Raw genomic sequence first — 60948 nt, 5'->3', positions numbered from 1 at the left:
TCAAAAGGTGAGCCAAAGGAAGGGCCAAGGGGGCCAGGTGCAGTGTGAGCCAGGCGGTAGCTGGAGCGGGGGACCTTGAAGGTCCAGCCCTCGGCTGCAGAAGCTGGCTCTTGTCATGCACCCAATATTGTATTGATTGCCCCCCAACTCTACACCTGTACGTTGGGGTTCAACCCGTTGGACAAGAGGGTAGCCTCTCTCTGTCTTCAGGTGAGGGAACAGGTTTTTGACTGTTGTTTGCTGCTATGCACCCAGCAACAGTTGAGTTTACCCACCCTTCTTTGGGTCCCTAGTGGGGCTGCTAGAGAGCACGGCTACTGGGGACTCCCTTGTTCTACTGGGAGACGTCAATGCTCACATGGGCAACGACTGTACGACTTGGAAAGGCATGATTGGGAGAAACGACCCTCCTGATCTGAACCCGAGCGATGTTTTGTCACTGGACTTCTGCGCTCATTTCAGATTGTCCAGAACAAACACCATGTTCAGGCATAAAAGTGTCCATATGTGCAGTTGGCACCGACCCACCATTCTTCGATCGACCTTGTGGTCACACTCCAAACTCCACTATGGCCAAGACCACTGGTCCCTCTAAGCTGCGCGTTTGCGCACTGCTCCAGCGTTCTCTGCGCCGAGCAAATCTATGCTGTGCACGAAATGAAATCCAAGCTGAACTGTAAATAAGATAATAATGTGTAATTTATTTACAGTTCAGCTTTGTTGTGCACGGAGAACACTGGAGCAGTGCATGATTGCGCAAATGTGTGGCTTTGAGGGAACAGTGGCCAAGACCAAAGCTGTCAAAGGACAACAGAAACAAAACTGTAGACCTGCACCAGGCTGGGAAGACTGAATCTGCAATAGGTAAGCAACTTGGTGTGAAGAAATCAACTGTGGGAGCAATTATTAGAAAATGGAAGACACACAAGACCACTGATAATCTCCCTTGATCTGGAGCTCCACGCAAGATCTCACCCTGTGGTGTCAAAATGATCGCAAGAATGGTGAGCAAAAATCCCCGAACCACACGAGAGGACCTAGTGAATGACCTGCAGAGCATTTGAATGATCCAGAAGAGGATTGGGAGAATATCCTATGGTCAGATGAAACCAAAATAAAACTTTTTAGTAAAAACTCAACTTGTGTTTGGAGGAGAAAGAATGCTGAGTTGCATCTGAATAACACCATACCTACTGTGAGGAATGGCAGTGGAAACATCATGCTTTGGGCCTGTTTTTCTGCAAAGGGACCAGGACGACTGATGCGTGGAAAGGAAAGAATGAACAGGGCCATGTATCGTGAGATTTTGGGTGAAAACCTCCTCCCATCAGCAAGGGCACTGAAGATGAATCGTGGCTGGTCTTTCAGCATGACAATGATCCCAAACACATCGCCGGAGCTACAAAGGAGTGGCTTCATATGGAGCATTTCAAGGTCCTGGAGTGGCCTAGCCAGTTTCCAGATCTCAATCCCATAGAAAATCTTTGGATTTGTGTGAAAACCTTGTCAAGACCTACAGAAAACGTTTGACCTCTGCCAACAAAGGGGGTATATAACAAAGTATTGAGATGACTTTTTGTTATTGACCAAATACTTATTTTTCACCATAATTTTCAAATAAATTCTTTAACAATCAGACAATGTGATTTTCTAGATTTTTCACATTCTGTCTATCATAGTTAAAGTGTACCTATGATGAAAATTACAGGGCTCTTTCACCTTTTTTAGTGGGAGAACTTGCACAATCGGTGGCTGACTAAATACCTTTTTACCCCACTGTGTGTTGGTGGTGGAGGACTACTTTGTGAATCTGTATTCCCTCCCGAACCAGACAGCCCCATCAGTAGCACAGTGTTTTTTGATGATTATGTGCTGGTGCCTGGCGTTCCTGAAGGGGATCCACAGTGATCAGGGCCAGCAGTTTGAAGCTGAAATTGTGCAAAGACTGTCAGCTTCTGGGAATTCAGAAAACGCGCACTGCACCTTATAATCCCAAATCAGATGGAATGGTGGAATGTTTTAATCACACCCTCATTGCCCAGCTAGCTAAGTTGTTGATGCCTACAGTGATGAGTGGGACAGTTATCTGAAGCAGCTGGCTTTTGCGTACAACACACTTGTTCATGCCTGCACCAACTACACTCCGTACTTTCTAACCCACGGACGGGAGGCTCATGTACTGGTGGATGTGTTGGAACCATCTCAGCTGGTGCGTTCAGATTTACCTCTGTCTCATGCTGACTTTGTGGCCTCTATGGTGGCTAGACTGGGGACTGCTTTTGCTGCCATGAGACAGGGTGGTGCCGAGGCTCACGAAATGCAAAAACTTTACCATGATGGTGTGGTCCTCCATCAGCCATTTGCAGTAAGGGACCTGGTATAGCTGCGTAACCCGACGTAGGACTGTATGAAACTTGCTCCCCACTGGAAGGGACCCTACAGGGTTCTATCTGTGTTGGGAACCAGTGACTCTCCTATGATGTTACCAGCCCTTTGCACCTTGATGGACAGGGGCAGGTTGTTCACACTACCACTGCTTGGGGCTTCTTCAGATAACCTCCCAGCTTCTCCTATTTGTGCTCCCTTGCTGCTAGACCAGGGGTCACCAGAGGGGAACTGGGGGGCTGGGGAGCCACTGGCCACGGATGATTCAGGAAGTGTTCAGGTTTCAGGCACCAGTGAGCCACAACGAACTGGAAAGACTTTGACATATTTGGTTAGTTTGTGTGAAAAAAACAAACAAACAGGGCTGTTGGGGGTTACAGGAGAACTGATGTGTTTTCTTGCTGCGCTGGAGGACATGCATCAGGTTTTTTTTTTTTTTTTTTTTTGTGAGGTTACGGTTTTATAGTGTGTTTAGCAGTGCATGTTTTTGTTGTGTAGGGGTACAGGTTGATGATGTTAATGGCGGGCCTGGGTTGGCTGTCTCATTTGGGCATATTTTTCATCGGGGCCCTGGGGTTGTGAATTTTTTTCTTGCTCTGGTATAACGCGGGTGTTCATTTTTGGAGGAGGGGAGGTATGTGACATCTTTCTGGACTTATTCTTATTATAAGGTGTAACCACAGTAGATGCATTGTGCTTTTATTTTGAAGCATTAACGGAGAGCGGAAGTGTGGTATGTGTAGATATTGGGTGACGACGGTGTGAAGAGGTAGAAAAATAAAAAAGACGGGAAACTCGAGCCTCCATGTTTGTTATTTTTTACCTGTGCGCAGTATAGGCGACTTTTGCAACCTCTCGGTTACAATACCTTTAAATGGTGATTCATTTGACTCCATCTTATATCATGTATAAAAAAATATAAATTTATTTTTAGAATATGATTGCACATTTCTTATAATTTCTTAAGGTGTGATCGCAGTCCAATGTTCAAATGCTTCGAGCATGCGCACTGATGTACGCATTTTCCTGCTTTTATACTCCTTAAACATATTCGCTTTCACATCGTTTTTTGTTTTAATGCTTGTTTTCTCTGATTTTTGGTTGTGGTTTGGGGGTGCAATTATTAATATTTATTTATTTATTTATTTATTCAAACCTGGATTTTTTTAACCTCTTGAATTAAGTGGGAACAGTTTGTTATATTGCAGGCTTGTGTGTCGTGGCCATCAACAGCTATTGCTCATTAAACAGACATTTTACCGTCACCCGGGTGTTTCTTTGAACAAAATGCGACAATTTAAAACAAACCGGTGGTCTACAAAGTATGTGGCTGATCATAAAAAAAGAAAGACATTACATTACAAAATGTTATTTTTGACCTCTAAAGATTTAGGGGCATACATTTCAAAGTTCAAAGTTTTACGTCACGAAAATATATACTTTGAGGAGGACTTCCGGGTTGGTCTTGATTTGGTCACGTTGGTGCGCGGAGGTGTGGTTTAGGCAAACCCCTCAGGTGGGAGGGGGGCAACCTCGGCGAACATACCGTATCAGTAGTGCGCATGCGCTGCGGGGTATAATCTCTCACTCGTGAGTTAAACAACGTTTCAACACCTTTTAACAGCGACGTATTAACTGGACTGTGTTAGAGATAATTTTATCTTTGTGTTTACACCACACGGAAATTTGTTAAAATAAGGGATTAATCAGCATCTGTGACTTTTCGCTGGATTTGGTGGTCGGTGTAGCTGGTTCCGTCTGAAATTCTCCCCATGATGGACAGAAGCGACAAGTGTCATCGGTAATCGGGGTCAACAAGAGCACAGGAAACTTATTTTAGGATCTCTCCCGGAACATTGAAAAGGGGCCAAAAGAAAAGGTGAGGCATGAATACTCTTCCGTGTTGCCAGAAATCTATTGTGTAGAAATCTATCCATGTGTACAAGATAAAGGTTAGCCACCTGTTGCTCTAACAGTCAAGCTAACAGTCACGTACTAGCGCCGCGTCCTAAACCAAGAAACTAAACTCCGGTGTAAAACAATATTCATGAGAAAAGTCTACAACATGTCTCCTGTCAGCGAGTCTACTGTTTTACACTGTATCTTCATGACAAGACTTAAATGTTGGTAAACAACTGATATTTTGTTCGCGTGGGAACGTCATTATTAGTTGACGGTGCTCTAATAACTGAAAATATACGTCCGAATTACATTGCCTTGGCTTTGGTTTGCTTGACTCAGAGGGGAAATAGGCTTTAGTTATCAGTTATTTGTCCTCTCTCTCCCCGCATTCCTTTCTCAGGCCTGTTCACTTGTTCCAACAAGCACGCTGTGCTTTTAAAGACCTGAAATACCCGACAGGAGCGAACTTAATTCTCAAAGATGGAAGACAAAAGGAACTGCAGCTTTTTGTGTTTGTGCAAAAGTATTGTATTGTAATCAGGTCACTCACCTGATGTTTTGTGTGCAGAAATGAGGACGGTAGTAGTGTTGGGCTGGACATGTACGTATTAGACAATAATTATATTATTTTTACACTATAACTTGATATGCTTATACTGAATGAATCATAACAGTGTTAAATGATGAAAAGTAAACTTTTTCACTCATCAGTTATTTTTTTTATTCATCGGCTTTTATTCCATTTGGAATGATAATGAGACATGGCTCCATGAATAGGATACTTTACAGACCATAAGATAACAGTGACATTTAATATACACAACAAACTTATAGATAGTAGCTCCCATTTTTTTTTTTTCAGCAATGATGTATGAATTGGAATATTTCCACAGTTGTGTGACTCTTCTGAAATCTCAACCTCTATCTCAACTGCACTGATTGCTTGCAGACTGTCATCAACATAGTAATTTCAGTTATTGAGCAGCCCCCTATTTTCTATTATAATAATAATTTATCCTCCATCCTTTATTAGTCCCTGTGGGGAAATTCGTTCTCTGCATTTAATCCATCATGGATGAACCATGAGCAGTAAGCATGCCGTCCACCAGCGCCAGGGGAGCAGTTAGGGGTTCAGTGTCTGCTGCTCTGGCACTGGTGGACGCTTCTGTCCTAATAACCTCATTTATGATGTTCACTTTAATTCAAAAGCAGGGCTTTTATGTTAATCTTTGTGCTCTCATACCTGCTCTGACTATGAACTCTTGCTTGCTGCTGCTTCCTCTTTTATTTTCAGTTTATGCATTTTTAAATTGAGAGCAATTATGTTCGAGGGGAAGCTTGAATTCATATTGGGGGGATGCTTGACCCAAGAGTTAAATAATCAGTCTTATCTAAATTCCTGACAGATGTCACGGTAGTTAGAGCTTCCCCGTCACAGCAGGCAGGTCTCTGGTTCGATTCCAAGAGGGGGCCTTTTTCGTGTGGAGTTCAGAAGTTATATAAATGGGTTTCTTCCAGGTTCTCCAATTTTCCCAATCCAAAACATGCACTAGATCAGTTTGACACTCTGTATTGCCCTCATATTAATGGGACAGTGAATAGTTGCATTTATGTGACCCCATGACCCACCGCTCCGGGATTGCATGCTGGGATAGGCTCCAGTTTCACTGCAACCCTAAGCATCGGATGTGCGGTATAGATAATGAATGAATGAATAAAACCAGACACGTTTTAAAATGGGAAATAATTCTCTCTCTGGTCCATGCAGGATTGCAGGATGTTTATATAGTTTTATTTTGATCTGTTTTAACGCATTACTGAAGAAAGGAAAGAAGCGCTAGAGGTAGCAGAGATGAAGATATTGAGGTTCTCTTTGGGAGTGACAAGTATGGATAGGATCAGGAGTCCATCAGAGGGACAGCACATATGAGATGTTTTGGAAATGAAGTCTGCAGATGACAGCACCCATTTTTGTCGATGAGGAACAAAAGAAAAAGAAAAATATTAGGTGCCGGGATTTCTCAATCTTACCAGATTGGCTAGCTAAATGTTCGAGCTTGTTGTTGTTGCACTGAATCCATGCAGATTTTTATTTAAATAAAGGTACTGTTAGCCTTTTTATTTTTTTGACACAGGAATCAGCACAGAATCACAATTATATCAAGCGTAAATCTAAAATGTGGGCTCTGTACCAAAAAACGAGCGGAGTATAGAATTCCGTTATTGGGATTACATTGTTTATAGTCAATTTGGAGATCTGAAAAAGTCAAATACAAACAAGTTTGAATGAGAAAAAAACAAGACTTTATATCAGGAAGATGACAAACACACATATCAGAGAAGTGTTTTAAAGGTTCTGTGTATAAGCTTGGATTGTATTTGTCAGCTAGTGCAAGCTTTTCAAAGGCTTACTGAGGTCCACGCTGTTTGCGCCAAATGAAAGTCCAACTTCATTTAGCAACTGCCAAGTCCGCAGAATGAACTCGGCACAATGGCTGATTGTGCTGCTCTCAGCGAGCAGAGCTCTGCCTTTTATCTGCTGAACTGGGAGTTCTTCGTATTCTAAGTGGAAGGTTACACTGAGCAAACAGAAATTTATAAAAACGAAAAACAGAACAGGAACGTCAACTAGAACATTCCATTTCTTAATCTTGTATTATAACGCAATTCTTTTTTCCAAACTGAAAACATTACTTTTTCAGTTCCATTGTTCAGTCATATTTGTAATGAGCTTCTCTGACACCAGCAGGTGTTTTGATGTTTTAATTCAGAGATAGGCTTATAATACGCTTGTGTCCCTTGCAGAGCCTTGAAGGAAATCATTGAGTTCATGCAGTTTTGTAATGTGCGCTGTGTTATATTTGATCCTTGTGATGAGTAGATTATCAAGAGACCCAAAACCACTGTGTTTTGTTGAACCAGAACAAGGTTTGAATTGCTGAACATGGTCTCTGCATGTCGAATGTACCTCACATGATGCTTTCAAATGCTTTCAGCTAATATATTGGAATGTGTTTGTTTTTCAAGATGGATGTTAAAACATATACAGAGTTCAGCTCGCTGTACTTATCAGCTAACTCATGAATGGCCGTTATACTTTTACAAGAGGGCGATAGGTGTAATATGATGACCAAAAGACGTTGGCAACAAATGCACAAATTTTTAGTTTTTAAGAGGAAAACATGATTGTGATTTTGATATAGACATGTAATATACATCATATTTATTGTTACAGGGGCATATAACACCTAAGTGTATCTTAAGTTAGATTTGCATCTAATTTGGTCTTCCATGGTTCACTGGCAGAAATGAATGTGACAATATAATAACTAAGGAACAAATCATAATTAAATTGTTCAGCATCTGTATTTGTTTGTAAAGAAGATTAAATAACAGAAATCAATGAATTGTAACACTATGCCTTTGATTAGTATAAGTTATTTTGGAATAGAGGTGAAGAGAATACAAGCAAAATCATGATTAAGTAGGTCGCAATCATTTTCTGACCACAAAGTATTAATGATTTCATTATATCACTTCATAAACAATATAAACTTCCTGCTTAGCGCATTTCAAAAGGCTATTTTAAAGTTCCATTTTTTTGTGTGGGTCTTTTCATGTTGGTTTAAACATTGCTTATAGCATAGGAGTTAGGACATAATAATGGTGGTGTATGTTTGCACTCCTGTGAATGTACTGAAACACCGCTGACTCCTGTCACAAAACCTGAAAGTCTGGATGCCATTTTATCCAAGTTGTACTTTGGTTTGCTGGGATGGTCTTTGTGAGGCAAGTACACTGTAAACAAACTGGAGCCATGGTGTAAAAACAGCCATGACTTAATCAAGAGTCCACACAGGCTGTTTGAGCCTGTGACCAGACTTGTGCATACTTGTGTGTTTGCAGTGTGCATTTGATTGTGTTCCTGCAGGTGTATGCTCATGTTGCTGCCTCCAAGCCAGTGCTTGGGAGATGATATTTGAGAATACTGTTTGGCTGCAGTATCACTGAACTTGGTGTATTGAATTATTTGTGAGTCGAAGTGTATATCAACACATCCTTCGTCACTGTCAGGTTAAACATAGTAAGTAATCAATAATGGGGCTAATTTAATGATAAAATTGTAACTTTGTTACATACCATAAAGCCTGTGAGTAAATTGCAGTAATACTTGTTTCACAATTATAACTCAAATTCCACAATACGGTTGCACAACTTCATCTCACAGGCATGTTCTGGGGGATGTTATTGAAGAGACCAAGATTAAAGTTGCAGAAGAAACAGTGGCATCTTAAAAGACCGTTTCCTTCATAGTCCATACAGAAGATTTTGAAAATCACAATGTTAACCAAATATTGTTGCTCAACCTGTTTCTATGTATTTGAATTGAGACTGAACAAAATAATGTACAATACAAAAATGTGTGGATTGATTAGCGTGAATTGTAGACAGCAACTTAAGAGCAATAGCAGGTTTAAGACTGAAAGATAAGCAAAAAGAAATGAAACCTTGTGGTTAATTTTACAAATATTGTAGCTTCATTTTTTTACAAATGGTAATATTTGCACATTTGACAGATATTTTTTGTATTCTGTACCTAGAATGTTTCCTAGCTTTAATGTCATTTATCTAAATCATTTGTGGCTCATTAAACAAAAAAATATCCATTATCAATGATGGAATGTTATGTAAAATATATAATTGGTAATGACCTGGGACTCGCCCAAACCAGTTTAACTGAAACAGTGGACAAGCTAGACAATTGCCTGTTGTTGGAAAACATAAGCTTCTCAATTTTTAGGTTTTCTTATTTTTGTTTTAGTTTGCATTACCTCTATTGTATTAATAACCTTGTAACCCACTAACATCAATAGCTATAAAGATATCCTATCTTTAGGCTTTGGAAAACCATTTGCTTATTTCCAAGACCTTCAATGCTTTTTTTCAGAGTAATATAAATGTATGTAAGCTATTGCCTTTTGATAACTGTACGCCTGAGTTGTTTATTAAATTTCAACCTTATTTTTGCCCTTTTTTCCACATTTAATTCACTGAATTCAAAATAACATAATTTTTCTTTCATCCGTCCTTTAACTGTCCCGTGTGATACTTTTTAAACTTCCTTCCAGGTAGTTTGCAAATAGAGTAAACAACTATTAAATGATAGATGTTGCTTTATAATCCAATATCTAGTTTTCCAACTATTTGCATAGTCTTTGTCCTTCTTAACTTCAGAGCACAATTTGTTTCCTTTTTGTTTTATTTAAAATGTTGAAACAGTATTATTACTATTTTGTATTTTGGTCCAGCATATGCACTGCCCCCTTTTTGTTCTGTTTCCTTTGCTTGAATCCCCTGTCAGAGAATGCTCTACAGTACTGGGAACGTATCAGCCTTGCGCCTTAAACTGCAAACATTCAAATGATTGATTTTGGAAATGAATCAGTGTAAACACTGCTAAAGAAAAAGTACTCTGCTCATTTATGAAAACATTTGCTATTGTTACACCCAATCCCTCATATCTTTGACACATAAACATTTCTGTTAGGGAAGCAATCTACAGCTGCTTCCAAGAACAGCCCACAGACAGAGCGGGACGTTTCAATGATCAATAATCGCATTGTTGTACCTTAAGTGACCATCAGCAAAGTCTACTTACTCATCCACTGCAATCACTTACTCCTCCAGTTTATGTTTGTCGCTTTCATAATGTTTTGATACTGTTAGGTTTCAATCATCAACTTCCTCCTCTGTTAAACGGTGACTTTTGGTCCCCTGCAGTTGTTTTAATTGAATTGATCTGTACACAGACTTTGAAAAACTGTTTTCTGGCTGTTGAAGATGCTATGTATAAAAAGGTTTTGTCCAATCTGTTTTGGAAAATATACATGGGACATCATTGATACATTTCTGCTTTTTTTTTGTTTTTGCTTTTCCTGTTTTTCAAGTTTCTTACCCCCCAGCATTCTTGGGACCTTAAGAAAATGCTCTACGGTAGCTTGGGGTAGATAGCCTCAACAAATATCTCACCCGATCTCTAAAATATAATGTCACTGGAGTCTAGTTGACTCATCAGCTCCAAGCTGCAGTGGGAGAAGCACAAAGGCTTCTGAATTCATTGCACTAGTCATCCACAATTCATTCATCCACAAGATGATAATACCTTGAATAGCTTCCTCTGCTTCGTTGTTTTGCAGGCTGTCCAGTCAAGCAGAGAGCAGTTCAAAGTCCTGTGGTAAATCAAAGGCCCTTGCAGCTTGTGCTATGCTCCAGCTGGGCTGTTTAACCAGTAATATATAGGGGTATCTTTTCAAATCGTGATTGTGAAAAGCAGCAGCAGTGACTTCTTATCTGGCCTGTTTTTTTTTTTTATGAGAAATGAGCTCTCGTGTTACTACACAACTTCATGAATACTCAAAAAAAAAACCTACTGGTATATGCTTGAACTGCATGAATTCTCCATAGACGTTACCTGACAACTGTGTGAATACTTCACACGCATGACAACACAATAAAATTATATTTTCGGCTGCCCATGTATGAGTAGACATAATGAAACATATTACATGTTGCACTTTATTGGATCAGCAAAAACACAAACAATTCATCAGGAGATCACAGTACTCTCTCAGAGTTCTGTAGAGAGTTTACTCTGAGTTCATTATTCCATAATTAACCAGATTGCAGTATTTTATAATGGTTTGGATTAATAGAAATGTTTTGGGTCCATTTTGGTGTTCATAAAATGTCGAAAAACATGCCAGAATGATATGGAGCTATTTTTATATCACCATTGTAGCTTAAAGATAGAATCAAATATCACAGCGGTTTTAAAATCCGTAACAATGGATAAAAGGTAGAGAGAACAGTTGCACTAATTTGGCTTTTCTGCACAACTACAGGTGCACAGTGAGCAGGAATTAAGACTTGAGAAGACTGGAATTAAGACTGTAGAAGAAACATCTGCTTTCTAGTGACTTTGCACATAGTTTAATATGATATGAAAGATTGTTGATTAATTACTGCCCTTTGGAATGCAAAGTTCTCGCACCAAATTATCAAGTTTGTAGGGACATTTGTCTTCAAAACACAAACTATCCTAGTTTTGCAGCCGGTTAAAAAGTTGAAAGAATACTGGTATATATAGCTACCCCTTTACAGATGTTTTGCACAGCTATTATTATTATTATTATTGTTATTATTATTATTCATAATAATCACAAAATTATTTAGAATCCCTTTGTTTTCTCAGTTGAAAAGTAATGTTTGATGTGAAATTGTCTTCAGAGTGTGATATTAATAATAGTGTATTTTTTATATTTTACAACACGTATATTCAGCTAACACAAGAAAGGGAGAGCCTCTGTCATCCTCATGTATAACAAAAAACTAAAGTCTGTATCTACTAATGAATGCACATTTTTATTATTAACAGTCTAAATAGAATTATAAATGTATAATAATGTGTTTTATTTATGTCTTGCAGAAGCTGCTGATTTCGGAGTTTTAAAAATTGTGATGGAAAAGTCTGGTAAGAACAACATTTTCTTCAAAATAGACATTTCAGTTTATGACGTTGGACTCAAGTCTGTTGAAATATACCTTCACTCTAAAAATGACTGAATATTCGGTCGAGTAACAGGCAAAGATCAGATTTGACCATCACCAACCTATTTTATGTACTTCGTTTGAACAAAATGTATCCTATGACATTGCTTAAAGTGGAGACAAAAGTATTGCTGTTTGAAAGTGTGCAACTTATAAGGCTCATAGGTAGTCGGAGGTTTTTGGTTATTTAATTTTATTTTGGGGGGAAGGGAGGGGGTTACAATTCCTCTCCCTTCAGCCGCAGGGAATCTCAAAATCTTTGTACTTAAGACACTTTATAGCCTTGACTTGTTACTTGGACACTTTATAGTTTTATTTGTATTTCTTATTCTCTTATACTGTTTTTACAATTTCCTACTATTATTTATTATTGTTATGTTTTACTTGAAACTCTTGCATAACAATTTCCTTAGGGATAAATAAAGTTGTTCTTATTCTTATTCTTATGACAGACTAGAAAAAAATCCACTTGTGCTCATAATCAGATTTTTGTCTGCAGTGATATGTATAATTTCCCAGTTAACACTGGGTAATCAAAGTTACACCTGTAATTGTCATTTCATGTCATATATTTTACAGTTTTATAGAAAAAAATGTTTTAACTCTTTGACTATTAAAACATCTCCGGAACCTATTTAGGAGAATCACTTGAAATGCTCAGTGCTGTAAGAGCAGAAACAAGAAAACAGTACTTCCCTTGTATGCTACAAGATATACAATATGAATTACAAGTGCTGCTTAGTGAAACTGTCATCATGATACTCTGGAGTATCATGACAGAATGTGGTGAATCATCTAACACAGCAAAGGTAAAAGGTAAAAAAGCAAAGGTATCGCTTTTGTGACGCGTTTAAGTGTTGACACGGCAGTCATCTGATTCACTCTTACACTGAGGACACACCTATATTTTATTGCAGCTTGTTGTATCATCACCCAGTGTGCCTTCAATCAGCAAATGATTACATCCTAGTTGTATACATGTTGCTGCTTAGGTTGAACTGTAATCGTGTTTTTCAGAACTCTGTGTGTGTGTGTGTGGGGGGGGGGGGGGGGGTTACATAAATGTTGTGCCTCTTATGGGCCATCAGCACCAACAGGATCTTGTGGAATGTCTGCCCATACTTGCTTGGCCCTGTGGCCAAACAGCAGAATACCTCTCCCTCCCTTCTCCCTAAAATGAATTACAAACGTGAATAAAAAAGAAATGAATAAGTGAAAAAAAAAAAGAAATCAGATCATGGAACAGTTTAATTTCTCCTTATTTTATGGGCATCCATAACCAAATATAAATGGATATTTTCAAAGTCTTCACGAAATACCACAGAGACTTTGTATTCAAGACCCCTGATGCCCACACAGGTATTTCTTTAATCAATAAATGATAAATGGCCAACCTTGATTTACCAGTTTTGTCCCACATGGCAAAATGTGTTTCAGTGAGGAGAGGAAAATCATGTTTGAAGCTGCTTTGTCAAGTAAAGCCATGGAAGTTTATCAGCTGTGGTCAAGTTAACTAATATCACTTATCACTTGAAACCAAGTTGCTGAATAACATTTGCCCACCACTTTGCACACTTTAGTTTTTAAAGGACAGGATCTGAGGGGTTACCAGACACCTCCACTGTGTTACTTCCTTTGGTATCGTGCTTTACCTCATGGTTTACCTTCCACTTCTCAGGTTACCGCACACTAAAAAGTACAGCTCTCGCTCTTCCAAGACAAGTGTTGTCAAGTCCGTAAAATGGCACCTCGTTGGGACTGTCCTCTGTCTTGCAATTCTTTCAAGCCTTGATGGCTGGATTGATTAGTCCTCAAAGCTGGCTTCTTATGATTTTTGCCTTTGAAAAACAGCATCTAAAGTTGTTAGATTACCCTTTTGGTGTACCTTATTTATAAAGTTAGTTCTCCAAAACGGGAGGGACTAAGAAAGCCAGTGTGTTTCTGTTGAATGAAGGGAGGAGGAAGGGAGGGGGGAGAGTGAGTAAGCAAGCCAGCCAAGTCTGAGAGACGGGACTAAATGCACACGGGGTGTCGAGACAACTTGTACTTACAGGAGCTGCATGTTAAACTGAAAGATCAAGGTGGCTATATTTTCTTTCCTGCCGCGGCCCTGTGGAGAGGCAGGGCCTGGCAGGCCAGCGGAGGCAAAAGGCATAGCATGGGACACAGTGCTAGCATGGAGTCATTGGCACAGCAACCAACACAATGCAAGGGTGAGTCCACTGACTGAGACTCCATTTTTATTCACCTTAATTTGGTAATAGTTTTTGACTAGAATATTTACATTACCTGAGATTCGGAAGAAGACTATTTCGTTGAAGTGCAGGTGTTTTGAATCAAGAGAGCAACTGTGTGGCAGCAGGCGCAGACAGGTGGAGAGGAATGCATGTAGAAGGAATGTGGTGATTGTGAAATTCACCTCACACACAGCACTGCATCCCCTTGTGAAACTATTTCTCAACCTCAAGATCTGGAACCACATGGCACTACCTGACACCGGTTCTTTCACTGTGAATCCATTTTATGAATTTGACATGGAGTATTCATTTACATGTTTCAACAGTATCTAATTGCTCTCTTAAGCTTTAAACTGTATGGCAGAGATAATAACTATTCACATCCTCATAACCGGTTTTTGCTGTCAAAATTCGCAATTTTCATTGAAACCTGTTGTCAAGTCTTCCCATGTCAATCTGTAGTTTCTATGATTAGACATGACAGATCATGGCCAAAATGATGAAGATCAGAACAACAACAAAAAACAAAAACAGTGAAGGGGGGAGAGGACGAACGAGAAACTGGACGAAACAAATGGAAGGAAAAGCAGATAGCTTGCAAGCTGAGGCAATGCGAGCTGTCTATTGTTCATTTGTTTATCCTCTAAACTATTGCTGTATTGCCCAGTCCTCCAGTTTTATAAATGGTGAAATTGGTCGGGTACTCTGTACTTCAAGTCTTTCAAAAATTGGTAGTGACTTTGAAAGTTAGATAGTGTGTCCCCAGCTTTGATATGTCAAAGTGCAACCTTTCAATGATAACAGGAATGTTGTTCAAAACAAATTCTTTCCAATGATCCAATGCATTTCCAAACGTGACATTTTTAGCCTTAAAAATAGTTTTACATAAATATATATATATATAAAGCTTAAATCAAAAAATCAAAAAACCTTTATAAATAAGTTGTAAACAGTAATTCCAAATATAATCAGCATATGTACTACACCTTTGGCTCTGATAAAATCGTTGTTCCAGTAGTGCATTTGAATTTTTTTTTTTGGTACCTCCTAATAGGCCAGTTCTGATCTATATAATTACTTTATACATTGGACATTTTGTTTTACTAAACAGCAACATCCTGTTAATAATATATTTCTGGGTGAGTATTTGCTTGATAGGTTAGTGTCAGGTTTTTGTTCAAACACAGCACTGAAAAAAGTAAATTTAGAACATCCTCTTTGGTAACATGTTTACTCACTATGCAAAATTTTAACCTGTTAGATAACACAAGTCATTTTTTTAGACCAATCGCAGTATTTCTTCTACAGATCAGTCATTGTGTTGGTGATCAGTCGGAGGCTTGGAGGACTGTAGTTGTCTGTATTTTCTTCATTCTCCTCAGTTCTCTGCACTTTCTTTGAAAATAAGCCATTTCTGGTGGTCTTTTGTAGAAACATCTCAACACTCCGTGATTCAGTTAGAGCTAAGTCACTGCCATCTTACTCCTTGAAATTGTGGTATCCACTGATGTTTTGGCTGCGCCAGAACTACCTGTGAGGGTTAGAGTTCCCAGACCTGTGTGTGCTTGTGGGTCGGTATTTCACAAATACAGGCCACAGCTTGCTTTGTATCATACAATAGAAGACTGTCTTTAGTTATTACATCTCTGTGTCCAGAGGAAATACCTGTATTTTTTGCTAACATGGAAGGCCGTTAAAATTGCTTTGACTTTTAAACTTTCACATTTTTGATTTTATTAGTTTAGTATGTTCACATGTACCAGGGACCAAATATTGATGGAACTAAATACACAAGTTCATTGAAATACAGTGTACATGTCCTATATTTAAATGAATAAATAAATAGCCTGGACTTTGTATCACAGCACACATTGTGCAGGGCACAGTGACGTTCGGTGTATGAAGATGTAATGGTAAGGACTGCAATTTGTGTATGATACAGTGTATACTGTATTATGGGATTTATGTGTTCAACAGAGTGATGGCTTATGGGGAGAAACAAAACACAAATTAATCTTGTGTCTGTTGAAGCTGGCGTATAGTGTACTTTACCGCATTCCAGAGGGGAGAGGTACTGTTAGTATCCACAGAGTGATTAGTCTTTTCTTTGCAATATAAACCCCTGGATCTCCATACAAATAGCAAGGTGTGGCTAAAAATTAAGTAGTAAACTAATTACTTAAAGCATTTTCTTCAGTCATGCTGATGGTTGATGGTAATTTATTAGGCCCTAAAACATTCACATTAACCAGTGACTCTTCATTGATTAATGGCCTTTCCTTATCTAAAGCACTCGTGCAAAAATGTTTAAGTTGTCAAAACTACCAAACACCATTACATTCATGAAAACAAAAATTACAGTTATGCAAATGTTTAGAGCAAATTTCTGACTTCTGCACAAACAGTCCACTTTAAGTTTAAAAGAAGCCTAGGAGTGAGCTTTTGTACCGCTAAATCTATTATTTACAGATGACTGCTTGGTCAAACAATCCAAGCATATGTTTTGCTTACTAGAATGAGAAAACATTGAAGTGCTGCTGTCAACAAATCAGGTTATTTTTTCTGAGATTAGCTTAAACCACCGATCATTTTCATGATGAATGTATGTACGAGATCTGATAGTAATCTCATAGTAATGTTTTAACCGTTTCAATCCTTGGTATGTAAGGCAAGGTGTTCATTATTAGAAAACAAATTTTATGACAAGATGACAGATGACAAGTGTTAATGGCCATTCAAATGGATGTTTGGCATTTATAAATCTCAGAATCTAAATCTCCTCCTTTATTTATCAATTAGCTGCCAACAACAAACAAACAAACAAAAAAAATGCATCTTTGAGATTTCTTTTTTTACAACTCAATATATAGTCCTTATCTGTGTGGCTTTGCGTCATCTTAAGGTTAGTCCTACACTGATCTTGCTGGTGTCCTTGAGCAAGACATTGATACAACTTCTAACCGCCAGCATTAGAATATGAACATTATTGGGTGAACACAGACTGTAGGGAGTAAGTACGGCTTAGGCATTTGTCATACATTTTATGCGATAAGATTTTATGAGAGTAAAAGCCTGAATATAAATTTGACATTTGGAATGGAGTGTTTGTTTTGATGCCAACACAACTCTCATCACATGTATCACTCAGTTGCATTTGCATGTTTAACCTAAGTCAGATTGCAGTTTATATATAACCCCTATAAGCTTGTGAGCCACTATGGAAATTAGTGCCTCCATACTACCTGCTACACCCTTTTATTTGTTTGTTATATAAAGGCTGTTCTTAAAGTCACCTCATGGTCATCTGCCATGTCACTAGTATTGATATTTGATGTTAGTGTGGTATTGACACACAGCTCTATGGGCTCTCTGTGACAATAGCTCCGACCAACAATCATAATGTATGTGTGTGTGTGTGTGTGTGTGCAGGGCTGCTTTTGAAAGAGAGAGCTAAAACAGAGGTATCTAGACTGAAAACATTTTAACAAGATTTTTTGAATGCTGTCAGACAGCATTGATCTCAATTGGAAGTACAAGTTACATTCAATTCATGACTGATCAAACTTTGCTAGCGGAGCTTAACTGTCCTCCAGATTTGAATCTAGGACAGATCAATAATTAACTGGTTTCAGGTTTCATGTATATTTGTCATATACAGGTTAACCCAGTCGACAATGCAATGAAATGTTTTGGACAAGAAGAACCAGTCAAGTCACTATCCACAACACCAAAAAAAAAACAATAAATGCAAAATACGGTAAAATATAAACATTAAGATATGTTAAAATACACTTTGCCATATACATGTTCAAGGTCCGAAGCTAAAATTAAGAGTTTAAACATTTATAGTGTGTGAATGTATACATTTTTGCGTGACAATATGAGGTTAGTACGGTGCCTTAAACAGTTTATGATGCGTTAAGGAGCCTGACAGCCTGATCATAAAAGCTTTCAGTTATTTGGTGTGTATAGTCTCCTCTACCATCTACCAGATGGTAACAAGCAGAAAAGTTAATGTGCTGGATGGCTGTGGTTTTGATGAATGCTGTGCAGGCTATGGTAGATGTCTTGAAATATGGGAGTCGCTGATGATGTGCCGTGTCGTTTTTTTTCTGGCTGTGATTGGAGAAGGTGTACAATACTGTGGAGAGGCCAGCAATGCTCTATGGTCTGGAAGCAGTTACGATGACGAAAAGACAGGAGGCAGAGATGAAGATGCCAAAGTTCTCTTTGGGAGTGACCAGGATGGATAGGATCAGGAATGAGTCTATCAGAGGAACAGCACATGTTATATTTTTTGGAGAGGTCAGAGAAGCCAGACTGAGATTGTTCGGTCATACATGGAGGAGGGGTAGTGAATATATTGGTAGAGTCGGCACGAGGTCTCGAGGAAGACCAAAGAGAAGATATATGGACGATGTGAGAGAGGATAGGAAGGGAGTTTATGTGAGTGAGGATTCCAAGAATTGGGTTAGATGGAGAGGGTTGATTCGCTGTGGGGACCCCTGAAGGGAAAAGCCAAAAGGAGGAGAAGAAGAAGAAGAGACTGGAGAAGTTCCCACTGTGATACAGCCAGTCGACAGGCTCGCAATTGTGCACTTATAGAAGTTGCGGTACCTGTTGGTATTCATGCCAAACTTCCTCAACCTCTTTAAGAAATATTGTTTCTCATAAGCTTTCCTGAGCACAGTTTCTGTGTGTAGTGACCTTTAAATTCTTCTGAGATGTAGACTCAAAGGAATTTAAAGCGACTGACCCTTTTTAACTTGTCATTGCCAATGTGGTTGGTGAGGTGTTACCAATAGTCTGCTTTCATCTCATTTGTTTTACTGACATTCAGACACATGTTCTGCTTACACCAGCTAACCAATATTTTGGCCTCCTCTATAAAGGTGTTCTCATCATTGTATATGATGAGGCCCATGGTGGTTATGTTGCTAGAAAACTTAAAATATTGAATTTAAGCTCTGGCTAGGGGTATATCATGGGTAAGCAGGGAGTACAAGAGGGAGCTGAGGACACAGCCTTGTGGTTTCCCAGTGTTGAGGACCAAAGTGGAGGTGAAGTGGAAGCCAATTCTCTCCACCTGTGACCTATGGTCAGGAAGTCAAATATCCATCTGCAGATGGAGATATCCAGACCTAGATTAGTGAGCTTTTAGACCAGCTTGGAGTGAATGATTGTATTTAATACTGTGCTGAAGCAAATGAAAAGCATTCTTACAGATGTTTCCCCTGTAGAGGTGGTTTAGAGCAGTGTGTACCACCAGAGAAATGGCATCATCTGTAGGCCTGTTTGCTCTATCAGCAAACTGTATGGGTCCAGGTTATCAGGGAGGGAGGCTCAAATGTAGCCTTTGACTATGTGCTCAAACCACTTCATGATGACTGATGTCAGTACTACAGGGCAAAAGTTATTTAGACAGGATATGATGTGCGTGATGGATTTTCAAAGATCATATTTGATGCTTGGTAAGACTCAAGGTTCCCAAAGTTAAAGGCAGAGGTTTGCACTGTAAGTTTAACTTAAATGTCTGGCCCTATCCATGGTTTTTGATTTCAGTAAGTGCAGATGGAAGTATTGGGTTTAATGTCATCAATGCACTAACTGATATAACCTATAACAGAGACTCTGTACTCACTGATATTATCGTCAGCTTCTTCCTCAAAAATCTGCCAGTCAGATGCTGTGAAGCAGTCCTATAAGACCTCTTCAGCCCAGGGATCTGTTTTTTTTGTTTTTTTTTTTTTTTTTTTCTTTTCTTTTTGAGCCTTAATTTGTATATTGGCAGCGGCAGGTCGGCATGGGGATCTGCCTCTCCAAAAGCAGGGCAGGGTAGGGTTTTACAGTGGTCTTTGAATGGAGTGTAGCATTGATCTACCTGGTGGGATGGGAGATGTCCTAATGCTATTTTGACAGAAACCTCTTCGTATTAGCTCTGTTGAAGTCCCCAAAAATTATAAAAGTAGCATGTGGGTTTTTTTTCATTGCAATTGAAAATCCTAAACAGTTTATCCAGGGCTTGTGATTTCTCAACCTCTGGTGGTATATAGACCACTGAGAGGACTGTCATGGCATTCAGACAGGTCTGATGTTAATGCTGAGCAACTCCAGGGCTGATGTCTAGTAAATTGTTAAAATATGGATGTTTAAGGACCGTACAGAGTTAATCATAAAGCATATTCGCCTCCCTTTGACTTGCCTGAGTTCTTGGCTCTGTTGTGTTGAAATGCAAGGCTCCTGACACATGTAACATAAATGTAAAAAAGCGCAGTTCCTGATGTACTGCTGATACTTACACATGTGGATGGTACACATGTGGATGGTGGTACCCTTCTGTTAAGAAAACCCAATGACCACTGAAATAACTTGAAACTTACAAAAGAAATAGTAAATATTGACAGAAAATCATCTAATGGACAGACATTGCTTTTGAATTATGGTTCAAGAATGATTTGAAAAACAACCTGATAAAACTGAAAACTGACTTGGCCAAAAATGATTGTATGCTAAACTTAATATTTAGTTGCACAACCGATTTGGTAATCACTGCAATCGAGTGTTTTCTGTAACTCTAAATGATACTTCTGCACCTAGAGACGGCTATTTTGGCCTGCTTCGTATGCCTCCTATGGTTTTTTAACCCTAACCCAGTCCACTTGCAGTCCAGCAATTCCCCGCTCATCCCACAGTTTCTCAATAGGTTTTAATGTAAGGCCACTTCAGAACAGTCACTTAGTTCTTTCCATTCGTGAGTGATTTAGTTTTGTGTTTTGGGTTATTATCCCGTTGGTGGACCCATGGCGTGCAACTCAGACCAAACTTTTTGACACTGGGTTGCACCTTTCACTCCAGAATGCTTGGATAGTCTTGAGATTTAATTGTACACTGCACAGATTCAAGCCACCCTGTATCAGGCTGCATTAAAGTAGCCCAGAACATGACTACGCCTCCTCCATGTTGCACAAGTGGTACAGGCTTCTTTGTTTACGTCATCTTTTGGTTTGTAAAAATAGAGCTGATGCGGCCGGTCAAAAAGCTGCAGTTTTCTCATCTGTCCAGAAGCTTTGTGGCTTGTCAATATGTTTTTTGCCAAATTCTAGTCTTCCTTTTTCTATCAGAATCAGATTCAGAAATACTTTATTTGTCCCCGACGGGCAATTGTGGGGCACATGGGATAGCAGCATCAAAATTGTGAACATCAAGAATAAAATTGAAAAAAAGAATAATACATAATAAGAATAGAATACTATATATATATATATATATATATATATATATATATATATACACATAACATAACATAATATTATATATATAAATTACTATACAAAATTGTGCAAAATTTGAGTTATGCTTGCTCTGCATTTACTTAATAAATATATCATGAGCAGCATTAATTGCACTCAGTGAGGGGGGGGGTTGTTTTTTATATTTGACTGACATTGAAGCAGGAGAGAGGTCTGAGGGGTTGGCCAATAACTTTGGAGCAGACTAAGGCAGCTTTCAATAGAGGTGTCCTCTGAACATCTTCCTTTAAGTACACTTTTGCTCAACAGCAACAGATTGTGTGATTTGAAACTGGAGTTGGCCTCATCTCTTTAGAATTATAGATTCATTGATTAGTCTTTGTATTTGTGTGTCTTCAACCTGTCATTGCTGTTCCTCTTGTGGCCACGTACAAGTACGTGCAGTCACAAGGATCTTCACCTTTGGAAAAATAGCCTCGACTTTTTTATTTTCATGTTCTATAACTTTCTTTCTAAACTCATGTGACAACTCTCTCCTTGGCTTTCTATTGTTCATTTTCAGTCTGGTACACAACATGTTACCGAACAGTAAAGTGAAAACTTATTTCTTTGACCAGGCATCCACTGATTCAAGTTTGAAGATGTGATGCTAATTACATGACACTTATTTTAACATGTCCCATGGTCCTATTATTTTCAGTCTTTAAGGGGTACGATCATTTTTGTCAAGGCCAGTTAGATAATTTAGTTTTTTAATCATTCTATTGAACCACAGTTCAAAAGAAATGTCTAATTTTTTTTTTGTTAATTATCTGTACATTTTGATTACTTTTGTCAGTTTTAAGTTATTTCAGCGACCATTGTGTTTTTTCTTTCTTCGATGGAAGGGTACCAACTATTTTGTGCACATCTGTGAACTCTGCTCAGCACTTTGGCTCGCTTCCTTTTCCTTGTCTTTCATTTGCAGCGGGCAAATAACCAATCCAAACTTATGACAACATTGCTCCAAGTGTATGCTGATCATATTTGATGTCTGACCATGAAATTCAAGTGCAAAAAGTAATAACAAAAAGAAATGAAAACACAAGTTTGACGAGTTGTAAAGGAATTCTGGTCAGTGCAACCATAAAGAGGTGCATCTGTTAGCCCTGTTGTGGTTGACATTTAGCATTTTTCGCCATTTGCTCAAACGTTACATTTGCAAAATGATGGAGTAAATTTGATGCCCTCAACTTAGTCTCTTAGTCTTAATCTTTTTGTGTCAATATTGTATGTTTTATTGAATGTTTGAAAATTAAAGGTAGGAAAATGTAAAAAAAAAAAAAAAGTAGAAATAACAGCTTTGTTCTTCAATGTAATATGTAGGTGTTAAATCCTGAAAATTCTCTCATCTAGACCTATTGCTTTTCCCCTGCTCTGTTGCCCCCTTGGCTTACCCCACTCACTCACTTTCACACATCTACGTACACTCATTTGAAGCTGATCAGCAATTAGGGGCAGCAGTACAAAGATACCAGCCTGAGGCCCCGTTCACATGACAACATTTTTGGGCAAAAATGTAAAACTGTTGTTTCGTTTAGGTTGTTAGATCAATTAGGGAAGGGTGCCAGAGTGAAAATATTTGTCATTGCGTAGGCAGGAAAAATGCGACACTTTGAAAACACAATAATGTCGCAGTCACTGGACATTCCGTCACTGGACATGCTTGGATGGGGGAGACCATGACAACAATGGCAGACTCCAGAGTGCTGCTGGTGCTCCTCCCTATTGATTCTGTCAGTGCTTGTTTAGCAAAATTACTATTCTAATTACCAGTCTGCATTGGAGTTGAATTTCACTTGAAGCAATAATGCCACTTCATTACACTTCAGTAAGAATATTCAATTGCTTGTTATTGTTGACACAATGACACTGACATTGTTTACACTGTAGTACCTATGTTTTTATTGAGCTGAGACAGGAAGGGTCTCTATGCATGTGCATGTTAGCGTACATCACGAAATCACACTGCCAACCTCTGGCCCATCATATCTTTTTGTATCAGTTGCCTGTAACTCGAACCCCAAGGGCAGGACAGAACAGGGGTTGCAGAACTACGTTGCGAGTAAGTACGTTGCAAGAGCACGGGGCTCCTGAAGTACGGGGAGAGAGCTCGGGGACAGACAGGATAGCTTCCAGGAGGTCTCCCAGAAGAGAAAGACAAGCTAGCAAATAGCAGGATTTGAGTTTAGGCTTTTAGGCCCACACTAGTGGAGCTCACTGATGTGCAGTGCATTCTAAAATCATAGCTAAATTCATGGAGGTTTTGAGAGAATTGCCTCCAACCCTCCATGAGTGTTCCAGGATGTTCAGGGGGACCATGAGCTCTTTTGGATGCACACATATGTGCAACCATGAACTTTAATAAGTCCAAATACAGGTCAAAACTTACTGAAAATCATCGCCAAGATATACTGAGGATGTCAATGAATTCCTCCCCTCAGCCAAATGTGGCTTAGCTGTGCAAAAGAAATGGCTGCAAGGCCTCTAGTAGCAAGGAGTCGGAAAGACCAGTAGTAGAATTTAGTGGTTAAGCCTATGCTCTGACGAACTGTTATGTAAAGATTGAGAAGATTGGGCAATTGTAATGTTGTAATTTTTTTCTGAATACTTGAAACCCTTTTTTTGTGGAATACTCGATATGGCCCAACTTCATCCAGACTCTACCTGTAGCTTGGCCTAGCTAAATTTGAGCTTGAGACCCCTGGTGTATGTGGAAATATTTTCAAAATGATGCTGTCTGCATGTGGATTTTAAAAGCAGTAAATTAAAAAAAAAGAAACATTGCTGTGCTTTGTACAGCCGGTGAGTGTAATATATTGTGGATAATTTGCAAAATCCACCAATATAAAATCTTTTGGGGATCTGTATTGTTTTTTTCTGCAGATAATGAGATTGACCTTCAGAACAGCACGACAGGGGTTGAAGAACAAACATCTGGCGGGGGAACACCTCCAACAAAACGCAAAGGCAAGTTCTCTAAAATGGGAAGGATCTTCAAGCCCTGGAAATGGAGAAAGAAGAAGCCAAGTGAACAGTTCACTGAAACATCTATTGGTAAGTTAGGCAGATCTGACTTTATGCTTTTATTTAGAGCACACATGTCAAATTCAAGGCCCAAATCTGGCCCACGGTGGGACTATCTTTGGCCCGCAGGATAATATGTAATTACTCTTCGAGCTGGCCCGCCGATATGTTGCAAGCACCATTGATACTACAAGTCCCACAATGCACTGTGAGTGCCGTCAACCGAAAGCCCCACCCGTTCATCAGCTGGCCTTGCTGAGTCACCTTTTGTCAACTCTCAGCTACCCCTCTCCCCCAAAAATGGCTGAACGAAAGGTGGACTTTGAAAAATAGGTGGGAGCTAGAGTATATGTTCATGGAGAGAGCTGCGACACTTTTGATACCACGCAACTGGCAATTTTTTTTTTATCGGTGGCATGGCCTCAGATCTGTGCATAACCGAGGAACTTTTGGGATAAAGATCAATGCATGGCACAACTATGGGAAAGGATATCTGTGAAGCAGTGTGCGGATGCGTAAATGAAATGGACCTGCCTTGGGAAAACTTGTGGCACTGACAACAGATGGTGCGCCCACCAAAACAATGTTTGGTCAAAACAATGGACTGTAGGCAGGATCTGGGAGAAAATGGGCCAGGAATTACTCAGGAAAGCTGCTTATAGCAGCCAGTTCTCATCCCAATGTGTCAACCACCTGACAAATATCGAAGACGCATCACACACACCGAAGCCTTAGGAATCCAGTTCTTGTCACTTTCTGACAGACCTGGAGCATCATGTCTACATCAACACTTGTATTTCCCTCTAAACCTAATGAATATAAAAGCAGAGTTAGTATTTGTACATGTTCGTGTTCTAAAGGAGAAATTGTGTTCCTCCAATGACACGACACCCAATGAGAAAGGTGCGCCTAATGCGCTGGTATGAGACGCATAGGAATGTGGCATTGAAAAATTAGGAAAAAAAATTAGACGCTTATCCAGGTTTGTCGAAAAATGCTGAAAAGGGTGCGCCTCATGCACTAATGTTATTTTTATAGCCAAGAACTTATAAGCTTTGTCAGTTCAAGGTTCAAGGTTCTTGCTTAGACTAGAGAAACTCAGAGGGCAGAAAACCAAGCCGTAATAAGTTTCCTTTTTGTACTTTTTTCTTGCTACCACAAGGCATGTTGGATATTTATTTAGAGAGTATTCTTTTTGGCTGTGGAGAAATACTTTCAGTAGAAATGACCCTGGAAATGCTGCAGCACCGCCATAAGAAATTGTTGCAACTGATTTGTAATTTATTACATGTTTAATGTTGTTTTAATAGGCAATAATTTAAAAGCTTTGTTGGTTTCATGGTCAAGTTCATTTCAAGTTCAATAAGATTTCCATAAACATTGAACAACTCTTGTACCAATTCTTAAATTTTGGCCGACTGTATATTTGAGTTTGACACGCCTGATTTAGAGTATACATTTTTACAGTTGTTTTTTCTGTCTTTTTGTTTCGTTTTCTTCTTAGCTTTGGAAAGAAAGATATCTGTTAGAAAAAGTCGCCAACAGCTGATAGCAAGAGGTATTCTAAAGGAAATCCCAGAAAATGGTGGGTATATGCTTGTAATGTGATCTCCAAAAATATAAGCGCATACTTGCTGTTTTTCAGTTTTATTTCTGATGTCTTGACAGTTTCTGTCTTCATTATACAGAGAACTACAATACAAGCCGCTCAAAAACTCCTCCAGTAAAGAATGGCCACACATTGCCAATGGATGTCGACAGGGTGTCTGAAGCAGGAGTACGTGTCTCTCGGGGGGAGTCTGACAGTAGGGTGAATCCTGCGAGGGTTCTCCAGGGGGATGAGCGCCGAAGCAGAGCACCATCTGATGCCTCCAGAAGCAGTCGGGCACCACTGGATGTGGACTCTCATGCTAGGCTTTCAATGGATGTTGAAAGACGAAGCCGTCAACCGTCTGATTTTGATCCGAGAGGAGGGTCTTTACCCAGAGGTCAGCTACAGGATGACAGATACCACGACAGAGACGATAGAGACGAAAGAGGAAGGAGGGTTCGGGAAGGCATTGAAAGAAGGGAATGGCGAGAAGACCGGGAAAGGGGGGAAGGGGTCGACCGGAGGGATGACAGAGATCTCAGGGAAAAGCGAGAATGGAAAGATGAAAGGGTGGAGAGAGACAGGAGAGATCGGGATGAGAGGGAAAGGAGGGATCGGGATGAGAGAGAAAGGAGGGATCGCAATGACAGAGAAAGAAGGGATCGGGATGAGAGGGACAGGAGAGATCGGGACGAGAGGGAGAGGAGAGATCGGGACGAGAGGGAGAGGAGAGATCGGGACGAGAGGGAGAGGAGAGATCGGGACGAGAGGGAGAGGAGAGATCGGGACGAGAGGGAGAGGAGAGATCGGGACGAGAGGGAGAGGAGAGATCGGGACGAGAAGGACAGGAGAGATCGGGAAGAGAGGGAGAAGAAGGAGCGAAGGGATTGGGACGAGAGAGAGAGGAGGGATCAGGACCGGGAGGAGAGGGAGAGAAGGGATAGGGATGAAAGGGAGAGGAGGGATCGGGAAAGGAAAGAGAATCGAGAAGATCGAGAAAGAGACACCAAAGACAGGAAATATGCCAGAGTAGAGAAAGATAGGAGAGAAGACGGAGAGAGGAGAGATGCCAAGGACAAATGGGAGGACTTGGAGAAGAAGGATGAAAAACCAAGAAGGGATGAACAAGACAAGCAGGAGGCTGAGGAAAAGACTGAAAAACCTAAGCAAGCAGTTGACCAATCGCGGCCTATTGTTAGGCCCATCTCTGAGATGGACCTGCGCCCCCCTCTACAGAAGAGCTCCTCAGAGAGCAGCAAGAGCACTACGCTTCCCAGGTACAACCCATCTGCAGAGTTCCGTCAGCGTTCAGGTAAGAATTCTACCATTTGTTGTTTCGCTTGCCAGTTTGTATTGGGTAACAGCAAAATGACCGTCAGTGTAAAGTTGACAGTTGTATATTATCCTTGAACAGAGGTCACTATACAGTCTTTACATGATCTTTGCACATGTTTTAGTAATGCTTGGATCAGACAAAATTAAGAACTTCAAAGTGAATTGAATGTTAAGTAATGTTTTTTTAACACCTATTTTAGTATAGCATTCATGAAATCAGCTTTTGTTGTACTTTGCTGTGTTTTTAACAATGTAGTTTGACATACCCATGGAAGACTGTGTGACTGATTTGTCTTGGTGTTAAATACTAGTGAGTAGCCTATTAAGTATGCTTTCATTCAAAAATGTGTCTTCCATTGTAAAAAAAAATGTTTGTAATGGATAGACTGAAATGAGTCTGATCACCATTTGTCACTCGAGCATTTTCTAGTCGTTCTCTAAAGTTGACAAATGCTCCTCCATGGCATTGGGCTTTGAAAATACCCTGGGTTACTGGGACAAATAGCTGATCTGAAAGCCAGTCACTCTGTCTCCACAACAGACTTATCAACACTGGTTTTGCACTGCCCAACTGTATTTGGTCCTTGCTGTTTTTTTAAGTCTCAGAGGGAGCATGATCCTCCACTGAATTTGGAAGCTACATTGTTTAAATACTGAGAGATTATTGGCTCCACAGTGCTCCATAAGAATTTACATGAGAGGTTCGGAAGTCCTGCAGTGTTTGGCTTGGAGCTAACTGTTAACCTAATAGAGTCAACAGCTAACATTTAGATAAAATAATACTGCTACAAAAAGTAGCAGTGGTGAGTGAATCCATGACTTTTCAACAAAGAGATACCAAATATGTTATTGGACATCTATTGATTTTTTTTTTTTTTGTATTTTATCTGAAGGGACCTTTAACTGCTTTGTGGAGTTTCGACATCCGTTGTTGTTTAGCAGTTGTTGAAATTCTGGTGATGCTATCTTAAACGACTTAGCATATTAACTTCTTCCTCTCACCAACTGATGACCGAAGCGCTGTACGGCTCATCTTCTCTTGAAATTGAAGCTATGATTTTTTTTTCGCCTCAATTTGTGGAGCGTGAGTGGGCTTGCATTTTTTTTTATGATGATAGTGTCTTATTCACATACGGGTGAGACAGTGGGTCAGTGAACCAATACGCTTTAGCGCTTTTGTGTACCGTGAGGGTGGACATGCTTTGTTTTTTTCACACAAACCACAATGCCATAAAGGGGAATTTTGTGACAATTATGATTTGCATCTTTCCCATTGCTGAATGAGTGAATTTTTTTTTTTTTGTCAACACTCACCCTGACATTAGATCCCATGTTTATGTTGTCTTTCTGTAGAGTCTGCCTGCGTTCGTTTCCCCCCTGAACCTCATCCTACGCAGGATTTCCAGCAGGACCCCCCTACAACCAAACAGGCCCTGCTTCCGCCGAAATTCCTAACTACACCTCCCACTGACAGGAGTTCAGCCCCATCCTCATCTTCATCCTCTTCTTCCTCTTCATCCTCACCCTCTACTATATTTGTATCGAAACCTCCAAGGACAGTCTCCCTTATAGTGGATGATTCAACCAGATCCTCATCTCCTGCTGCACCGACAGCGGGGTCTGACACACCTCCCCCTGTCCCTCCTCATGCCAAGCAGCCTCCCATCCCTCCACCCAAACCCTCCAACCGCAACAGCAACCCTGTACTGCATGGTAAGTTTGTGGTCTTTTGCTTCTCTGTATAACTTTCCCAATAGGAAAACTGGTACTATCCTTATTTATAAGGTCAGCAAAACTAAAAGAAAGCTGTTGCTTAAGATGAAAATATGAAAATAAGTTTCAAATACCTGTGCTCCAAGTCTTAAAATGTAACTCAACGCAAATTGCCACCCAAAGTTCTTTACAGTGTAACAGTAAGAATACCTAGTTAATGTGTTATGTTGATGAGAAGGAACCATATTTTCATTGGCCTTCATGCTAGAAAAGTCTGTAAATCCAGTTTACTCCTATTTTACTTGATTGTTTCAGACATTATGCTTTGCACTGTGCTTTTATTCACATGACATGATTGACCAGCCACAGCCGTCCCATGATTTTCAAAGCTTAAAACATCTCCTAAAGTTTCACTTTTTCTGGTATTATATATTTCATGTATAATCATCTTGAAGGTGTTTTTGCTTTTTGTTTTTGCTGTAGCTCATTGCTACATTTTTCATTCAATGAAATCTTTGCCTTTCAAATACACAACATTATTTTCTCAAGTTTTAAAGCAATGCAAAGGAATGAGATGTTTAATGATTAATAATTGAATAATAAAAGCTTAGATTAAAGGCTCCAGACTGAGGTGTAAAACCAAGGTGTCAGAACAAGAATCCTGAAAGTACACGCACACACATAGACACAGAATCAGACGGATACACTCTAAAGACACAGTCAAATTATAGTAATTTAGATAATTCACTCACTCATATTTGGATTAAAATTTAAATTTAGAATATATGAGTTATATCGGAAATTAGGTATTTAAAGAATTTTGTCAATCTAAATATGAAATAGTCATTATAGGACTAAATTGCAATAAAAATTGAATGGTTCTTCAGAGATAATTAGTGCTGTTTTCCAGAAAAACGTCTTTATTGTTTTTCTTGCCCTTTTGCGTATTGTTCCAAACCCTGCCATCAATCGCTCTCTAGATGGCCTGTTAGACCAAAAAATATACCATTGGAAACACAACTTTTTTGAATTCCTACCTTCAGTTGGAAATTCCCCTGGACAAGGATTGCAGCTGCATCCAGCAAGAATTGATTTGACCCGGTACATCTGCTTGTCGGTGTAGTTCTGTCTGTTTTAAGCTGCTCCACAACATTATTGTGCATCTTGAATCCCTTTTGGAGCATAACAAAAATATATAGTTTGGTTCAAAAGTCCCCTATGGAGTAGTGAAGAGCAGTAAAGGCAAGTTCATCTCATGAGTCTTAAATTTATAAGTTAGACTGAGCTGCAAGCAAGACTTGCTGACATTGTCAAAAAAGGCTAAATAAAGTCAGAAGAAGCACTGTGAAGACATATCATGCCGCCCCCAAAAATTTACAAATGCAAACAAAATAATTGTAATCAAATTTCAGTCTATTCATTGAAGATTTGATAAAGAAACTGTGTGAAAAAGTGCCTTCAATATATTCAGGTGCAAATGTCAGAATTTTTTACATTATATTAACATGTTATATAAATATACTCAATTAAAAAATGTCTCAGTTGATCATCTTAAATACCTCCTCGGCAGCATGCTGAGAGAGACAGGGGTATCTTCTCATACATGTCTGTGCTTTGGTCTGTTACTTTGTTGAACTGTTCTGGTGAACAGTGACAACAAGGAAAAACCAAAGTACTGCCTGTTTTATGGCCATCTTGTCATCATTTTCATCATTTTCCATCTTTTTCAGCTTTAAACCAAATTATATACCCCTCTGCATGAAAGAAGTGTACCTTCATGACAAGTGAATAAAAAAAAAAAAAAAAACAGGAAAAAAAACAACAGGACTCATTAATGACAAATTGTAATAAATTCCCAGTGCTCCTGCAGCTGTCTGAAAACTGTCCCACGTCGACACGGAGCAGATCCCTTTGACGCGAATATCCAAACTGTCCACACACCTGTCTATCGACAGACTTCTCTAGAATTAGCAATGGCATACTTTCTTCCATATTAATGTCTTTTTCATTGGTTGGAGTATTATTTTTACTCCTGTGGATCAGCTCTAACACCAGAGATACATATTGTGGTTATTTGTTTTCATAAAGTTTGTCAACAGTCAATATGGAGGTGGCTCTTTTTAGGAGACAAAGAATAAAAGGACAGAATCAAGTAGTCAAGACTTAGCTGCTTTTATACCCCTAGAGACTTGGTAATCAGTAATTTAATAAAATTAATAAACAAATTCAGATCCTCACCATCCACGAACATTCATATCAGTCATTGGGGTTGCTGGACAGGTGAGAAAATACTGAAAATAGAGGAATCTGTGGATTATACCCTTCCTCCTAGATCAGGGGTCGGCAACCCGTAACACCCAAAGAGCCATTTGGACCCGGTTTCTTCGGAAAAGAAAACACTGGGAGCCGCATTTACTTTTTGACGTCTAAAATAAAGGTACCACTGTATATATTGCTTTTTATTACCTTTACACTTTGTATAAACAAGTGTGTAGTGTGTTGCTTCGGAAATTCACAAAGTATTACAGAGAAAATTCAATTTTATTTATGTAATGAACTCATTTTGAGCTTTAGGCTTTCAGAGCCTTGACCTGAATTTTAAGAATAAATGGGGAAAAAATCACTGTCAGTAAACAACAAAAAATAAACATTTGCAAAATATCTTCATAAATATCTATTTTACCTGGTTCATGGGACTTCCGCTCCTGAACTTTTGCTCACAGCATCTGCAAATCAGGAGTTTACTGGCTGTCGGGTATACCGGCTTCTGCGAGTGTGACGTTATTTTGAGCGGCGAAAAATAAATATAATTTTATTTAATATTTCAAGATCACAATAATCTTCCAACTTAGAACTAAAAGTTAAAAAAGGAATTAACACGAATAAAATATACTTCAATTACATTTTTAGAATTTATTTTCCCAAGCCACGCGGAGCCGCAGTGTAAAGATGAAAGAACCGCATGCGGCTCCGGAGCCGCGGGTTGCCGACCCCTGTCCTAGATGTTAGGGTATGGGCCTATGCCCTGCGTGAAATGTGGTGGTGATGGTTGTGAAGTGTTACATGTGAGTAACGGCTTTTTATATTTTCAGTGTGTTAATTCAAAAGTTTTGTCAACATCGGGTTGACAAATTCATAGCAACCAATGCTGGCGAACATGCTGACAAGACTATTTACTGTTTTCTTACTTGAATAGTTAGTAATTGAATAGTTAAAAAAGATTTGTTGGTTACCCATGTGATGATCTAAGGCAGTATTGCTGTTAAAGGCTTTTAAATGTAGAAACTGCAAGAAGTGGCAAATTTCAACTGCCAACTGCATAAGCTGTGCAGCAGCAATAAGGGGCCTGTGTGTACCTAAAGGGTTCGTAAATGCCATGTGTCCTGACGCTTCGTTGGCCCTGAGAGGATATACCCCCCATATAAATTATAGACTAAACTTCACAATCAAAGAGGATGGAGCCAGCAATCACAGAGGAGTAATAAGATTTAGTGGGCAAGAAAATGCTTTCATGAATACAACTAAATTATTCAAGAGCTTTCCTGTTAATGGCTCTGCGGAGAATACATGTTAAGTACTTGGTCACGCTGCTGATACTCCTGACATGGAATAAAAACGTGCTCCCTTTTACACAGTTTTATGTAATGACTTTGGTAAATAACACTTTTGTGGACACAGCCTCCAAATGTAGGCCTAACAAAAGGAAATAAAGTAGAACAGCAAAATCTCAAAGGCTGTTTGGTGGGTTGTTTGCATTGTGGGTCATGTCTTCATTTCAGGACCATCCTGCCATATTTTCTTAACCTTGTTGCCTAAGAGATAAGGGGACATGCCTATTGGAGAAACCTGTGTCCGTGAATGTTTGTAGCACCTCTTGACCCTGTAATCTCTTCTGGCAGCACTGAAAACCTGGAGATGTCTCTAACAGTCAATAAATCCAAACCTCTTACAGTTGTTGGATAACACCTTCTCAGTCAGCTGCAGTTCCTATACATTTACGTATAAAACAAATCCAAGGTTTTGGGGTCATATACAGTATAAGTCCATACACACTTGGCGGTACTTATTGTGTTTTTTCAAGTTTAGCTGGTACATACATTTTAGGTGGCGGTAAGGCTTGCTGTGTAATGTTTACACTTTGATTTTGCACAGTCGTCAGTCACTGGAGAGGGAACAGGCACTGACTTGCTTCTCCACCGTGACCGCATCACCTGACATCTTTGAAGCTCAGATAGAAACCACTTATATCCTCTGTTCTGACATGTCGTGGCTGCTCTCATTTAGTGCCCTTCCCAACACAGAAACGGTGTAGTGGCACATTCCTCAACCATTTGGTAGAAGACATTCTCTCCCATATGCCATTGTATATCACATTGCTTTTCATGCAAGAGCAATGTGCTTTATAGATTGTCTGATTTAATGTCTGCATAAGAAGGTTGTCAAATGATTTAAGATATAATGTGCCTGCATAGACAGTTTGTCCTATTTGCTTTAAAGGTATGTAGGTATGTATGGATGTCAAGCAAAAAGATATGCACTGTCTCTTAAAACCAGATCTGTTTGAAAGTAGACAGTATCTAAGGAAAGAATGTTGGAGTGGCTAACTGGGATTCTGGAAATTAAATGTTAGATCTGCACCCCTGAGACTTTGTCAACATTACACCAAACTCCTTATGTTCCTGATACCCATCATAAGCATATATTAGTTTGCGACATGTACCATCAAGTTCATGTATTTCAACAGTAGAAATGTGTGCTCTCCTTTTCAGGATTGAGTTGCAGATTTGTTAAGTGCATTTTACTAAATTATTGTACTATCCAGATAGCAGATACAACTATTTGTACTCATACTGTATTCCCTCTTTTTTTATCTGATGGGACAATTATTATTTCCTCATATTCCAAGAAACTTTAAGCATATGAAATGTCTAATATTGAAGCATTAAATTTTAATTCAGATGCTGTTCACTAAACTAGAGAGCGAGGGGCATTTTCAACATAAGGAATTAGCTTAGCGACAGCAAAAGATCTGCACAATGAAAGACAGCTAAAACAGACGATAAAACAATTCTTGCCTTTTAGGCAAGATTCACAACTGAGTGAGTGTGTGACTGAGCATGCATGCGTGGGTTTATAATTGTTAATGTGAAGGTGGTAAAAACACTATTTAGAATGAAATATTTATATCAATCTTCTTCTTGTGGCAACTGGACTTGAATTTCTTCACTTGAAGTTGTTTCACTCCTCATCCAAGAGGCATCTTGAGTTCAGAACTGAAGAATTCAAGTCCAGTTGCTACGACAAGAAGACTTCAACAAGAATTCACCATGACCTGGATGACAGAGAACCTCCACAGACATGCAGAATTTAATATGTGTCAGTGAAAACAGTGGTGAAATCCCCAAGCTTCTTCCCATGTGGAACAAAGGCTCCATCCCTGATATCTCTGCTCATTTCACCAGCTCCATATCTGAACAGGCACCTCAATGTCAGGCAGCCTCAATACTGGAGCAGCTGGGGATGCCAGAGTGAGCTGGGCCTCTACTTTTCTCTACCTGTGTACCTGCTGCACAGGGCTGGCCAGACCAGCTCAGGTACCCAGTGGGACCAACTCTCTTAATCTATAAAGGAGTGTCATGATTTTCATTTAGAAATCAAATAAAGTGGGTGAAAAGTGAAAAGCTTTCAGGTCAAAATATAGTCTTCTGATGCAAAACTCTTAAGGAATATACATATATATAGGATGGAGATGTTAGGAGAATCTTTAAATCAAATATGAAGTCCCATTAAACTGACCCTCTCATAAGGTGACCTTAAATCAAACATATGGAGAATCTTCACACTCCTATTGTAGATCTGCCACCTTCCTCACACTTGTTCTACCTCTTGCGTTGTATGTCATGCCTGAACTAGCCCACAGAGCAGCTGCCATCTAACTTCAGCTAAATGTGAGAAAAACACTGCATGGCCTCTCTATTAACTTCTCTGACTTCTGCGTGTTTTTTGTTTTTGTGTATCTGTTTCTGTGTATTGACGCACATTTTTTTTTTTTTTTTTTTTACTAATGATGGTCTAAACAGAAGTTTTGCAATTATCATCCATCTGTGATGCACATTGCAGGTTCCTGGCAGAATGAGGAGTGTGAGGTGTGTCCTCACAGTATTTACGCACTGATCATGTCATGCCTAACCGCATGTTACGCTTATGTTGCAGTTGTTTGCGTTGACCAGTTATGACCATTATTTATCTGTTTGTTGTTTTTCATTTTAGACTTCTCACAGGCTGGCAGCGGTGTTATTGTGGTGTCAGCTCCCGCCAAGCGCTCTCCACCAACCCCACCAAAGCGTACAACGCCTGTCACCAAGCATCATTCTGTGGAATCTACTCCTTCCAGTCAGATCTCAGAGCCCCTGACCATTGATCCAGCCCTTACAGCCGCATCTTCTGTCGAACTTAAAGAAGAGAACAATGAGGGCAGCATTGCAACTCAGGAAACCTCCACCGGCCCCATACCATCGCCACCCTCCCACATCCCACCATCCCCTCCCAGAACAACGTCATTTCCTCCACCGAGCTCCCTCTCTGATTCAGTAACCAGTGTGGAAGTTGATCCCCCAAGCCCTACCACTGAACCACCCAGCCATCCTCCATCCATCCCCCTCCATATCCTCATTCAGAGAGCATTGGCCAGCCCCAGTCCTATACAGCCCAAGCCAGACGGCTCCCAGAGAGCTCACTCTCTGTTGTTTGAGATGCCTCCAGACTTTCTTCCTGAGGTGGGGGTAAAATCTCGGAACTCTCTACCTATCACCATCGAGCCTCTCAGGCTGTAAGTATTCTCCTTATGACATGGTTGTTGAAGACTTTTGTCTTTCCCCTATCCAAAAGATATCACATTTACATGAAAGACGCTCTGCAGATGAAATGTTCACATAATGGTCTCTGTATCATCAGGAGCAGCAGCCTATTTTTGAAATATAAAATTCAAAACATAAATAATTTCCATAAATTTCTACCTTTCTGTATAGGCCAGAAGATGATGATTTTGACATGGAAGAAGAGCTGCGGAAGCTTCACCCTCAGCTGCCCCCCCGCCAGCCTGAGCTGGAGCCCCGCAGCCGCAGGGGTTTAATCGGAGGCCCCAACGTCAGTATTATCCATGAGGATGTAGGGCCAGAGGCCTGTGAAGAGGAATCCGATTCAGATGGTCCCATCCTGTACAGAGATGAGGATGAGGATGATGACGATAATGAGGAAGGTCCTCCAGGTAAGTAGTTTTTTGTATGGAGTTAGTTTTTGGTCCCTGTGGAGACATGGCACTCCACAAAGCAATAGTTTTTTTTAATTGGTTTTCAAAGCTTGTGCTACTTTAAGGTCTTCTTTTTAATGCAATGTCGTAAGGCAACTATAGTAATGCAGTGAACGTTAAGAAGCCATACATAGAGCTCATGATACTGATTTTTTTTTTTTTTTTTTTTGGTAGGTTTTGCTTTTGTTTTACCTTTAGACTGAGGCCAATACCTGTTTATTGTTGTCCTTATGGTAATTACCAGCATGTAGATGCAGTTTATCAGAAAAAAGTCATACTTTGTTCAAAAAGAAAAAAATATTTTCAATTTCCTCAGTTCATTCACTGACAACAGCTCATTAATGACTACTCAAGGGATTTTAATACATTTTTATAAATGTGTTTCAGAAACTGTCTTGTTTCATAATTTCAGTTGATTTTTTTTTATATTGTCAAAGTTATACTTCTGGTATGATATAGAACAAATTAATTCTTACACTACAGTATATATATTCTTTTTAGGGCTGACTTATTTCTTTTCAGAATTCAAACTAACCGAAATGAATGGATTACGCATATTATAAGTCCTTCTTTTAATTACTATCCTATCTGAACTCCATTTTGAAACCAGGCATTCTAAAAGTTCTTTCCCTATCATCTGACTGAAGGATTTACCTAATTTATTTTACAAGATAACACAAAAGTGTTACTTTTCAATCATTCTCCATTTGAAAATATTAAGTCTTCTATCCAACATTGTCCTCTGAGTACTGAGACAGAGCAGTGAATTTTGCATAAGCCCATAAGTGTGAGTGAAAAGAAAAAAAAAAAGGTTGTCTAAACATATTCTTGTTTACTAAATATTTCTCATATACCAGAACCGAGAAGGATTTCTTTGCTAAAAAAAAAGGTCATTTACGCTTTAATCTTGTCACTATATATAGCATCGGAGTCGGGCTATAATCGCGAAAGTGTGTCATATCACGCGGCATTCACGTAAATGTTGTGATATGGTGTTTGACAGGTGGGCTTGCAAGCCGCGTGAAAAGGAAGGATACATTGGCCTTGAAGCTGGAGAGGGATCGGGAAAAGGGGGAAAGAGAAGCCCCGGAGGAGAATGACAACATGAGCTGGCACAACAAGGAGCAGTGGGTGGCCGTCAGGAACAAGATTGGTACCACGCTGACCCGGTAAAGTGATGCTCTACATCAGTAATGTGACATTGACATTTGTACATCAAGATATGGTCAGTCATTGTAATTCATTCAGTTGCTGAATAGTTTCATGTTGGCTATGGTAATTCTTTAGATATCAAGTAGGTACTGCTCCCTTTATATTTAGAATTGGAGTATTCACCCACATTTATAGTGTTTTTCCCAATCTGTATACTTGACCCTTTCCAACAGAGGGCAGCATAAGATTAAAACTGGCAAATATTTTTCCTGGTACCCTGAACTAAAATCTTCTTGCACTGCCATTTATTCTTCTGAGCAATGCATTAGACCATGGTTTTGCTTTGACGTGAACCTCGGGAGACATTTCTCCATTTGAGATCTCTTTTTTTATGAGCCAGTTAAAATCTAATTACTGTGTCTAGGCGGCTGAGTCAGCGACCAACAGCTGAAGAGCTGGAACAGAGAAATATCCTTCAAGGTAAGCTGCTCATAGTTCAATATTCAGCACTTTAGTCCTCTTCAGAGTCACTTTTAATTTTATTCGTCACTATTCTGCATTAATCATTTGAACAACTGTAGTTTTATCAGCCCACTTAGTACACCCAGTGTGTCTGAGACCCTCCCCATATTGTAGATTAAGAATATACAGTTTGACAGCCCAGAATTATTTGACAGTGTCACAATCTTCAGGATTCGGGCTCTGCATGCCACCACATTGGATTTGAAATGAAACCACAACGGAATTGAAGTGCAGACTTTAAGGTTTAATTCAAAAATGTAGGAATTGTAGCTATTTGTATAAAAATGCTGCTCATTTCAGGGGCTCAAAAGTAATTGGACAAATAAACATAACCCTAAATAAAATGTTACTTTTCGATATTTTGTTGAGAATCCTTTGCAGGCAATGACTGCCTGAAGTCTGGAACCCATGGGCATCACCAAACTCTGGGTGTCCTCTTTTGTGATGCTTTGCCAGGCCTGCACTGCAGCTGTCTTCAGTTGTTGCTTGTTTGTTGCTTGTCTGCCTTAAGTTTTGTCCTGAGCGAGGGAAACGCATGCTCGATTTTGGCTGACGTTCGGTGATTGACTATGCCATCGCAGAATATTCCACTTTTTTGATTTAAAAAAAACTCCAGGGTTACTTTTGCAGTATGTTTTGGATCATTCTCCATCTGTTCTGTGAAGCGCCGTCCAATCAACTTTGCTGCATTTGATTGAATCTGAGCAGAAAGTATATCCCTTTACACTTCAGAATTCATCCGTCTGTTTCCGTCTTTTGTCACATCATCAATAAACATAAGTGACCCAGTGCCACCGGAAGCCATGCATGCCCATGACATCACACTGCCCCCACCATGTTTTAGAAGATGTGGTGTGCTTTGGATCATGAGCTGTTCCAATTCTCCAAACTTTCTTCTTCCCATCATTCTAGTATAGGTTGATCTATCTCTGCAAAGAATGCTGTTCCAGAACTGGGCTGGCTTCTTCAAGTGCTTTTTGGCAAAGTCAATTCTGGCCTTTCTGTTTTTGAGGCTGATTAATGGTTTGCACTTTGTGGTGAATTCTTTGTATTTACTCTCATGAAGTCTTCTCTTTATGGTTGACTTAGCTACTGATAAACCTATTTCCTGGAGAGTTTTCTTCACTTGAGTGGATGTTGTGAAGGGGGTTTTCACTATTGAAAGGATTGTGCTGCTGTGTGAAAGATGTCGAGAAAACAGTGCAGTTCAGCTAAAACAGTAATGAGTGTAATGTTCATCTATGGCTCTTCAAATGCTATTGAAGCTTCATAGTAACCAATAAGTCTAAAATTGTAAAGTAAATTTCAATATCTCTTTTCTTTACAGCTTGTTGGTGCTCTTTTAAAGTGAGTCTGATGACTCTAAAAGAAGCTGTAGCTTCAAATGCAACTATTGGTTACATAGTGAAGCGCATGCCACTTGGATGAAAGTGTGCAGTATGTCGAATCTTGTAGCTATGTGTTCTAAAATAACTGCCGAACAGTAGAATGGCTCTTTAAACAAGGCTAATTAGATTGCGCGTTATAAATTGCAACTTTTATCAGCCCATCCAGACTGTAGGTATAATTAGCTTTGTATCAACCACTTAATTTGTACGACTTTCTTCAGCCAGTGATGAAAGCAACACTCCCCACACCCCAACCATTAACCTGTTATATTAACTTTCCCTTGGTGAGTATACATCAGTCAGTATTTGACCGTCTGCACGACATATCAGCACAGCCTTGCAGCACACTGTAAAGCACCTCCTTACACACCCTTCCAGCCTTGAATTGACATAAAATCGACCTGATTTTCTGTCCTTGATGGAGGATTGAACTTAAGTCTGCCCTAATTCTCTCTTTATCGCTGTGTCAGCCTGCGTGCTTGGAAGTGTGTCTGCAGGCACGACAAGCCATTATTGATATGAATTCCCTCAGCCTTTGGTTACCTTGTATTAGAATATCTGTGATGACTAATGCTGTACAGAGGCCAACATGACAAGAGTGACAGACATAGTTAATACCTCAATTAACATTTTTTTTCCCTCTTCCAGCCAAGAATGAAGCAGATCGACGACTAGAGAGAAGTGAGATCAAAAGGCGGCTCACCAGGAAGGTAAGGAGGGATGCAACTAGTTTATCCTTTGCAACTGGACCCACAGATCATAAACAAGCACCCTTAAGGCTAATTTATGCCCTACAGAGGATACGCGTATGGATACAGGCAGAATCATTCATGCGTATCCACAGCTCATCCCATAAGTATTTTGGATCAAGACCAATTGAGATGTACGCCTGAAGAAACAGGGGCAGTGTTGAGTCAAATCTCAAAACAAAAAATCATCCGTACATTTATAACGTTGCAACACAGGGGCACAGGGACAGACCCTTGCTATCAAAATTATTCATTTTAATTTTGTGACTAATTCTTCATCAACATTTCATGAGGTATTCAATGGCGTCAGAGATCATCCTCGTCTGCTATGCTGCCTTCTTATTTATGAAAACAAATTGCTAATTCCAACACAGTGGGCGCATGGAAGTATGAGGACAGTGACATTATAAAGCAGGGGTCAGGAACCTATGGCTCGCGAGCCATAAATGGCTCTTCTGGTGATGCCATATGGCTCCCAGACAATTTTGAGTTGAAAAAGAAAAAATCAGTTTGGAACTGATTTTAAAATACTTGTGATATTTCTTCATAATAATTTTAGGGTTTTTAGAAGAAGAAGATTTCTTCATAATACTGTGTAATTTTAAAGTAAACAGAAATTAGTTTTGAAGATAAATTTCACGGGTCACCCGTCGGTCGGGTCGGGAACCATTGGCTTCCAAGCACGTCTAGGTCATTGTAAAGGTGAAGAAATTAATCTTAACAAATAGCCAGCTACTTTATCCGTGTCAACACTCGTAACGGAAAAGATGGCGACAAAGAAAAAAAAAGGCAATGATTACCAATGATTTGAATCCGCGGTATGTCTAATATGCTAAGATAAAATTGCATAGATGAAACGGTCAAATATAAAGCAGCACTCCGAGCAAATCCATGCAGCACCAGAGGTCGCATTAAAAGTAAGACGTATTTCATTTTTTTGTGCGTTAAAAATACTATATGGCTTTCGATGAAATATATCAAGAAATATTTGGCTTTTGTGGCTCTCCCAGTCAAAAAGGTTCCCGACCCCTGTTATAAAGGATCAAAACACACTGATGGATTTTCATGTATACATAGTGCATAAATTAGCATTTACTTTCCCACAGCTGTCACAGAGACCCACAGTCGCTGAGCTTCAGGACAGAAAGATCCTGCGATTCCATGAGTATGTAGAGACCACCCATGCCCAGGACTATGACCGGAGAGCAGACAAACCATGGACCAAACTCACCCCTGCTGACAAGGTGAGGCTCATTACATCTTCACCTTTTCAAATGCGCTCACAAATTCTTATTCAGTAGATGGAAAGTGGTGGCTATGAGCTCTGTAGCAGAATTGTTTCTGAGGAGATTTGCATTTTGTGCAGGTTCAAGGTCCTAGAATGCTCTTTAATGACTTGCTGAGTTCCACCGAGTAAATCAACTGGACCAGTGAAGCTCAAAAAATGTTTAGGGATAGAGATTAAATGAATGCTTTAAATTAACATTTTTAGTCAGTCGCTTAAGCGCAGCAGGATTCTAAAACAACCCAGAAGTAGCAGTGCCCTTAAGGGATGTTGAACATTTTTTTTTTTTAAAGAACTGACAGACAGGATTGCACCCTTCATTCAGGTCTGGGTCTGTACTTGGTAGACGCTCTCAAGGCAGAAAAATGTAATCTCAAAAGTAAGACATTTGTGAATATCCGTGTGGTAAAAAAAATGCTGTAACATTGGCCTTTTTTTTTTATCTGCGATATTTAAATTGAAAAGTCTGAAACATAATTACACTCCAACCTCCAAACCAAAATTTAATTGACATGGGGATAAATATCAATAATGCCAATAGTGGCAGTGTGGCTGCAGCAAGGAATTACCAGGTCCAGGACTTTTTCCAAGATGAGCCGAGACACCATCATGTGACGCATGCTAGTATAGAGGAATATACCCCTGAATTCACTTGCCATGTGGACAGTGTCACTAGGCAATAGATGAATGTTAGACATCTGTTTAGGACTTCTGTCAGCAACACTGTAAAAGATGTAAAAAGAGAACCTCAACATCTTCATCTCTGCAACCAACATCTCTGCTTCCTGCCTTTTTGTGATTGTCACTGTTTCGAGGCCATACAGCATCGCTGGTCTCACCACTGTCTTGTACACCTCTGCTTTCATTCTGACTGATAGACTTCTATTGCATAGTACCCCTGACACATTTTATAATATTAAACAGAATATATATATGTAGATATATGTATTTGGTTTGACCTTCAGAAAATACTTTCTTACAAGCATGACAAGACAAGAAGTCCGATAATGCATAATTGATCCGATACTCGAATATCACACATTGTCTCAAATTACTAGACAGTGATTTGATCCTTGGTTTATTTTGCAGTCATTCTCTCCTGTGTCTTTTTTGAGAGCCTTATGCATGCAGCTCAATATGCCAATACATCATACCAGGATATAGATACCAGGGCAACTTAAAATCAGTATCCAATTAAATTATGAGCTACAATTTTTTAACCATATTTTATTCTGCAACTCACATTTGATCTCCAAGAACCCTATTATTTGTTGAAATAATTGGCATGGAAAATGCTCAAGTTGATGTCATTTTGTTGGTTCGCCATTGTCCATGTCTTCTGTATAAGAATCATGTTACACAGCTGTAGTTTTTAAATAGTTAGTGGTTATACAATTTTGGGAAGAATTTGCTGATTTAACCAAGAAGGGTGAGATTGTAAATGTTTTTTTTTTTTGTTTTGTAATTTTTCATATTTCTGTACCTGCTTGCCATTCAAAATGTTATGTTACGTTAACTGTCAATACAAAAAAAAATCACTGAAAATACATTTTCTGTGCAAGGGTGTGTATCTCCATGTGCCAATCTTAAGTCGGTCCAGCTAAAGTGTTATATTTCTCATCCCACCCCAGGCTGCCATCCGCAAAGAGCTCAATGACTTCAAGAGTTCAGAGATGGAGGTTCACGAAGACAGCAGGAGATACACTAGGTAAGATTCGAACGGAATTCATAATTAATCTCATCCATTTTTTAAACTTTATTCAGCAAATCCATCAATATTAAATGTATTGAAGAAAGACGGTTTCCTTCTGAAAGTGCTTGCTGTGGTGTTTCATGTCGCATGATCTTGTGACCTTTTCATTCTCTCACCTCAGGTTTCATCGCCCCTAACGATCTAGTCTGACCACTAAAGCACTTAAACCGGGATTTTATCATCTGGCCACAGTGAGGAAACAGAAGTCCGTCTTCCCACACATGATCTATCACTGATTTGACTGTCTCGACTGCCTGCTAACCTGCTTCAGCCAACGGCACTCTGGGTGGTGGAACCGAAGCTAAAATGAGTCAGAAACCAGCCAGTGTTGGTTCTCAGTTCATGCGACTGGAGAGGATTTTGTAGGATCCTGGTGCCAATAATCAATAATCCCCATTTCCACCGCCCCGGGCCTTCAGCGCTGGGAACGCACTCAGTAGAGTTGGGTTTTACCAGAGGGACCACTGTGTACATCATCCACCTTTAACAGAAATGACCCCGGAAAGAATTAATCCTGAACACTAAAAAAAATGATGATGTTGCTTTTGGGTTCTCAACACTGGGTTCCAACATCATGTCCAGCTCTGCTCTTTGTGCAGACCTGGCGTTCTGTACTGTACATTTTATTATTAATTTTTGAATGATTCTTATGGCGCACATACTGTAACTACATTATTTTATAATAAGGCACCTTATGTTAATTAATTTGGTGTATACAACATTTAATCATTTAGAAATGTTATAGTTGAATAATTCACACAGGCGAATATTTTATGGTACTTTATATGCAAGTCATTATTTGGCTACAGATGTATAGACCACTTGATTGACTTTATATTGTACATATGCAGTAATACTGATATGTTTTAATTGTAAAGTATTCCTAAAATTTCATTGTTAGCTTGGTACAAAAGTCTTGTTTTGTTTTTTTTTTGACTAAGGCAACTTTTTTTTTCTTTTTTGTCAAATCACACTGTTGAATTGAGCAATCAGGTCCAATATTAAAACAGCTTGTGAATCACATTTCAATCTGTGTTTGGTCATTTAACAAAAATTCTTATTTTGCCAAGTAAGGTGAGAATGAAGAGGGTGTTGTAGAAAACCTGCGGTCACCTTTTCTTATAAATGAATAATAGCAACTTGCCAAGTCTCAACATTCTTACAACCACTGTACACATCGAAATGATTTATGTTCATCCTTAAACCAAAAAATAATTGGGCATGAAGTATATAAACTCCTTAAACTTAATAAAGCTGATACAACACAACTTATATTATTTCAAATATCATTGATTGCCTTTTGCAATTTAAATCTTAATCATGCATGAAAGGAAACACCTGCAAACACCTATTTAACACATTTGTATTGCTAAAGGGAGACACTGATGCTGTGTAAGATTTTACATGTTTAAATGCTTATTTATTTTTTTTTAATATTCAACTATTTAAATAAAAGTGTTCCTAAATTATTCTTATTTTTCACAGAGGATTCCTACTTCTTATCTTACTTATTTTACATGAACTCAGATAGTGCACTGTTTCTGTCAGTGGAAGCAATTTGGAATATTGCTTAATAGGGGCAATTATTTTCATGGATTTTAGACTCTGAAGTATGTAAGAAAAACAACTCATGGATCCACTGGGACGCATCATCACTGATGTATCTGAGGGATCATTGTGTGTTTCAGGTAACATCATGCACCCTCATCCAGGCGACGCACCTAGAGTTCATCAAGTCCTGACTTGTGTCCACAGATCAGCCCTCTTAATCCAAAGCCTCCTTATGGGCTTCCCTGTGGCTTCGCTGGAGGATTGAATGGCCGTCTTCTTGGCCGCCCCTGTAATACCCACACAACTGAGGACTTTGCAGAGCACTGGAGCTGATGGTCCGGGTGCTTGATGTGATGCTCCCCAGTCCCAACTGGTGCCTCCTGTCAATCAGGAAGCTGATGATCCACCAACAGGTAAAGGTCGGCACTGGGAGCTGGGTGAGCTTGTAGTGGAGGATTCCAGGGATGATGGTGTTGAAGGTCAAGTTGAAGTCTACAAAAAAGATCCTCGCATACACGAGGTGTTGCAGGATATATTGCAGTCCCAAGTTCAGTGCATTATCTACCAGGGTCTACAGGGTGGCCTGTGGTCGCTTAATCCTGTGATGGAGGTGAGAGCTGCATGACGTCTTCAACACAGTGACATCTCGACACCAATTTTTGTTTATGAAGAAGCAGCTTCCTCCTCATTTTTTTCCCTGACAGCTCTGGGATGCGGTCTGCTCAGATCAGCAGCCATAGTGCGCTCTTTGTGATTTGATCACTCAGCCAGGTTTCAGTGAAACACAGGGCGACAGATCTGCTAATGTCTCCATTTTTGGAGAAGCAGCAGCAGGTTCATCTTGTTTGCCAAGGAGCAGACATTCATCAGATGTATCGTAAAGGTAAAGTCCTCGCTGTCTCATCATGACGAGCGCTCCTGCTTGCTTCCCCTTTCTGTGTCTTCGGCAAATGCCATTGAGAGCTGCTGCACCTCAAACCAAAATCTCGGAAAAATACTCTGGGTAGGTGAAGACTTGAGTGTAAGTTTCAGGAGTGGACTATTAAATCGTTCTAAGTTCATCTCTGGTGAAGGTGACCAGAGAAGGACAACAGAAAACTGAGTCATCAGCAGCTTGACTGCTTAATACCCATTTCCAGAGCAAAGAACGCAGGAAGGCGTCTTTCTCTTCCCCCAGACATAGAAGTTCACTGGGCTTTGCAGGGCATCATAGACAGCTTGTCCTAAGTCGCATACCTGATGGAAATCTACCCCCAAGATTGTCGCCCGAGAAACTGTGCAGGAAACTCTCCCACCTTATTCGTGCTCCCTGCTGCTGGAGTTCCACCACCCTGCTCACTTGCTCTTCCTCCTGGAGTACATGTTGTCTCTCCTTGCCGTGGGCCTAGCAGACCAGAGACTTTGGCAAGAAACCCAAGCCTGTCTGTTGGCCTTTTGTCTCTCAGGTGTTACTCTGCCACCTCCACTGCCCCTCTCCATTTCCTTTCTGTTCTCACTTAAATGCTGCTTGATGACGCCTAGAGTCCCTGTGCTGTAGGGCTTCTCTTGTGAGTACCAGCCACTGATCTCCCTTTCTAGAGACTGCAGACCAGCTGAGGCCACAGGACTCGAGGCAGGAAGGAGTGCTGATAAATCCAGGCTTTAAATCTACCAGTCTCAGGCTGGAGTTGAAGAGCTCCCCAGACTCTTGACTGGTCTCTCTGAAGGTTGGGATGCTTGTTCTTGATGGAAAAACGGAGCCAGTCATTCACTTTCTCCTTCTTCAGCACCACGGACCATGATTCGGAAGGCTTAAAACTCATCCTTGCCCAGGTGATGAAACTCACAATTCCTTGTAGGGTCAACCTACTCCCTGAGACAGATGACTGATGGTAAAGTCGTCCATATGGGCTCTGATGGCTGTCGAACACCTGACTTGTTTAGGGGGTCTCTGCATTCCACCTCAGCTGAAGTGGCCACCATGTTCATGGCCAGAGCGAAAAGAATAATCCTCATTTTCAAATTATTGTCATAATCCAGGGTCACAACCTTGATCTTACCGGGAACATGATGGAGGTTTACAGTTAAGTTGACCAGCTCGTGCAGTCTGAAACTGTAGGTATTGGTCAGGTCCGACCACAAGAGAATTGGATCGCTCGTGCTCTGAAGGGCCTCTCTGATGACCTGCGTAAGTATGGCCGTGTGCAAGGAACTCCAGGAATCTGAAAAACACCCTCCCCTTGACACTCAGGAGTTAGATGGTCCTAAACTGATCAATGTTGTTCTCTTTTCACCTCCACTGATCAGCCACTTCCCCTTCTCCAAATCACCTTCAAGATCTTCCATAGGTGCCAAAGAAGCTGTAGGTAGCACTTGGTAAGGGACTCCACTAGGACCAGGAGCTCCGTCAGCCTGGTCTCCCCCAGGTTGAACTCTGTTTTTGGGGTGACAGGGTTGATGAAAGCTTTGTTGGGTTCCAGCTCTTGCTCTCTTATCACTCACTGTCCCGCAGGGCACTTAAGCCGGCCACTGCGCTTGACCCCAAGCAGTTGTTCTGTGAAGCCAAAGGGATTGTTGATGAAGGCTGCTTAATTCCAAACTCTCGCGCTTCCCCATCACAAGTGCAACTCTGCTCTGCGAAGGATGATTAACTTCTTTCTCAAGATGTTTTTCAGCTCTGCTAATGGCTGCTTCTCCTTATCAGTAGCTGGTACTGCCTCTTGTACCGTTGGTGCGAAGCACCTGGCGTGGGTGCCAAGACATGAAGTCCAGTTGCCAAGACAAGAAGATTTCGACAAGATTTCACCATGATCTGGCTGACTGAGAACCTCCACACACGAAATCTGTTTCTTTATCAAGAAGTTTTTCCTGTAGCCAGTAGGAGGCGGTGCTGCTTTTTCTTGGCTTCAAGAAAAACAATGGAGTTTAGAGGAACGCTATGAAACCAGGGTAAGACAATGTATTTAGGCCCAAAAACAAATTTGCCAGCATTCACACTATTCAAGAACATTAGTATGCAGATCACAAAGGGACTGGATTGAAGCTTTTATCTGCCTGCTCACCAAATTAATCTGTAAAGGTAAGACCAGAGTAAGAGTATAATTTTAATCAAATTCTTTCTACCACAGTATTTTCACAGTGTTGTGAGTTGGGGATTTTTTGACTGCAAAAAAAAGACTTTGAACATTGCCTTGCAGCTGACTGACTGCCATCATTTCAGACTTATTCATGTTTTATTAAAATGAAACCAAATTTGTTCTAAAAAAAAATAATAATAAAATAATAATAATACGTTAATGAAAAAATGTTTATTACACTTTACTTTAATCTGCAGGTGCAGTTCTGGGATTTTTAAAACTGATATGAGGCAATGACTTATGTTAAAATGGTCTTTTTTCAAGAATACAGTTAATATGTATGAACTGAGTCCCCCGCCCACTTTTGAATGCAAAGCTGCTGCCAATATTTCAGCTTGAGAAACACCACTGAAATGAGTGTCAGAAGTGTCAGCTTGATAAATTATGTCATCATCAAGCTCGTATCGAACCCCTCTGCGAGCGATTATTCATAACATGGAACCAGCAGTGATGATGGAATATAAATCTATAAGGACCAGATTGATGGAGTTTCCTCATCAGTTGCTGCCATTTCCGTCTATTACGGTCCCTCAATCAGAATCACAGCCATTCTTAAGGCTTTAAATGATTAAATTCTGTAAGATTAAATTATCAGAGATTTATATTTGGTAACCACCAATCTCTGGTCTCATAGAGGTTGCTGGAATTAATCATGTAATTACTGAGCATTTACTGAGCGCATGGGCCTTTATAAATGGATCCCATGCATGCCTCAAAAAGACAGCTTCTGTCAGAGCCAAAAACCTGCCAAAGCTTAAGATAACATTTCCAGATTCCATTCAGGGACATTACACTTACTTTATCTTGGCTTTATCTTGAATTGGATTGAAAGTACAATACCATAACGGCAAAACAAAACACTTCAATTAAATAGATTAGAGCAAGAAAAAAAACAATTTATAATAGTTTTTATATGAAAATATTGAAAATCCACTGATAACTCATGACAAATTTCTAGCAAAAAGGTCAAAAACAATTTTGAGAAGAGAAGAATTTTGATTCCTCTGAGCAAAAAAAAAAAAAAAAAAAGTTCAATATCCCCTTCATTATATTGTTTGGTTGGATTGGATAAATTAATAACAATCATCAAAAAAAGTATATGAATATGTAATTATTTATTTACTTAAGTAATTATGATACTTCTTTAATGAACGAACATCTGCTTCTTGTGTTTTAAAAGCTGCTGCCAATGTGTGGAGACACAGACATGCTGGTGAAACCTGTATGAATGTGTTCATCTCGCCACTTGTTGCAGTTTTGATAACCAATCCAGTTTGCAGTCTTTTCCATCAAGTTGTTGTTTAAATCCCCTTGAAACTAGAAATAGAAACCAAAAGAAAATGGAAATCTAACAAGAACAAAACTCACACTGAAGACAAGTACTTGATATGCATAAAAAACACCCTAGGAATGGAAAAATGGACATATCCTGTCTGCTAACATTTAAACATTTTGTCATGTCAGTATCATTTGTTTGTAAGTGTTCCCATTTTATGTATTGTAAACAATGTTTCTTTCATAAGTTATTTAAATTGGCGGTTGCAGCAAAGGGATCAAATGGCCATTCAGTATTCCTGGAGATAACTCTGTGGTCGTGACCGCTTACTTGGACCATGGGAGTTTGGAGGACGGGTCTCAGAATCTGGTGACTCGCGGGTTGGAACTTAACCTATGATTTTACGTCTCACAGACTGCCTCTTGCTGCGGGTGCACCGGGATGGTGGTGGTCATTCCTCGTATTTAGTCGAGGTGGGCTGCGGCAGTGTTGCTCGTGGATTCGGGTGTACCTATCCGTCCATGTCCTTGTTCACCCCCGCCGATGGATACAAGCGAGCACGAGGAGCTGGGTGGGCGCCACGTGCGTGTTTGTGTTATATTCTTCTCCTTTCTCATCACTGTTTCATCTTGCCATCTTTTTCTGTAATCTCTGTCTTTCCCGTCTACCTGCCTCATCTTTCCATGCTTTCAGACGCCGATCGTGTCTCTCTATTTCCTCTTTCTTTCTTTCTTTGTCTATTCTTCTCACTTAGCTTATCTCTTTTCTGGTTTGTACTAAATTACCTGTTTTCCACATTCCATTATCCACCATTCCAAAAATTCATTATTATCCTGGTACATTGATTTTTTTTTTTCCAACCATTACCCTGGTGCATCCCTCCATCCATGTCGTCGAATGTTTACTTTTTGATCTTCCCGTACCTATTACTGTATCCCAGACAAATGTCATTGTTAGGTTTTTCCAAATTGCCACTAACTGATTTGATCCTCCTATTGTCCCAGACAATGGAGTTGACTTCTTCCCTAGACAGGTCATTGTAGGTACGATTCATCAGTCAGGGTGCCGTGACGTTATCTTGCATGCAGCTGGGTACAAGACTTTTTTAAAACATTCTGCATACGTTTCTTCTGCATTTCTGTATTTCTTCTGCATACGTACTCCGCATGTCATGATATCTTAGATAAGCACGTGAGTCACACAGCAGTCCATCAGCAAATAATTACATCATGAGAAGATACTCAAATGAGAAATACAAATGATTCACCAGTCTATCAGTAAATAATTTTCCGTTACACTCATCATAAAGGAAGATATTCGAGCGAGAAATACCAATAATTACCGTACCAAAATGAGTTTGACACCACTGATCTAAATGCATGTTGATATTTGTAATGGTCTATTTTCTTGAGTACTTAGATATTGGCTTTATCTTTTGCAGATATTAGCTTCTTTACATTTGTAATCCTCCTCTTTTTGTGAGGAGTCCTCTTTATGCAAGGACTAAATAACGTAAATAACCTAAATTTAGCCCTACCTGTTCCCTTGAAACAATTCCGAACAAGAATTCTAACCCTATTAATCTGAAAGATAAAAATACTTCAGACCGACAGATATTGGGTTCTACATTAAGATTTAATGTTAATTGTGAGAGTAAAGCACATTTTTGGGAACCACTGATGGGGTGGTTAGTGAACAAGAACTGGGAGTAAAAAACATTTCTACAGAACAACAAATGCTTATTGCTGGAAAAACAAAATCAGTATCAGTAAACAAGCACAAATACATTCAAGCCTGGGCTGATTGAATAATATCTATCTAATAATATCTGGCATAAAATAAACATGAGATTTCTTCTGTTTCTCCACAAGAAATATACATACATCATTATTTGGGATCCAGGCAACACACCACAAGGTTTAAATAATTGACTTGTGTTTGCACAGGAAAAAATGCCTCCTAAGAAATATAATATATTCCACAATATTTTGGCCGCCAATTCATATAGTCATTTTTTAACGTTACATCTCAATGTGTGATATAGATGTATGATTGTGTTTTTGGACCATATCCACTAAAGCAGACACTGGAGCTATTATTTCAGTGTATTCTCCCATTTAGAAATTATGCGCCTAAGAGCAGGTGGAATTTAATCACAGCTTACAGAACTAAATAAAAAATATTTTGCTTCAAACTTTGAAAAAAATGTGTGACAATCATCCAAAACTTAAATATTTCTGGCAATTGGTGCTTACATTGATGGTCGACTACCTGCAGGCTGAAACCCTTTCAGATTTGATGACTGCGTCCGTCATATCAAGTAATTTGTCTTGTTGTTGTTGTTTTGAAAAAAACTGTCTTTTGTCTTTTTGCTTTACAGCATCCAGCAATTGGGAAACAAGTTTGTCTTCTCTTCTGCACTTCTGTTGTGGCAAAGCAACTCAGCATACATTTTCATCATATTTGAATCACAGATGTTGACAAGAAGCAGCTTTATCACTGAGTTCAAGATGGATTAACAAGAAAATAAATGTGAACAGAACTCAACTTCCTCCTGAGTCATTGAATATTTATGGCAGTGCTGGGATGATGAAAATTTAATGTCCCATTTTTCTTTCCCGATAACGAATCTATGTATTGAGTTTGGTGGCAGGTGGCTACATTGCACCCCGGCACAAACATTTTATTATAACCCACTATCTCCATGTTGTTATTTTCCATCAGGTTTACTTTTCAACAGTAGGCTTTGGGATATATGGGAGCGATTTCACTAATAGTAAGTGATGATCACATCCCAAGTTTGCAGTTACTTATTTGAATACGACAAACTGTAAAATTTGTGTGTTGACATAGAAACATTTCACTGAACTGTATACTTAATGATGGCGAACTCACAAAAGTGACCATTTTGAGATTTTTTTCTATTTAGGCTTAAATGGTTGCATCTCCAGGTGCACAGTGGTACTTCTGCCTCATAGCACAGAGGCTCTTGGTTTGATACCCACAGGGTGCATTTCGGTGTGGAGTTTGCATGTTCCGCACTGCCATTATCCTCAGTATCTCTCTTATCCTACACACTAGGATATACACCTCACACTTTTTCAGCATGCAAGCTACTTATAAAATGACCAAGTCAAAATGATCTACCCACAACAACAAATGCAAAAAATTCCCTATATGTAAAATGTATGTTGATGTACCTTGCATAACCGCATGAGCCAAGATCGCACAGCACAAAATAATTATGTGCATTTTTTGTAATTACCCAAGTTCACTTTGATGATTTGCACTGATTGAATCATAGTCTGGATAGTAGCTACTTCCAGCCGGCCTTAGCAAGGATAACGTGACTCACCCGGAATGATGTTTCAGTCGCGGCTTTCGCTTTTGAAGTACGTTGTGTGAAAAGTGACTGCTGTCCGGACAACTGGGATTTTAGTTCATGCGATATGCAATCTACCGGTATTTACTTGGCGATCGACTGGTAGATGGCGATCGACGTATTGAGCACCCCTGGTCTACAGGGTCATACCGAGTAGTATACATAAATTTGAATTTCAATTCAAATGGTGGCCAAAATGTGTGCGGAGGGTTTGCTGTTATGAGATAGAAATTTGAAATCAATAAATTATGGTTCAGTGGTCAGACCCACACGCCAACACAAGACTCAGTGAGAGTGCACAGCGAAAGAGCAAAAAAGAAGTTTATTTGGGGTCCAGCATCAGATTTACAGTTACAGTTACATTTATCACGCTAGTTCTGGCAGCTGGGGTGTGGTGTCGGAAGAATGCCGGCATCTTATAACAGCTAAAACTATCTGAGAACAGAGTGCAACCATTTCAAATGTAATGAGCACAGAAAATTGACATTGTTTGCCAGGAATAAATATTGTTCATTTTAAACACGCACAGACACTATGCAAACACTTTTCCAAAGTCGCACTGGTTAGTACTTGCACCGCATAGCAAGAGGGTCTCTGGTTCGTGGATTGTGTGGGGTTTGCACAATTCCAATAGGGAGTCTTCCTGTGCAGACTTTGCAGGTTCCCCCCCGTCTCTGTGGCTGTTTTCCAGTTTCCTCCGACAATCCAAAAGTGAGTTAACTCCAGACTCTCAATCGTCCAGGTGAGTGAATAAGAGAGCATGTCTCTGTAAGCCCTGCAATAGACTGATGTCCAGTGAACCCAGCGCAGCTGTCATTTGGATCGAGAGACAATGTCAATGGTAGAAGTGGTAGAAAAATTAATAAAGTTGTGTTAGACCAAGGATTACTGGTATATTAATCCAGGCGAAAAGAAAAAAATGCATTGACTAGTTGTAAGGTGTCTTACATTCTTCAAAATATAAGATAAGAACAACTTTATTAATCCCGAAGGAAATTGTTGTGCCAGAGTTACAGAAAATATAACAGTAATAAAGAATAAAAAGAAAAAGGCAGAATTAGAAATAAAAATAAACTATAAAGTGTCTCAGTGAAACTATACAGTGTCTTAGTAAACAAGTGATAAAACTATAAGTGTCTTAGTAACAAGTGAGGTAAGGAGTGCACAATAGTATGATAAAAGGAAAAATTGGAAAAAAAAATATTGGAAAAAATCTTGAAATTTCACACTTCATACAATCTCAGGCTTAACAGTGTATATGGCAGAATGCAACCCTATTGCACTATGTGCCAAAACTAAAGGACTGTTGCAAAGATGAATATCATGCGTTATCATTCACTTATGGCTCTGATATGTTCTAATCACATCATCAAATGTCAAATGAATGATCAATAATGTGGACACTTTACAAGGTACATGGTTAGGTGTTTTCAGTATGTTCAAAATAAAAAGCTCACTGAGCAATACGCCTGCTTTGACATTTATATAGAAAAAAAAAATCACAGTACGCTACAATATATTATGTTATGATTTGATGTTTCCCACGTTTGTCCACGAAATACTTTCTCCGCTACTAATGGTCTCTGGGGGTTTTCACGGAGAGTTTTCTCACATTTGCTAATAATAGAATTCAAAATTAATTCAAGTAGCTTCAAAGCACCTACTCCCTCTTAGTTATGTAATTTGTTAACAAACACTCTCAAAAGTGAAGTCTGTCACAAATGGGATGTAAATGCTGGCATTCCCATAGTACTCATAAGTGCTTCAACATTGATTTCTCACCAGAAAAAGATAAAGCAGGCAGAACACAATCTGATTTTTGACAGCAAAAAAGCAAGACAGATCACTAGGAAAGGAGAAACCAAGAGGGAAGCCAAACAGACTGGAAGAAAACAGACACACAAAAGGAATAAAATAAAACAGAATGTCTGTGATTCAGATAGTCTCTCTGGAACTATTCGAGAATGGATGGCTGGGTATATTAGTCATTAAAAAACTTTGCCAAAGCAGAGAAAGTCTCAAGAAAACTACTTTCAGGCTGGGATTTGATGAAACTGTCAGAATAAATGATGACCATGCAGGCTATCATGACCTTGACAACGTGGCTCCCTCAGAAGGCCATCAAAAAGACCAAAATGATGGAACAAAAAAAAAAAATCACCACAAGGACAAACAGGGAATGTCAAGAATAATCCATTTGAATACAGACAGTCTTTTTCCCCAAATTCCATGCAGGTCTGGCTCATCTCTCATCCTGGGGTGACAGATTCATCTGGAGGGACAACAGACCCAGTCATGTTTAGATGCCCCTAAACTTACGCTTCTTCCAAGAGTAGTATGATGGACTTACTTCCCCTAAAGGTGTGTGATGGGGAGTTTCCTCACTTTCTTCCACACTTTGTGGTGCAGCAGCTGCTCTGGACACCATAATCAAATGATGCAAACAAATAATGCTAGACTCCCTCTCTGGCAGCACCGGAATAAAAAAAAAAAAAATCTCTCAAAAATGAATGAATCTGTTTATTAAAGATACAGCAAGATGCTGCTGATTGCGTATGAAATACATATTTTCATGATGTTCAATGGACTGAAGAAGGGGTGCTGTGTTAGGTTTGCAGGTGTGACTCATTTTAACTGTTAAAATCTAACCAACACTCCGTTGCTTGTGCCAATGAGGTTCAGTTTTACCACAAGTCTGCGCCATTTAAAAAAATATCTATGAAAACACAATTTTTTCCAAATATCATCACCCTCTTGAAATAATCGCCGAAGTCATTTTTTCAGGAAACACAAAAAACTGAACAATTTGACGCACTCTTGACATAGGCAATTTCTACTAAAGGGGTAGAACGGCACAATCGGCTGAACTGTAGGCAATTTTGCCAGAGGTGGTCAGCAGAATAAGAATAAGAATAACTTTATTTATTCCGAAGGAAATTGTTGTGCCAGAGTTACAAGAAAAACATAAGAATAATAAATAATAGTAGAAAATTGTATAAACAGTAAAAAAAAAAGGGGGGGGGGAGAATAAGAAATACAAATAAACTATAAAGTGTCTTGAGTAACAAGTGAAGACTATAAAGTGTCTTAAGGTCTTGAGTACCAAGTGAAAGATAAGGAGTGTGTATGAAATACATATTGTACATGTAGTTGAAATGAAATGAAATATTGCACAGTTATGAACATATATACAGATGAATTATTACTATTTTTCCAAATATCATCACCCTCTTGAAATAATCGCCTAAGTCATTTTTTCAGATTTTTCAGGAAACACAAAAAACTGAACAATTTGACACACTCTTGACATAGGCAATTTCTACTAAAGGGGAAGAATGGCACAATCGGTTGAACTGTAGGCAATTTTGCCAGAGGTGGTCAGCAGAATAAGAATAAGAATAACTTTATTTATTCCGAAGGAAATTGTTGTGCCAGAGTTACAAGAAAAACATAAGAATAATAAATAATAGTAGAAAATTGTATAAACAGTAAATAAAAAAGGGGAGGATAAGAAGTACAAATAAACCATAAAGTGTCTTAAGTAACAAGTGAAAATTATAAAGTGTCTTAAGTACCAAGTGAAAGTAAGTAGTGCACAAGAGTATGAAAAAATATTGTACATGTAGTTGTAATGAAATGAAATATTGCACAGTTATGAACATATATACAGATGAATTATTACTATTTCCAGTAAGTGGGGGAGATGATTTAGACAAAAAAAAAAAACATTTTTGTTAAAAAATGACAATTATTTTAAGAGGGTGACAATACACTTTTACATTTACATACATTTCTTTGAACCAGCATATTATGTTTATCAACCGTTCTACCCAGTATGTATCCTGCCTCTGTCACACCTGTCCGAAATGACATCATCATATCTGGGAGTCATGTAATTAATGATGTTTATTGATTGTATCACTGATAAACAAGGGTTTAGAGATGCGACAAATTCAGTCAAGTTTCATACTCATTCATTGCAGGAAAATTATGGGAAACCGAAATTGTAAACATACATCAATGGAGAGATGACAGAGTGAGATGGCTATCCCTTACGGTACAGTGTAGGAATCCAGTACCTTGCTCAAGGGCATCGCAGCATTGCTCCAACCTCCAGTCCATCTTTTTCAGTTCTCCTTCACTGCCCTGGAAAACTTTGTGATTAGACGCACTTTTAATTTAAGACATGACTGCTGCATCTGTCCTTGGAGATCTGCGTGTCATTTTAGGACTACTCAACAACCACACTAACTGGGTTTCTGATATAATCATACCATATATTATAGCATGTTGGAATTGTGGGCAGAGCTTCCAGCATGGCTTGGATTTATTAAACAATCATTGTATTCCAATGCATTTTTTTTGTGGGTATATATATTTCAGAAGGCAGAGATATAGTTTCACACTATTTTGGCTGGATTACAATTTTTGTGATAGCAATTTCTATACTTAAGAATAAGAACAACTTTATACTCGAGTTGCTGCTCTTTCTCTATAATTAGCGATTAAATCGCCCAGTGCAAATATAGAGAACTGCCTGTCAAAATATAAGTAAATTCTGTCCCAACTCACTAAGCGCAGTCGTGCACTCTGTCAAGATGGACATCTTCTTTCTTTTTTTGCACACAAATATTTTCCCTGTTAAATAAAGCTTAACTTAACTACTGAGGAATTGGCAGACCTCTCTTATGCTGTTCCCTCATATCCACTTGGTGGTGATATGCTCTTTTCATCTTATGGATTCAGTTTACTCAATTGGCCACCCAGTGATCTGGTTTGGTTGAGTCAGCGTTGTTGCCTCACACATAGAAAAAGGGTTCCCCCTTTTTCTATGTGTGAGGATACTCCTTAAGCCCCATAGTACCCTGTAAGCATTTTTGTATGTCATATATTGCGTATTTTTTAAATTGTACTTTATTAATCCCTTGCAGTAAGGTCCTCTCTGCATTTAACCCATCATGGATGAACCATGAGCAGTTGTCAGCGATCTTGTGTCGCCAGGGGAGCAGTTAGGGATCTGGTGCATTGCTCAACATCACTTCAACACAGTAGGAGGATTATTGCACTTTCCCCTGCGCCATGCCAGTAAACCCAATATACCATAAAACAAAACAAAAAAAAAAACTCAGGGTCTGATTAAGTGAATGAACATTCCATTCATGGTGCCTCCACAGTCTGCTTTCCCATTGTGCAAAGTTACAGCGGGAGTTAGTGCACTCCATGAGTGCAGCACACTAAGATAAGAACTTGGGCTTTAAGGCTTCAAACTATGGGAAGCTGGCAAAGATCCCAAATGTTAGAACAAAGGATCCTGGGAGAAGAAGAAACAAACATGGCCACTTGTTTGTGACTTGTTAATGGAGTGAAGTCAGTGAACCAAATCATCTGAGTCAACCGTTTTTCCATCGGTTCTTTAAGTCCCCTGTCTACTTAGAAGTGGCCAGCCAGAGGACTTTGGCAGACGTTTTTATCCAAAGCGACTTACAAGAAGTGCACTTCAGTCACCAAAGACCTGAAGTACCAGACGTCAGGTCAGAAGTGACCAATCAACCAAACAACCATCTCAGAACCATATGCATACGTACATTCATTTTATCCTTTTTCTTTGGCTAAGTGCGATTAGTGCGGTATGGATTCCCATAGTGCACCTTCCTGTATGCACCCCTCCACGTTCTCCTGTGTCTGCCTGCGGTTCCTCAGGGTAATTCGGGTTCCTACCACAACATGCAGGTTCACAGGAGACATTACTGTCATTTGGCAGACGCTTACAGTGAGAGATGCCGGGGATTAAACCAAAGACCTCATACATGCAAAGCATGCGCTCTACCACTGAGCTACATACATCGCAATCGCAAACAGAGCTATGTCAGCGGACCAATCAGCCCCTGCCTCCCGCCTGTCAGTATAGTCCAAGACTGCTGGCTCAGCCATACTCTAAATCTTACCCATAATCACCCAACCTGCGTCTGAGAGCTGGATGGAGGTGCCCTAGAGAGCCTGACAAGGTGTTGCAGGACGGGAGGCTCAGCTCGGCACCTAAGACCGAGCATAAAACATTGCCGAAGGCAGGTCAAGATGCAGAAATCTCCTAGATCTGGTTGGCTCTTAGCATCCTGTGAAAGAGGGTTTAATGCTTGTTAGCGATATCTATTATTGCAAATGGGAAATTCCACAATAGAAATTAAGACGCAAATTTTCACAGAGCAGACTATTCGCAGATGTGAACAGTGAACCAATGTTGTCAAAGGTTTGTTTACTAAATGGATGCAGGTTTTACGGACTGTAGCACTAATATAAGCACAGACACAACTCAGAGCTTTACTGAATGTGTTTATCTGGTCATGCAGATGCATTGAATCCGAGTCAAATGCAACATGCTTTGTTAAGCACGACACCACTGTCACCACTTACCACCACCATGAGAAGGAGATAAACAAAGCAGGTTTTTCTATTTAGTGGTCTGATGGATGAGTCTCGATTTGGCAGGTACAGGGTAATCGTCCCCTACCAGACAGAGTGGGTGAGGCAGATAGAAATTGGTTGCAGTTGTCTTGGGGATTATTTTAATCCCCTAATTTGTTGTAAAGAGAAATCTTAATGCATCGAAATTTCCAGTTTTCACATATTTTTTCAAATTTGTGGCAAGCATTTTGGGAAGTCCTGTTTTTAAGGTCTATTCAGTCATGGTCGGATGAATTTGGTGCGGAAAGTTTTCACAAGCCCACAAAACCTTAACCTCAATATGTTTGGAATAAACCAAAAAAATGAAATGGATTAGTTAAAGCCTTTACAAATCCAGAGAGGGATTTAGATGCCTGCAATTTCAGCAAGTGAGGTTATAAAGGGTCATGCAGCTCTTATGACAAGGTGTCCCAATGTATTTTCCTTATAGCGTGTGTGTGTGTGTGTGTGTGTGTGTGTGTAAATTGAGAAAACTTGTGTTTATTGAAAAAGATTAAACAGTGATTTAAGATTATAACTACTTATTCTACAATAATTCCAATGATGGCAATAACAATTTTTGTAAGTCGCTTTGGATAAAAGCGTCTGCCAAATGACTGTAATGTAATGTAATAATTAAGAAAATGTTTTTCGCATTCAATGCCATTTGTTTTCATCTACCATTTATTTTTTTTACTTGTATTGAATGTATCCTACCCAATTGTCGACTGAAGAAATATATAAATATCATAACTATCACAACAGTCTTGATATGCTGCCTGCACAACTGACAATGCAAAGTTTAATTGTCACACATCGCATGTAGAATTTTTATCGCAATAAAAAAATGTATGCATCATAGTTTAATAATTATTAACTCATGACAAAGTCTACAATGGAAATGTTTGGGTGCATTCACATCCAAGCAATCACAACCATGCACATATATTTAAGTCAGTATTGAGCTTCACTATCCTTTTTTGTACAAATAGTTGAAGCTTCGTGGGCTTTGTGGGCTAACCATATATACATTTAAATACTTCTGCATTAGAAATACTGTTTGCATTTCTCGATACAAAGATTTGCTGACTATGAATTGATATTCTTCCCATATGCCAAAATGTGGATCAAGGGGGGATCATTTCAATTTAACTGTTGAATTTCTATAATCTGGCATATCGTCATCAAAAGTGATCACTTACCATGTCTTGATGCAATCAGGTGCAAAACACAAGGTGGAGTCACAACAGGAGTTGTCAATATCTTAACTATCTTGGCCAGCCTTCGGGTGGAACTATGACACAAATTGAAAGTTGCATTGCAGATTTATACACACAACCAACAAACCGACTGGTTTGATTCCACATATTCAATTCACTGTATCAAATCTTGCAAGACATGTCATCTAGTTTTTTTGATATCTAGTAGCTTACATCTACATATGTTAATGGAAATGAACAAGAACATGTCAAAATGTAAGAAGACTGTAACTAACACAAAGGTTAAAAAGGGTAGCAAGAGTCAGCAAACAACCTTTGCAGAATGAAAATTTTGACTCCAGACAAGGTGTATTTGGCTACAGATCTATCCTCAGCTTTCCCTCGTTTAAGAGTTGTTTTGAATGAGGAGGCTAAAAGGCTGAGACAGATGACAACTCGTGGGTCAGATTTGAAAACAGCAGGGCTTCAAATCTGTTCCAAGATACGCTTGTTGTCTAGATGAGACAGACTGCAACCAAACATGCCAAATCACTGGCTGCAGGGTTGGACGAATTGCCGAGGACTTGAAGACCATCTGTTTGATTCCATATGGAAACACAAAGGGCCTTATTTTGATTATATAGAGGGCAGTTTGCACTTCATAGCACATTTCTTTAAAGTGATGGCCAAATCACATTTTGCTGTCTTTGAAGGTTGTATATATCAGTCTCCCAACCT

General features: G+C 39.4%; 1 protein-coding gene across 3 annotated transcripts; it reads left to right on the top strand.

Moving 5' to 3' along the window:
- Positions 1 to 3965: 3965 nt before the first annotated feature.
- On the top strand, positions 3966 to 44269 carry phactr4a (phosphatase and actin regulator 4a). Of its 3 annotated transcripts, XM_086178374.1 has the most exons (15): positions 3966 to 4264; positions 11774 to 11818; positions 24308 to 24478; positions 25953 to 26033; positions 26137 to 27351; positions 28728 to 29087; positions 34550 to 34681; positions 35358 to 35916; positions 36116 to 36354; positions 37400 to 37565; positions 37973 to 38028; positions 40107 to 40168; positions 41314 to 41451; positions 43124 to 43200; positions 43367 to 44269. In XM_086178374.1, the coding sequence occupies exons 2-15, from the start codon at positions 11806 to 11808 to the stop codon at positions 43380 to 43382; spliced, it is 3285 nt and encodes a 1094-aa protein (XP_086034500.1). In that variant the 5' UTR covers positions 3966 to 4264; positions 11774 to 11805; the 3' UTR covers positions 43383 to 44269. The 3 variants fall into 3 exon arrangements, with proteins under 3 accessions (XP_086034500.1, XP_086034498.1, XP_086034499.1); XM_086178372.1 differs by lacking the exons at positions 3966 to 4264; positions 11774 to 11818 and adding an exon at positions 13871 to 14108; XM_086178373.1 differs by lacking the exons at positions 3966 to 4264; positions 11774 to 11818; positions 34550 to 34681 and adding an exon at positions 13872 to 14108.
- Positions 44270 to 60948: the final 16679 nt, after the last annotated feature.

The sequence above is a fragment of the Fistularia commersonii genome, chromosome 30 (assembly GCF_037954325.1).
Source record: "Fistularia commersonii isolate RoL2024-O1a breed Wild chromosome 30, RoL_Fcom_v1.0, whole genome shotgun sequence".
In the NCBI taxonomy this organism is placed as follows: domain Eukaryota; kingdom Metazoa; phylum Chordata; class Actinopteri; order Syngnathiformes; family Fistulariidae; genus Fistularia; species Fistularia commersonii.
The sequence above is the reverse complement of the archived record's forward strand: the minus strand, read 5'-3'. Positions and strand labels throughout refer to the sequence as shown.

Coding starts and splice junctions, on each gene's coding strand:
- phactr4a (XM_086178372.1), top strand. CDS start 13,913: ATGCACACGGGGTGTCGAGACAACTTGTACTTACAGGAGCTGCATGTT. Junction 29,088..34,549: donor CAGCAACCCTGTACTGCATG/GTAAGTTTGTGG, acceptor TCATTTCACCAG/CTCCATATCTGAACAGGCAC. Junction 35,917..36,115: donor ACCATCGAGCCTCTCAGGCT/GTAAGTATTCTC, acceptor CTTTCTGTATAG/GCCAGAAGATGATGATTTTG.